Raw genomic sequence first — 69,523 nt, 5'->3', positions numbered from 1 at the left:
TCTTTCAACCATCACACATTTTTACAATATTTACCAGCAAAGTATAACAATTTTAAGTGTCTTATGTCAAAATTTGCCTTAAGACAAAATTTACAACTATAGGGAAATCTCAACTTGGACATGAATAGCCAAATTGCAGATAGTTTACTTTCCATTCCACTTGAGAATAACTTGTGAAAAAAATGTTCTTTCAAGTCCATCTCTTTGTTAATTTCAATTCGCGTTCCTCCCTGTTTGTAAATAACTAGAAAAAAAAGTTCTGCAAAGAGGGAAAAGGGGAAAACTAACTTCCATGTCAGGATTAAATTCGACCGACATCGGTAATAAAATATGATCCAAATAAAAATATTGGTTAAAATGTTATCCAAATCGAAACTTCGATAATAAAATGTGACTCATAAAATTTATTCTAAACTAAATAACTGGTAGCGTTTGCTTAGTTACGTATCACTGCTATCTTTGTCCCATAATATTTGTATTTTTAGGATTTGAATATGTCCCAAATTAATTGTCACAATGGAGTACTAATAGTCTCATTAATTACTTTTTCATTCAAATTTCTTCTTGTTTTACCCTCAACTACTAATCCACCTATTGTACTAAAGAATCTAGAATTACAATTATTTTATGATGGAGGTAGTATTTGCTCATTGAGGATACTTTAGCAAACACTTGTTTAGAAAGCACTTTGGATTACCCCTACAAGAAAAAAAAGGAAAGCACTTTTGATAAGCATCTTTCTACAAATGACCAAGTGGATTAGCTCCAACAAAAGTGCTCAATAACCCAACTCCCCAAGCGGCACACATCCGTGATTAACCCCAAAACACCGGAGAGCCCCCCACTCCTCAGCCCCAAGCCACCCCCTCCCCCGCACGATCACCGTCCATTCGAGCCTCCCACACCCGATCCAACGGCCCAGATCACCCCGGACGCCAAGATCTTTTATCAAATCCAGCGGCGGATCAACCGCCTCGAGTCCGTCCGTCGCTTCCTCTCTCTCTACTTGTCCCCTCTCGCGTCCGCTCCACTACTCCCCTCTTCCCCTCTCTTCCACCTCTCGAGCTCTCGCCCCAACGAGATTTCCTCTTTTTCGGGAGGATTTTCCTCTACCCGGATCCGGTTGCTGGTGCCATAGATCGACGCGCCGTCTTCTCCTGATCGCGGTGGTGTTTTTTTTTTTTGTTTTGGATTTCCGGTGCTGGGAGTGGAGAGATTCGCTCGGATTGGATCTGGTGGGTTGGGGGCTGAGGGGTTATGTTTGTGTTTCTCGGTGATGATTTTTTTGGGGCGGTTTTGATTGAATGGGGTGCTCGTGTGGATGGATGCAGTGTGTGCTGATCCGTGTGGGTGGTGGATCTGACGGAGAATCGGAGGAGAGGAAGAGGAGAGTCTGGTTGGTTGGTGGAGACGACGATTTCTGTGGAGGATTCGACTTGCGCATCGGCTGTAGATCTGGAAGGTAACCCCCATCGAAAAGGAATAATCCCTTTTCTTCCCGTGGAATTTGTTGCTACAGTATCATCATGAATCTAATCGTCGTCGCGGCTTTAGTTTTCCTGTGGATTGATGTGTGGCGCTGAGAAATTTAGTACTCCCAGTTGGTGCTGTGATTGTTAGTGATAGTTCTCTGTTTGTTTCTCAACTGTTAGAAGCGTTGTGTCTTGCGATTATGCTGAACTTAGCTTTAAAGACTGTCCTTTTTGTTTTCTTCTGTTGTAGTTACTCTAACTACAGTTGATTGCGCTAACTTCAGTTTATTGTACTAGTGAAGGGGATGCCACCTGGTCTCATAGTGTGTTTATGTTTGTTTTGCACTAGGGCTTTGGGTGACCTACTGCTCCAAGCTGCCTAAGTTATATCGCGAAGTGTCGAGCTTTCACGCCCACCGCAATCATCATCACCATCGCCGACGATGGAGGGTCTTGTGGTTATCTCACAGCAGCGCAACCACCATAACCAACACTCTGGTGGCCGAGGCAAGATGACGGGGCCTCACTTCTCATCGCCGCCGTCCTCCCATGGCTTCCGTGGCATGAACTGCCGGTCTTTCCATTCCGGTGTATGTGCTGGCCTCCTGCCCTCCCCACCACCTCCGCCTGCTCGCACGTACTCATCACCAGAGCCTAAGACACCAAAGCAGCAGCAACAGCTGCAGCGCCGTGGTGGCAAGCGTAGCCGGCCCATCTCAATAAGCCCTTCAACTTCTCCTCCATCCCGCCCTGAGCTGTGGGCGGGCCCAGCATTCTCCAATTCACCACCTCCTAGTTCGCTCCCAATCCCCAAGTTCTCTCTGCGACAGAACCGCAGCATCTCACTTGAATTGCCACTATTTGAGCGGTCTGATGAAGTGGAGGTGAAGCCGCATGCTAAATCGGCTCCTTCCTCGCCGGTGGGTGGATCAGGGTTTGACTTCTTCAATGATAATGAAACTGCTGTTGCGACGGAGAATCTTAGGAGGATTCTCCATCTGGATATTTCCGATCATTGAATGATGGGAGGATGGAAGGGTAGTGTCTGTGTACATAGGTTATCATCCACTGACTTTAGTTGTTCACATGCATAGTAGTGTATAGAGTAATGAGAATAATAAGTTAGGTAGTACTGTATGGTCAAGGTTATGGTGGAGGTGGAGTTTTGTAGGTGAAGCATCTTCTGAAAGTTGGGTAGTGAAAACTGTCATATGTAGGTGTTGTTAAGGTGGACAGTGGGGTAAGGATAGGGTGGATGGCAGTTGACATACCTTCATAGCTTGGGCTCACCTATGATGTTTTAGGTGTAGTATAAAATCTTATTTGCATCCATGGCACCTGTGATGAACTGACAGTGGCACTCTGCCAGTGCAGAAACATCTGCGGTTAGTTCATTTCAGGTAGAATAGCATAGTCTGGCAGCTTGTTAACGATAGCATACATTCTAGTATCTTAGACCCCAATCAGATGTTAAATAGTTCTAGGGAAACTACTTTTCTTGCATTTCTTTGCATATATATAACCTCCTAGCTAACTGATTCTCACCCTTCAACCATCCTGACCTCCCTGGTGCTCTGCAAAGAACACCAATATATCTCCTCACTGGCTCTTCTGCTTTTTGGAAGGAAGAAGCTGGGTGGAAGATGGAAGCTGTCCCCTCTCTTGCTCCCTTCTATGTCAATACTAACTTTTTCCCAGTTTGCTGCATATCTATCATGACATGTTCTCTCCACCTTCATTCATTCTAGATTCATCTCATGTCTCTTCACAAGTTGCATTTAGTACCAACCTATATTCAAATCATCATACACCCTCCGAATCCCTTTCCGCTTTCATGAGCTCTAGTTTTCTACTTCTCTTCAAGCCTCGATGGTCTTGAGGAACAAAGTTAGACAATGATGTCTGCGGAACATGCAAGTCCCAATATGGTAGGTTTGTGCTTCATTTTGTTTTTTCAGATTTCTGTGAAATGCTTGTTCCCTTACTAGATGCTTGATATTAGACTCCTGTACTTATGCAGGTTGGCTTTGCTGTTCATATTTACCCTATGTGAAGACTTGGAAGTTACCTGTCTTAGTTCCTGCTACATTACTATGTTTGCCACCTAGCAGTCAAGAAGCACTTTGCTGGAGTATTAGTTCTGTCAATTGTAATTCCAATCTTAGATGGCTGTCCATGTTGATGTTCTGGTGTAAATCAGCAGGCATAGTGTTAACAAATAATGTTACTATCCCATTAATCAGAACTATATAATATTATTATGTTTTATATTACAACTAAATGCCATTGATAGCCAATTTTTTATTATATTCTAATTTCTCAATCTGAGTTGATCTGGTATTGGTTTGATCAAATCCAACTATGTAAATGCTGATGATTGTTGTGCTATTTACATGTTATTGAGATATTACTCCATCTAAACATGGTACTAAGGGAGGTTGAAACTTGAAGCTTTGATTCTGAACCTGAAATAGCAGCTGTCGTGGCCCTTGCCAGCAAGGCCAGGCACCTGAACTAAGCTACTACAATTTGAGCACTGGCCACTATCCAGCTTAGAAGTTTATATCATTATATAGGAGGAATGTTGATCAATACTGTTAAAACATGTATTATTTTTACATTTTTGAATTTTTACCGTCTCTTTGATACAGAGTTGACCATAACTCTCTATTAGGATATATTGATCAATCTATATATTATGAAAACATTTCTAGTATCAGTGTAATATACAAGTATCATGAAAGTAATTTAAATAGTTTCATATTGTCTCCGTCCTGAAATATAAGGGATTTTAGGTGGATGTGACACTTGGACATACTTTTTTATCCAGATTCGTAGTATTAGAATGTGTCACATTCATACAAAATCCCTTATATTTCGAAAATCCCTTATATTTCGGGACGGAAGGTCTGTTCATATTCGTAGTTTATATTTGTAGTATTAGGATGTGTTACATCCACACAAAATCCCTTTTAATTCGGGATGGAGGGTCTGTTCATAATCATAGTATTAGTATATGTCACATCCACACAAAATCCCTTATATTTCGGGACGGAGGTAGTACTTAACAGGGATATAACCTGTAAAAACCGGTATTGGCTTCTTTATTGTCGAGCAAAAATAATAGAAAAAAGTGAAAATAGAGATGGAAACAGCAGCATAGCTGACACAAATGCGCTTCTGAAATTCTACATTCCTCTTGCCAGACATACCATTTTCATCGCGACAGAAATCGATGGTCAAGTCTCTTTCACCATCATGTGCCCAAGTCTAGACCAAAGTACAGTTAGAGACGGAGACATACTCCTATCAAACAAACAGGTATTTAGACAGATGCAAACTCCTAGTAAAAACTTGAGGTTGGACAATTGATCTACTATAATGTTAATCTGAAGAAAATTTTACAGCTTACATGAACATGACCACTGGTGGTAGACTGTTCCATGGATCTAGGCTTTCTTGGCCATTCAGTACAGGGTATGATCATCATTGCAGCCAACAAAGCATACACAGGGGCATTGATGAGACCCTAACATAGGGGAATACATGTTGAAATGTGGATCTGACTCGGCATTTTGGATCCATCCCTTCTGCTTGGCATCTCAGGCAGAATCAGATTATGCAAAGTATTCCAAAGGAGCAAATGGTTAGATTATCCTTCTCCTAAGCTACTACTGTATATACATAGCCTGAATTATGCCAAACCAACTAACCAAGCACCTGAGTCCTACTCAGCATCTGTCCCTCTACTAGCATAGTTCTTTATTTTGTTCCTTTTTTCTTTCCCTTTTGCTGATTGGCAGCAAATCATCTTCCTTTCATGATTGGCATTTGGCCTTGCATGCTCTGTAGTAGTACTAAAAACATGAGCCAACATGATTGTGCTTAGTAGAACTGTGACAGACAAGATGCTAGCCAGTAGCTACTCAATGGCAAGCATGAAGCATCTGGAACAGTTCTTCCAAATCTGAAGTGACTTCTGCAGTGCAGAGTCAGATTTTCTTATTTTCATCTTTAGTAAAGCAGTACTCCCCCTATAAAAAAAAATCCAATACCAAAGTTGGACTTTTTATAGGACGGAGGGAGTATATCTTTATATATATGTTGCACCACACTTCTAAGACTATTTATAGAGCACAGAACACTTGTTTCTCTAGTTTTTTCTGAAAAAACGGTTTTGCTATTTCTCATGCGAAAGAATGACTGTGGATTTCTGAAGATCCATACGGGTATTAGAAAGTATGTATAGTTAAATATGGGATGATTTGATCGGTTAAAATGAGAAAGTAGGTGGATAAATTCAATGAGAGATAGTTCTGAATAGTTGAGATGAAAAAATAGGTGAAAAAAATATTATTTTAGAAAAAAATTTGAATACTGGAAGCTACTATATTTTGGGACTAATTTAGGTCTGTGCGCTCGCCGGAAATTATGAATTTAGTGCATCTTACCGCCCAGTTATTCGTACCAATCAATCAGCTCTCAAAGGCTTGAAAGCTGCCTAGGCTGAATTGCTGAAACCTGTGATGTAGAAGAACAGGATAACTTGAAACATTTAGTTTAGTTCATCTTATTGTTCTGTATGTCTGTATAAAATCTCATGAGAATGAAAGCCAGCTATAACAAATCTAATATTTAAAAGAGATTATCTCAAATAAGACAATCTGATCTCGTTTTAATTTTTACGCTGAAACCAAGGCAGAACCGTTCAGTGCAAACTGCAAAGATAGGATATTCTCCTTAGTCAGGGTGGATCAGAGACAATATTACATATGTTCAACCAATGAATTTCAAAATATATATCAACTTTCAGAGTTCAAATTTTGTTCTAGAATAGAACAATTACTCCATCTATTTTCTTATCTCAATCAATCGCAACAATTTTTCATTAAATTTCTGCACATATTTATTCACATCAATAGTAACAAGTATCCCTAATTCAATTTCACCTACTTTCTTAATCTCCGTGAAGTTCTACATACTTACTCACATCAACAGTCATAAATCATCCCTAATTCAATTTCGCCTATTTTCTTAATCTTCATGAAGAACTTCAGATATCTTTATATTTTGAGACAAATGGAGTACAATCCTAAAAGTGATAAGAATATAAACAAATTAATTGAATTCATGAAACCACTGAATACTACATTGCAGCAGTGGTTGAACTTCTATTCATCTCCTTGTACAATGAATCAATATTAATCTCATCCTTGCTACAATTAACCAAAACTCGAACAATAATGTTCATCATTAAGATTTAAGAAGCCATCTTCTAGGCCAAAGAAGGCTTCACACTTGGCACCACCACCTCAACGGAGACCCTTCTCCACACGAGGCAGCTGATTGATTGAGATTTCGAGGTTAAAAATGGCGTTAAGCCTTCAGCTTAAGCTTAAGCTTAGCTTAGCCTCTAGCTTAGCTTAATTAGCTCCGCCGCCGCGGCGCCATTAATTGCTCGTCGTCGTCTTCGTGTTCAGAGCTCATAGCTTGATCTCTCTCGCCGGAGCTTGATGGGTGATGATCAGGAGGCGCCGGAGGGGGCGGAGATGTCGCTGGAGCGGCGGCGGAGCATCTGGCGCATGCCGTCGGCGACGCGGAAGGCGGGGTTCTTCCGGCAGAACTTGCCGCAGAAGGACATGTGGTCCCTGACGGCGTCCTCCAGCTGCCGCCCGCCGCCGCCGCCGCCGCCGCCCTTCTTGGCCACCTCGTCCCTCACCGCCTCCGAGCACAGCCCGCACAGCCACCTCCCGCCGAAGTCGGCCTTCACCCCGGCGATGTACTCCACCGTGCAGTCCTCCCTCAGCCCGCAGCACTCGCACTTCGCCGCCTCGATCTCCATTGCCGCAATGCACCAACCTCTCTCTCTCTTTCTCTCTCTCTCGCTTCTCTCTCGAGCTTAGCTGGGATGCAGCAATGGCGATGGTGCAAAGGCGAGCTGGAGAGAGATTTATATGCAGGAGAGGAGGGGGATTAGGGCTGCCACTGCAGCACTGTGGCTGTGATTATTATTCTCTCGCTAATCATGCGTTAATTAGTGGCTAATTAGTTGACTCTAGTTACTGCACCCTAGTCGCCGAATGTACCTAACCTTGTCCCGGCCTAGCTAGCTCGCCAGCTCACTGAGTGACTCACATCTCAGTCCTTTCTTGAGCTGTAATTTCACTTTCAAAATGGAGTGAAAAGTTTTTTAAATTTTGGTTATATAACTCAGAAAAAGTTTCTTTTGCTGCTTGCTTGATTTAGATTTAAGTAAGCTTACGATAACTGCAGTTTCTCTTAAATAAAAGTTAGATTTTAAGAAAATCTAGTTGTAAAATCTAAAAAAAATAAATTAGAAGCTATAAGCTGAGGGTTTCTTCTCACCCACTGGATTCCCACCATCCGTTTCTCAGAATCAACAGCCTCATTTTTTTTTATGCTTATACTTATCCGTTAAGATTTGAATTTTCAACCTTAAATTTGGAAATGATTTTGAAGTTTTTTTTTATCGTAGTTTATTTTTCAGTCTTTGCTCTTAGATCGTTAAGAACAGGTATGTAAAAATTTTATTTATAAATTATTTTTTATTTACAAATATACATTGTTGTTTCGCTTTTTTCTCTAATATGTCAAACGATGGGGCTCGCTCCCCAAACAGATCTACATCTTATTGGCTGCAAATGGCTGCAGGATTGATATTAATTTACTGTGCGTGATGCGAAACAGGAGTTACTGCAATGTTAGAGTTATGTTCACCAAATTTGTGTACCTGATGTCAGCCCGGAATTGAAGTGAATGTTTTATGGCAGGGCAGCCGGTTCAAATTCGAAATTTTGAGCTCTGTTGGAAATCCAACTCGAATTAGCACTAAGACATCGTCATCAAAGTGCAAGACCTGCATCTTTTACAGTTATTGCTCTCTCCATTTGCCGCATAAAGCGTCAGCAAGAATCTTATTAGAAGAATTTCTGGTTCATCACCTTGGACCACGGACAGACAAAAGTTCTTCCAGATTTCATAGAAAAAGATGTTCTTTCAGTGCACTTTTCACCCCCTTTCGGCTGCCTGAATCCTTTTCTGAAGACAACACTTGCTAGATCTTGGTCATTGTTCATTACAAATTACATCGCACAGCTACTAAACCCCCTTGGATTGTCTGATCATGGCTGTGTTGACCCATGAATAATTATGATGATGAAGACCGAACATGTCTACTACTCTCACCCTAATTTCTTAACCAACTGCCTGATTGGATTCTTCTTGAGACCATCTAGAGGATGACCAAGAATGATTAGCTGACTAGACATAGCTCAGTTTGAAACACATTATTGAGCTGATTGTTGCTGCGAATTATCTACTTGGTTGTATGAACAGAGTAAATATTTTGATAAATAAACTTAATAAATAATTTAAAACAGATAGTCTAAGCAATACAACAGAATAAAAAATTTCGAGCAAAATGAATTTTTCGAAGCGTGGATTGAATAATCTATTTTAACAATTCAGTAAATAATTTGAAAAGAACTAAGCCAAGCCCGCGGCGTGATTTTCGACGCTTTCAGTTAGGCATAAACCCTTGATTATGTGCTCCAACTGTAGCAACATCTCCAGCATCCTAATGATCTTGTTATTAACAGGTCATAGAGGACCAGCTTGTCAGTGCTTCATTAACATAGATCCCAAAAATTAATATTAATGTTTGGACCCTACCATCCGTGCCAAGTGCTGCAATACATAAATTTTGGGGGCAGTTGCTCCGGCCGTGTGACCTAACTGCATGAACACTAATTAACCAAAAGCAATTGCAATTGCAATTGCATTTTTAAATTGTGTATGTGACAAATGGATTCCTATACTTATTTATTGGCCCCAAAAAGTTGTTGCCGCTTGCTATAGCTGCTAGCAGCTGCACTACTCGATTGTTCCACGTCGGATGGGCCATTTTTGTATTGTCAAACTGTACAGCTAGTTTGATCAGATTAACTGTACTGGCTGGATAGATTAGAACAATGGATTGGCTGTCCAATGATTCCTGCTTAATACCTTAATCATATTAGGGTATTTTGGTATGAATTTATGGTTGCACCGCGACGAAGTAGTAGAAAGCGACAAAAGATGATCAACCGATCATGTTTTTTAGTTTTTTTTTCGTAGGTTTAGGTTGTCAGTTTCTAGTATGATGAGCAACTGTATCCATATTAGAATGTAGACCTTACAAGTTACAGCAAGATAATTTGCCTTTTTTTTAATATGGAATTCATTCCAACATTTGCTTTAAAAAGTTACAACCAATTATTACAGAGGTTACTGGACGAATATCTGCAAACTACGAAATCACAGCTCAAGAAAACTACTTAGAATACCACCTATAACGCCTATTGCTAAACCTTCATCTATAGCAAGAGAACTGACTCTACAAAACTGTAATTGCATTTGTTGCTACTGACAATTTCAGAGATCCATCCACTCTTGTGCATTTTTTTTCATCTAATTCTGAAACTTTATGATTCTACAGTAGCTGTACACATGTACTAGCAATAAGTTGGAGATCAGGTTGAAGTGAAAGCCACTACACCTGCAACTGAAGAACAAAGGAGCAAAGCAAAGAGGTGACCCAAAGAAACCAAGAAACAGAAGAGTGAGAAAGGTGACCCCAATCCAAGGCTGGTTTCCCCCTGAAAGCCCCTACTGAATGATTAACAATGCCTGGTTTATTCCCTTCTCATTATGAATTTGTCTTGAGACCATGGGCAAGGGCAACCACCTCAATTATTATTCCATTCCCTACCACCACTGAGAGTGTTCTTACAAGAAGCTAGCCCAGGAGGTTCTAGCTTACACTGATTGATGCTCCACATGAACACCACATGCATTTGTCCTGCATGTCAACTACTCTAAATCACATAGCTTCCTTCCTACTTTTGTGCCATGGAGTAACTCCTGGCCTGTGTTGGGCTACAGTTTTGGTTCCTAGTAAAGAAATAAAACTAGTAAGAGCAATGTACTTGTATATGAAAAAACAGCAATGCTGAAGCTGAATTTTACATGGTAACATCAGGAATTTACTCCTTTCTAGTTTTTGCCTACTTGGAAGGGGAAGAAGAAAAAGGATTAAGTTCACTTGAGGTCCCTCAATTTGTCACCGAGTTCGAAATTCGTCCCTTGAGCACAAAACCAGGTACAACGCATCCCCCAACTTACAAAACCATGCAAACAAGGTCACTCGGCAGTATTGACAGCGGTTTTGGTTGACGTAGTGCCTATGTGGCGTTGACGTGGCGCTTACGTGGCAATTCCATCCAAAAATAATAAACCCCGTGGGACCCACATGTGAGTTTCATTCACAAATTAAAAAAATGGTGGGCCCACGTGGGCCCCACATGTCATTCTCACCCCCTTCTCTTCTTCCTCCTCTCTCCCTATCGCCCTCTCTTCATCTCTCTCCCCTCTCCGACAACGCTCGTGGCCGCCATCGACTAGCCAGCCACCGCGGACGCGCAACGGCCTTCTTTGTTTGCGCCCACTTCTAGCAAGGCCGCCACCGCCAACCAAAGCAGCCGACGACGACCACCGCGCGGCGAGGGATCGGCGCGTAAGCTCGGCGGCGGGGCGATCCGTACGCGAAAGGGAGCGCCGTAACCCTTCCCCTACCCTCTGCCTCCCCTCACACGCTGGCGGCGGAGGCGACGAACACTGCGCGATGAGAGGCGCGTGCGCAGGTGAACAACCCGCACAAGACATGGTCGTCTTCGCCTTCCTGGACGTTGTTGACGTGCTCCTCTGCTTCGTGTATGGCTTCCTCTACTCCGTCTTCGAGGACAACCCAGCCAGCTGCTACTGCCACGGGAGCCACAACGCGCGGCACTGGAGGACGACAAGGTACCACTGGCGGAGCGCTTGCCGACACGCGCAGATGGGGCTCCTCAGGGTAGGAGCGGGTCGCCGGAGACGGAGTGGCGCAAGGGGCAGAGCCCAAGGTGGTCGGACTGTGGCTGCGAGTCGTGCCGCACATGGCAGCGCCATGACAACGGCCGGCTGCACTTCGTCGTCAACCAACCGCAGCCGCCAAACGGTCTCAACTCTCAAGTCTCAACCGCTTCCGTTATTTCTGTTACAATAATTCGTCTGCCTCCACCTCCCTCGGTCGTCGATTCCAACCGGGGTCGCCGTCGTCGGTTCGCTCCGCCCGCCGACGATCCGACAAACACGTCGCCGGCGAACGGTGTCTTGGAGGAGAGTCCATGGAGCGCGTGCGGGGCAAGAGAAGGGCGCGAGGAGTCTTCCGCCTGCCGTGTGCTACGGCCCCTCCTCTCCGCCGTGTCCCGCTGCACCGACCCTCCTCCTCGCCAACCGCCGGCGCGGCCGCCGCGCCAGTAGTCCTTCCTTGCCGGTCGTGCTCCTTAAGAGGACTAGAGGAGAGGGTGATCCTCCGGCCACCGGGGCACTGTCTTCGCCCCAGACATCCGACCCCGGCGCGGTTGCTCTGTCTTCATCCTCTCCCACGTTGCAGCCGCTCCACTCCGCCTGCTCGGCCTGATTCCGCTCCCTCTCCGCCGTCGCCCTTCCTGCCGTGGAAGCCTTCATTGGTGGAGTCCCGCGATTGGACGCAGCGCTTCTTCCAGGGCCTTGGTGTCGGCGCACCCCTCCCGGCTCCCGTGGAGCTCCATGGCACCTACTCTGCCCTCGTCCGCGGCGTCCTCTCCTCCTCCACCGTCTCCGCCTCTGCCTCCCCGTGCATCTCCTGCACGCTCAGACGCTCTCCATCTCCCTCGCCGCCGTCGTGAGTCCCATCTCCTCTTGCTCCTCTTCCTTGCTCATGGTGGCGTGGTGGCCGTCCGAGTCGGCATGTGAACCGAGTCAACGCTCCACGTCGGACGCCACGTCAGCAATACTGCTCACAATACTGCCTTAGGACCTACTTTGAACTGGGTCTGTAAGTTCGGGGACCCGTCGTACCCGGTTTTGTGTCGGAGGGATGAAAATCAGACAGCGTGACAAATAGAGGGACCCAGAGTGAACTTATCCGAAGAAAAAAGACCAATCTTAAGCATACAATTGTACTCCCTTCGTCCCATAATAGATGACGTTTTTGACTTTTTATTTGCAACGTTTGACCATTCGTTTTATTTGAAAAATTAGTGCAAATATAAAAAAAGATAAGTCATATGTAAATTACTTTTGATAATAAAGCAAATGACAAACAAAATAAATAATAATTCTAAATTTTTTTGAATAAGACGAATGATCAAACATTGACAAACAAAAACTAAAAAAGATAAGTAATATGGAACGGAGGTAGTACATGACTGGGCCATAGATTTTGCTGAAAAGGGCCGAGATGGCATCCAAATGCCCAACTGCTAGGCCCAGTCCGATTCTTTTAATGCATGGGCCTCTTGGTCCAAGTAACTGAGATTGTTTTGTCCAAAACATTTGGCAATGCTGCAACTACAAATTTGTGTGCTAGGCTAGTGTCCTAAACCCAAATTTTGATTAACTAGCTCTGGAAGCTCTCTCTACAAGCTAGATAAGTGTACCATAGTCACGAGTGTCAACAGCAGAGTAAACACGCACTGTTTTTTCACTGTAAGGTTCTACTTGCAGTATAGATGCTAAGTCTATCACTTGAATATTCAGAGCAAGAAGGTCAGCATAGTGCTTTGCTGACTTGTAAGTTCACTAATAGCATTATCTCCATAGGATTAAGAACAATTACTAATGTTACTAGCTCCTAATTGGCCCTGATTATTATGTGGTGCTTGTGTCTGTGATGTCAGCTCGCAAACAGGACCTTTGACTATAACATGATAACTAATCCATCAGTACTGTGTGTCATTGTTGATAGAAATGGACATCATCACACCAAACATACATACAAGTTCCATCATCACACCAACCTACCTATTATCTTGGAGGCTATCATGGAGTCCAAGAAAGAAAAAACAAACGGTCCATTTCTAGCCAGCTGCTGTCATCCTGATCCCTGACAAGCTATAGCTCCAATATCCAGCCGGGCTGACAACTAATGTTTGGAGGACTGTGTTCACATCCATGTATGCAGGGGCGGATCCAGGAACAAAAAAAAAATTGAGGGGCTCGATTATACAGTTTCTTCAACCTCTAGCCATTTAGAGACTTTTCGTTTATCATTCATGGTAAAAAAATCGAAGGGGTGCTTCGGGGATATCCATGGGTCTTGTGGGTGTAGCGGGGACTCAAGTCCCCCCTACACTCACGTTGGATCCGCCCCTGCATGTATGAGAGATGTAGAAGGTGGGAATGATATCCATTATTAAAAAAAAACTAAAGTTGGTTTTCTGTAATGTTGGATGATCTAAACATAGATATATGGACCATCACGTTATTTTATTTATTTATTGTGAGAATAACCACTATAGTAAAGGTTAGGTTCTTGTATTACATCAAATGCTACTTAAAAAGGGTGGATCAACCGATACAGACCATACGGTCCTTGAAGTTTTATTCTAGGGTCAGTTTACTCCCTAATGTTTTAATTAAATTGTCCAAACGAGCTCTCAAAATTTATCATTTTGTTTAATATGATCATTAGACTTATCGAAAATACCACATGGGCATGCCACATCCTCCTGATCTCATGCAAGCACAGAAATTAAATAACCATTCTACCCTTATACATCATGATAAAACAAGAAAAGGAAATAAAAGAAATGAACCAAAAGAGGCCGAACCATTCTACCCTCAATTTTTTGTTTGTTTTATTTTTTCCTTTTTCTCTCTTTTTACCATGTTATATACTTATATATGGTAGAATGGTTATTTGATGTCTACCCTTGCATGCAAGAATGAGTGGCACACCCACACGGCGTTTTTATGGGTCCAAGGACTATCTTAAATCAAATGATAAATTTGAAGAATTTGTTTGGACGATTTAAAACTGAAAGGACTAAACTGACTATAGAGTGAAACTTTAAAGACCGTGCTGACTATTCACCCGAAAATATATGAAAACCGGTTTAAGCAACCCCTAGGGATGAGTTTGTGAGTAGTTTTTCTATGTGGATGGTATTGTTTATGCAGAAACGCATTAACCATTTTACCCACCCCCCCAAGCTTTCTTTCTGATAGGATAAATGTTATTTGAACTGATTTTCATATTTAGAGGATAGAACATCTTTTGAACTGTTTCTCATATTTAGAGGATGATATATGCATCTTTTTTTTTAAAAAAAAATAGAAACTTAGCCCTCAAATAGCCTAATCTAAAATTCATTTCTACGAAAATTTGAACTCAGTATCTTAGGGTGCTACTCAGGTCACTGCAACCACTAGGCTATATGCCCTTTCACATCTGTCTTCATACTTGAGGTGTTAAGTCGATCGCGACCAACCAAACTACATGAGGTTAAGTGGACATTTTCCTTCTAATAATGAGAAATTAACCTCAATCACTGCCACAACTTTATTCCTGGTTTCCACTATGACTTTGGAGACAACCATATTTGTTTGCTTACATGATTCATCAGTTACAACCACTTGGGGGCCAGCAAGAATCAGATTCCGGCCTAAAGCTTTTTCAACATATCTGAGAGCAATGATAAAAATCTTGCAAGCTGGTGGGTTAGAGCATGTCAAATTGTCTCCAAAGTTTGATCAGTGGGCTCAAAACCTGGCTTCTTTCTTGGGTTTGTGCCTTCCAATGCAAGGCTTCTCCTAAATTCCTACTGATCCAGACCCACTCTCCATCTTTATCCACACATATACTACCACTCTACTTTAATTTCCATACCCAAGCACCAATAATTAGTGTCACTTTGATTGTTGTGCAGTCTTAGTTAACCATCTGGCCCTACATTTCATGTCGTGAAGATGTGCCTAAGTTAACAACTACTTGTACTACCACCACTCCTACTTGCCTATTGTCACCATTATAGCTAATGCATGGCTCTCATAAGTCACAACATGTTTGGCTCTTCATATCATGATAAAAGAAAACAAGCATGACCTCGCTAAGCGACACCTGGCCCGCCCACAATTGTGGTTGCCCTAATGCCAGATGTAATTTTCCATCAAGGTGACAGGTTTGCATCTAGCCTTCAAAGGGGATCAGTACACTGCTAGCTAGGCTTGGGACATGATTGCCTCATCGTGTCCTAATTTCATCATAACGAAATTAAGATGCAGTGCTCATGGGAGGAAAGTGATCCATCTACAAACAAAGTTTCTTTTTATTTTCCATTTAGTTCTACTCCCTCCGTCCCTAAATGTTTGACGCTGTTGACTTTTTTAAATATGTTTGACCGTTCGTCTTATTCAAAAACTTTTACGAAATATGTAAAACTATATGTATACATAAAAGTATATTTAACAATGAATCAAATGATAGAAAAAGAATTAATAATTACTTAAATTTTTTGAATAAGATGAACGGTCAAACATGTTTAAAAAGTCAACAGCGTTAAATATTTAGACACATAGGGAGTAATAAAGAAGACACTGTGAGCGAAGCCCAGACATGCAAACAGGTGGGTGCTCTCTTTCAGTTTGCGAGCCCGGCCTTGTCAGTGACGTTTCGTAACGATTTCTTTCCTTAGATGAAACACGCAAAAAGCCTTGTGTGGACATATCATGAATTAAATTTAAAAATATACTGTTCATTCAATTTTTTTAATATTCGGGATGCAAATCATTTTATTGAAATATACCGTCGATATCGTACAATCATTGCATGAAAATAACGTCGCGCACGGTCTCGCGGAATGGAAGAGTGAGACTGAACGGTTTCGCTGAACCAGACAACGATACCGGACTGCTATAGTGATTCAAATGGTTAATTAGTGTTTAATTACCTTTAAAGTGGAGACGTTCATCAGCGAGACGGTGTCGCTGTTTCCATCGGCAAGACCATTCTGTGAGACCGCGTGGTCGCACTTTCACAGTACGATACTGCTCGCGACGTCATGTCTGTGTCATTTTCGTATAACTGTTGTGCGAAATCGACGGTATATTTCTGTAAAAAAAATTGCATCCTGAATATTTCTGAGAAAAACGAACAAACAATATATTTTTAAATTTAATTCGACACTTCATAACGATTTCCATCCATGCATGAATCAGTACATATGCTTAGCTCCAATACTCTGTTGGTTCAGATAAACCCCTCCCTACTTTTGTGAAAGAAAAGCAATTAGCGATTCCATTGATGATGTGATCACTGAAATCCAAAGATGGGAGGGGCATATGGTTGCATCAATCGATTGATCGATATATATCCACCTGTCCACCATCAAGTAGACATGCACACAAAGATGCAGACTACAGGGACAGTGACCTACAACTACAATTGCAGAGAGAATTTCAGAGTTAGAAGCTTGAACTGAACACCAAAAAGATGAAAGATTGGAGTAGTGTGTTCAGGGACATGCACGCATGGATGCATGGAGCCTCGAGGCATCATTGCTCGTGAAATCGAAAGGGAGAGTTAGATAGAGCAGGCTTGTCCGGTGACTGTTTGAGCATGTGATTGGGGGCCAAATGAAAGTGGTAGAAACAGAGAGGAAAAAAGCTGATAGATGCTGCTATCATTTTTCTCCCTTCTGTTCTGAATTTTTCTGATCTCTTCACTAGGCATCGGTTTAGGGTGTCGTGTTAATGAGTGATGATGGCCAATAAGTGTAATTCGGACGCCATTTTTGTCTAGGCATGAATTTCCTATTCCTGAAAAATCGATATAGCTGCGGAATCTTGTATTTGTATCATGTGAAAAATTTAGACACTGTTTCTGTATAGAGGTTTCTTCAATTGCATTTTTAGCAGCAGGTTGTCTTTTTAGAAACAAAATGAAGGAAGGTTTATGTTTCTTGTTCCATATAAAACTCCTGTTTTTCATCTATATTGAATTAAATAAAAAAATACTGGACAATCTGCAGGCCTTTTCTCCATGGAAAACTCACATTTTTTTAATCTATGTCTATCGAGCCAAAGTAAAAAAGGAACATGCCTTAATACTCTTTAGCAGAACTGCAAAAAAGTATACGTTTTTTTACAGTCTCTTGACCATTCGTGTTTTCATAATACGGAGTATATTATTAATAGACAACATACAAAAGTACTTTCAGATACAAATCTAATAATGTCACATGCATGATGACACTAACTATATACATTGTTGGTTTAATTATTAGCCAAAATTTGCAAATATTGATTTTCCAAAAATTGTAGGCGCATTATATGTTGGGATGGAGAATGTACAATATATTCCTTGTATATAATTTAGCCGCTTCATCTTGATAGCAAGGAATTATTGAGCCACTATCCAGTTACAAATTCTTTCACCGGAGAGAATGTGCCAGGAATAAACCTGAGGTGAAAATGGCTTAGACAATGCCAAAAGTTTCTGCATGGCTAGAGTGCCCCCACCACAGTGAAGTAGCATGGCAGTTAATAAGGCCATATAATATATAGTGTCTATCCATTCTTCAGATGATAGCTACTAGAATGAGGGACCCCAATTACTTTGATCCCTATCTAGGTCATGGTCAAAGAGGTCTAGACCCAAAGTTTTCAGAGATTTTCACCCACAAGAGAAGAAGGACCCATTGTGCTATTCATCCATCAATTAAGTGCTGGCACTGTTTGGACTTGCAGTGGCCATGGTCCAGCCAGCAGCTCTGCATTTTTGTCACTCAGCTCTCTTTCTGATCTGGACCATCTTCCATAGTGCTTTTCTCAATGCAGCATCACTACCCAGGCTCATGCACTCTCAACTGAAGCTAGTCTGTGGAATAACACAACAGAAAAATTCTACCACTAGCTTGTAGTAAAATGTTCTGATACAATACCCTGATGATTGATGAATAGGGTTGAAATCTACTGTCCAACAAGAGAACATTTCATTCATGTATGCTTGGTCATGAAATGTACTTCAGGATTGTCACAACACCAGCTCTGTTCTTTGGGGGTTTTTTTTTTTGTGAAGAAAACCAGCTCTGTTCTTTGCTCTATAATCTTTACAGTCTTGTTCATGTCAAGCTTTGAATCAAAGATTTTTTTCTTATATGAGTGATTATATGATCCTTGAGAAGTAGTAGAAGGTACTATAATTTTCTTATACCTATTGGTACCCACTCAAGAACCATATCTGAATGTAAAAACTGTCATCTCATGTACACCAAGAACAACATGATCATGGAAGTACTAGCAAGGCCATAGCTGATCATTGCTGGCCCATCCTATGACCAATCCCACTGCAGAAGCACAATAATTGATCAGCTACCAGAGTACTAGCAGAGTGAGCATTGGCATTGGCATTTACTCGTCCAATAATCAGACACACATACATCAATCGATTCATGCCCAAACAAATCTGTCAGTTTTTTTTAAGAAAAAAATGAGAGGCTCATATCTTAAATTATTGAGAAGCATACATATGCACCATATGATGCAGAGAAATACGGATACAGTTTGAATTGGATAGCATCTGTGACTTTGATTTTGATGCCTGCTCCATTCCAAATGTCCTTTTCACTGTGATGGGCACACTCCTTACGTGTCAATTGTTCATTGCCAAAGACAAGTGTCAATTAGTGCCGTATACCTGTGTCTATCTTTACAAATCAAGCAGAGCAAGAACATTGTTTTGAATTGTTTTTAAGGGGGTATTTATGATAAATAATTGAGAACGTTTCTACTGTAATATCCATATGAGCATGAGATCATATGGGGGAAAACAAATGGCTATGAATGTTTTCTCAATGTGATGTTTTTGCAAGTGTTATTTCGGATTTTATTGCACATAGTCAATATATGATCTTTATTATATTTTTTTTAACTTCCTGCTTTGTTTTCGTTGTGGCTGGTTGATGGATATTATGGTCGGTTCGAATTGACACGAATACCTATTACGAGAAATTGAAATGGATAAATGATATACTCCCTCCATCCTAAAATGTTTGACGCCGTTGACTTTTTAAAAAATGTTTGACCGTTCGTCTTATTAAAAAATTTAAGTAATTATTAATTCTTTTCCTATCATTTGATTTATTGTTAAATATACTTTTATGTATACATATAGTTTTACATATTTCACAAAAGTTTTTGAATAAGACGAATGGTCAAACATATTTAAAAAAATCAACGGCGTCAAACATTTAGGAAAGGAGGGAGTATATAATAAATAAGTACTCCCTCCGTTTCACAATATAAGTCATTCTAGCATTTCCCATATTTATATTGATGTTAATGAATTAGATAGAATATATTGTGAAACGGAGGAAGTGGTTACTACTTACTACTCCTAGCTTAGGATTTTATAAGTGAATGTATCCTGAACCATCTCCGTTTTGCACATATGAACCACCCATATTATTGGTTCTGTTAGAAACAAAACCCATGTGGTGTCTGCTCCTCAAGAAGTCTTTAAAGTCTGACCTGCTGCAAACAGCAGCAACACCTTTTTTTTTTTTTTTGCAAGATCCTACGGACCGATCGGTTTTATCTGGTGATGAATAACGTTTTGCGACACTATTTAAATTTTAAAAGTCACAATTGCCAAGACAATATAATATGTTCTTTTTTTTACTCCAGTTGTCCAGAATTTGCCTGATATATTCACTATGCAGGGGAACATCATAAATTATTAATAAACAAAATGTACGCATACATGGAGTGCCAATAAAACTGGAAAGTGTTTTAAGCCATCATTTTCTTTTGCATGCGACCCAAATAATTACAAATGTTTCTTTAAAAATCTTACATATATAGGAGTAACCGTGTAAGTTGACATGAAGAAATTAACCAAAATAACTCAAATAACAAATTAGGCCAAAAAAAAGTGCAGTCCAATCTGCAATTGGAATTTTTGTTTTGGTGTATCTCCGAAGATAAAATTCGACCTTGCTAGTTTTGGGAAGAGATAAGTAACACTATTACCCGATTATAAAATTTTAATGATTATCATTTTCATTGTATTCTAGGAATATGTTCGCAGTCGAGGGCTTAAACCCCACTTCTCGATCAAGTGACAAATCTTGACAAACAAAAGGTAAACCTAAGAAAAAAAATACAAATTACACTTACACCAAGCAACGACGGAGGAGGTTTTCCAAGAACATGTATATACTCTCTCCGTTCACAATTATAATCATTTCTGTATGTAACATAAGCATTTCTGTGACACTAATTCTATAGCACTGAGTATAGCATTTTCAGGTAATCAAATGATTTGTGGGGACTCCAAGCAATTCAAAATTTACAATTTGACTAACAATATGACTGGAGAAAATAATTATCCCTATTCTTAATCTTTGCTGAAATAATCTATCCCTATTCCTTTAAATAGTACTTCATCCGTCCCAAACATAGCAACTTAGTACGTACTAAAGGGGTGTTTGGTTGGCCACACTTTTGGCTACCACAGTTTGTTAGATATGCGTTTGGTTTACTGCCACAGTTGTTACTACTTTTCAATAGCATGTCCCACACGTCATAGACTCAATTTTCCTGTCAACTTTACCACACTTTGTGGCTAACAATTTATCTCCCACACTTTTACGGCTGCCACAACTTACCTAACCTTAATTATGGCAAAGTGTGACTAGCAACCAAACACACCCTAAATAAGACACAAGATTCATAGTACTTGTGTCTAATCTAGTATTGATTACTTGATTACTGTATTTTGGGACGGAGGAAGTACATCGGTCAGGGCTCATTTGGATTACAAGATAGGAAAAACATAGGATAGAAAGGACATAGGATAGGAAAAGTATATATAGGAATATGAAATGAATCTAAGTGTAAAACATAGGAATGGAAAACAAAGAGATATAGATCGAGGTATAACCACAGGAACTTTGTGTTATTGGGAGAGAAAAATATGGGGTAGAAACTCATGCTAGATCGATTCCTCTAAAATTCATATGCAACATCTCAATCCATAGTAATTTCAGAAGAAATCGAGAGAAACTATTCCTTTGTTCCAAAAGACCACATATAAACTTTTTTCATAGGAACCAACAACCCTCCAAAATTCCTCTATTTTTCCATATCGTTCCAAAGGAGACCTGAAAAGGCCTACTGGCATTGCATGCATACATTTGTAATTAATGCCTGCTACATAACCATATGCTTTGTCTCCATTTCACGCAGCATTTGTCCCTTTTCTAGCTAGCTGCATCCATCCTTTGGCTGCAACATTGCAATCCTAGCTAGCCTACCACTACACACTGGAGTACTCGTATTGCACAGTACACACGAGAGAGACTCAGAGACCGTACGTGAGAGAACGAGAGATCGCATGCATGCACCGGCCGTAGTACGGCGAGACAGTGTGTACGTTTGTTCGGATGTGCAGCTAGCCAGGAAGACACCATATATGAACGGATAGGACTCTATGAATCAGGACACATATCATGTATAGATTTATAGCCATAAGTTAAATCATATTCAGTTTTAGATTTCTATATTCTGTGACGAAGGAAGTATGTGTTATATACAATATTCAGGAAAATCAGTATCTGGAAATTTTGATTGATAATTAAACTAACAACGTATTTCCTCTGTTTTAAAATAACTGTGAGCGTTGTACAATTTTAAACTTTAACTACTCATCTTTTTTTAATATTTACAAACACTAGAAATAAGGCCATGCTATTAAATTATGTTATGTCCTAAATATAAGAATTAAAATGTTTGTTAATAATTTAAGAGTTATTAATGATCAAAGTTTAAATGGGAAAGTCAAAGTCGTCAATTCTTAAAAACAGAGCGAGTATATATATGTTTAGCGCCACTATATTTGTATTTGAAAATATTTTTTATGATGTTAATTTTGTAGCTGTTGATAATGTATTATATATGGAAAAAACTAATGGTCAAAGTGTAATAGGTTGAAGACATATTAAAAACTAGTCCTCCGGTTCTTTATTAATTGACGCTTTAGTTAAGAGTTCAAATACCAATGAGTAATTAATTAGAGTGACTATTTCCTATTATACCCATATTAAATATATCTATCAATCTATGTGGCTAGCTTAATGTGTTTTGCATGCATGCAAGGGGGTAAATTGGAGAGAAAATTGACATTTTGCCAACTTCGGGATGGGGTTTCGCTGGAATACCACTCCCAAATGTGGTTTCGTTAAAATACCACTTTCAAACGAAGCCAACTTGCTGGAATGCCATTTCGAGCATTTTAGGTGATTCCGATATGTTTTCCACCATTTTGCTCTCTTGTTGCGACCAAAATGCCCTTGTCAGTCTTTGCTCCACCTCGCAACTATCGCCTCCCACGTCGTCGGCTCCTATCTTCGTCCTCTCCGACGACCTCCTCCTTGAGTGCCTCGCCATGCCCCCTGCGCAGCATGGCGGAGAACGTGGTGAGCGTGTCCTGTGGCGCGCCGCCGAGCACGTAGGCACGGAGCAAGGTGTTGGCGAGGAAGGCGTCGGCGTGCGGGTCCTGGACCGCGTTGAAGACGCGGGAGGAGACGGAGTAGCGCGTAGGCGGACACCAGCCTCGCCGCGGAGCGCAGGTTGAGGTGGAGCCCTTGCTTGAGCACCTGCGCATGGAGCTCCCGCACATGGGCGACCCGCGGAGGTTGTGTGGCAGCGACGACGTCCCTCACGTCATCGGCGGCCGGACTGCCGACGCCGACGCAACCATGGACATGGACACGGACACCTCACAATTCCTCTTTGGCGGCGCGACGGCCGAGGTGGTCACCGGAGAGGAAGGCGTGGTGAGATAGGCGTGGCCGGCAAGGAAGGGGAAGATGGAAAGGGGGAGTTGGAAGAAGTGGTGGTTGCCGGCGGCAAGATGGGAGGAAGAAGACGACTGGGTGGGATCGATCCCCTTTCTCACGCAAGTCAACGAAATGGCTAGGGGCAAATATGTCGGATCACGGTGAAAACATTTCGAAATAACCTAAATTGGTCGAAATGGCATTTTAGCGAGTTGGCTTTGTTTGAAAGTGACATTTTAACGAAGCCATATTCGGGAGTAGCATTCCAGGGAAACCCTATCCCGAAGATGGTAAAATATCAATTTTCTCAGATTAGTCCAAACTAACCCCACCAAAGCTAAAACGTCATTTATTTTTCATACAAACAGTTAAGGCTCTAACGTCAACTAATAATGAACTCTAGGATTGTTTTACAACTCCCGCCGGAGTCGTTCGTACGTCTTGCCCTAGAAGCCGCTCGCCGTGCTTCTCCTATGCGCGCCACCGCTCGTGCTGCTTCTCTAATGCGCAATGCCCGACGATCGATAAAAAGAATTGATTAGGGCTCATGTTTTAGATGTGTAGCGCATGGGTAATATGGTTGTATCCCTTCATATTTCAGCCAAAAATAAAAGGAAAAAAACAATATCTAACAGTCATAGCAAATTTTGGGTGGTATTAAAGTGTACCGGGAACGTTTAGTGATATAAAGTAAAAGTGGGGGAACGCTTGATGGTGTGGAACTAATTTTGCCTTTGTATTATTAGCGGTTTAAAAGCTAAATCCGGAAAATAGATTATAATAACTAAAGTGCTCAAAATCAATTTTAAAAATTGAGTTTCAACAAGAGGGGCCATCCGCCCATCACAGGAAAATATGTAGTGCAAACTCTATATGCGTAGTGGAAACTTGGAAATTACCGTTGGATCGAAAAATGGACGTTCGAGATTCGTCCACGTCATCATGAGTTAAAATTTTACTCTAAGTGAATCTGCAAGTAAAATTTTTACCCGTGATGATGTGGACTAATATCATACGTCTATTTTTTTTATTCAACGGTAGTTTCCAGGTTTACATTTTATATACGTAGTTTCCACATTATATTTTCTCGCCCATCCCTGCCACACCCTCGGTCCCACGTGTCAGTGTGTTGCACAGTCCTCTAGGGCCTAGCTAGCTCGCTTACCTGCTCGCGTTCCATATATCCAGCTGCAGTCAAAACCGGAGAGAAGCTTAGCTGCACTGCATCAACTGCATCTGCATGCATGTATTTAACAGACACCACTGGAGCTTCGCTAATGGCGACATCGTAGCTAGCTACACACACTGTACATGCTGCTGATCTCCTGCGAAAACTGAAGATAACAGCCAGCTCTGCATGCTTGGCTAGCCTAGCTAGCTGCAGGTAAACGAAATCGATTTCTTTCATCTTGTTCATCGCGCGTGTATGCATGCGTCCGTCCACGAGATCTCCCACTGGTTCTTGCACAATCTTCTGATGCGTTCATGGCGTTGATTCTTTTGCAGGATTATTGCTGTGGTAATTATTGATTTTGATGCTAGTATTAGCATGTTGAGGAAGAGAGCTAAGCCAAGTAGCAGTAGTGGAGGCAGCAACAAGCAGCAGCACGAGATTGCGTTTGATCACGGCGGCGGCGGCGGCGGCGCGGCTGCCATTTCGGCTCCCAAGCTGTTGGTGCCTTCTAGCTCCGGCGAGGCCTCGCCGGAGGCCGTCCTGATGAGCCCCACCTCCACTCTCCAGACGGCCAGCGCGACGTCCCCGTGTAGTGGACGTACCACCGGCGCCGCCGCCACGGCCGTCCCGTTCTCCCGCCGCCGCCGCCACGGCGGCGGCGGCGTCGGGCGCGGGCCGGCCGACGGGGATGGACAGTGCAGGACCCACCGCCCTTGGGACGCGACGAGGCCCGTCGGGCTCGGGCTCGTCGGCGCCCTGAACGACGACGAGGACGACGACGACGGAGAGGTCGACGCCGCCCCCGGCGACGCCGCGGCGTCGTCTGTCCTGACCGGGCAGATCAGGCTCCGGGTCCAGACGAACTACTACGCGCCGTGCACGGAGTTCGGCGTCAAGAGCGGCGGCGCCGCCGTGCAGTACGCGCCTCCTCCTCGCCGCCGGTGGATGTCGCCGAGGGAGATGATGGAGGAGATGTCGGAGGACTACACCTGCGTCATCGCGCGCGGGGCCAACCCGAGGACGACGCACATCTTCGACAACCGCGTCGTCGAGAGCTCCGGCGACGGCGAGTACTTCCCGCCGGAGCTCTGGCCACCGAGCGCCGCCGGCAAGGGCGACGACGACGGCGACGGCGACTTCTTGCGCTACTGCCATGGCTGCAGCAAGGACCTTGGCCTAGGCAAGGACATCTTCATGTACAGGTCACTCTACTCTTCATTTCTCTGAACTGAATAGAGTGTTCATCCGATCACCTTCAGATTTCAGTATCATTTTCAATATCAAAGATTTGAAAAATCTTTTTAAGTTTTTTGGAGTTGATTTTTTTTCTGAAAGAAAGATAATGAGCGAAAAGCCGAAAAGTATGTCTCATCTATAAACCTGCTTGATTAGTTAATTTAAAATTAATTAAAGCTTTCCTGATGCTCTAAGCAATTTGGAGTTAATTTACAATGAATTAAAACTTTCCTGATGCTCTAAGCAATTTGGCGACGGTGATGATTCAGTGAAAAGCCTATCATGTCTGTACTTCCATAGAGTTTAATATGGACATTTATGCACATTGATAACCACATCGCCAACTAACTAATTAAACTACTGTCAAGTATCACCTGGCACTTGCAAAAAGATACTACAAATATTGTTAAGTTCTTCACACTGTTTGATGCCATTTGATCAAGTGATCATTATCTACAGAAGAATTGATAAAGTGACCAATTCTGAATATCAGAATGCCTGATCTTCTTCTTCTTAATTCAGGGGTGAGAAGGCCTTCTGCAGCCACGAATGCCGCTACCACGAGATGCTATTCGACGAGGGCATCGAAGAACTCTGACACCGATCGACTCGCCAGATCTTCTATTTTGTAAACTCCAACTTGCTGATTCAATCAGCCAGGTTAATTTTCAGAAATTGGAGAAGAAGATCAGCGTGATCCTGAAACTGGAAGTGGCTCAAGGCCTCTCCCTCCTCAATTCCAAATGGCAAATGTTCAGATATTTGGTCTTTGTCAGATCATCTTAATTAATCTGCTCCCTTTTCTGGTTCTTGTAGAGTGGTAGCTAAGCTCATTAGGTGAGCAATTAGGAGCTAGTGTTCAGACTTCAGAGTTGAGATCCATGTCGCCTTCAGAGATTGGCATTGTCCCTGTTTTTGTTTAAGTATGTATAAGAGTGGTTCATGCAACTGTTGCGTTCCATGATTTGCATGTCAGTGATGTCATTAGTGCTAGTGACCAGCACTAATGGCAGTGCTAGTGGGTCAGTGTGGTAATAGTGGTACGGATTGATTGGACTGTCCATCTCTAAGCAGCAAGTGTACAGTGTTGCATTTGGTCTCTGCCTCTAGCTTATTGCTGATAGCTGTTCAGTTTTACAAGCAATTCTGTGCATGGATGCTTTGTAAATCTTTTGTTAGAGAGGAAATCTGAATCATCTGAACATGTTGTTAATGGTTCTTGTAGGAAAAAAAACCATAATTTGCTTTTGTTGAAACATGAATCGAGAGTATTAGCTATATGTATTAACAGAGAATTATCCAAAGTCATTGAGAACAACCTAAAAAAAGAACAGTACAAAAATCCAGAAAGAAAATCATGGACCATGGTTTTCAATTGGATAAGCAATAGTAGCACTCAACAGCATAAAAAAAATATGGTTCAGATGAGCTCTTTGCCTCTCGATCCAGAACTTGCTAGTATTATCAATTTATCAGTCCTCTGTTTTCCTCCAAAATTGAAAAGATTTTGTTTTCAACGAAACTTGATTTTTATCCTAGTTCAGGCCGATTTGTTTTCTAAAACCTAGCTGGGCCGTGCGATTAAGTCCCAGCCCATCGGATGGGCCTACATGGGCTTTTGTAACAAACTTGGGCTTCGGTAGGCCCACTAGGACGATAACAAAAGCCCAATCTTACATCTGCCTGGCGTTTCGTTTTATTTCAGCCCACTCGTCTTCTCCGGCCGGCGCACGCTGCGTCGGAGAGAGAGAGAGGCGGCGCGCGCCGCCGGCTCGCCGTCGCCGGGATCCCCTCCCCTCGCGGCGGACGCGGACGCGGACTCTGGCATGCTCGCGCTCTGCTCACGCGTAGCCCGCCGTCGCGGCTCGTGAGCCTGCGCGCCGCCTCACCCCCGTCCTCGCGCGCACTCCTGACTCGGTGACTCCCCCCCCCCCCCCCCGCCCGCCCGCCCGCCCTTCTCCGGTGAGGAGCGCCTCGCCACCGCGGGCGCCGTGGCAGGGTGAAGGCTGCAGCCTGCCGGCCCTCGCTTGCCCCCACTGGGCGCCGGCCGAGCGCCACCCTGCGCGGGCACCTAGCCTGTGCTTGCCCCCTACTCGTATGCGGTTTACTCTCAATTCCCATCGTACTTTCAGCCATTTATTTTCCGGTGGTAATCTGCAGCTAATTAATTAGCTGTTGTCTCACTGTTGTGGAGTATCTGTCAATATGTGTGTACATTTTTTAATTTGTTTGGCGCAGATTGTATTGTGTAAAATCAATCTTTGTTGAGTCGTTGTGACACGCACTCAATGAAAATTTCATGGCTCCTCTACTGCTGTGTGGTGCTAGAATGCTGGAATCGCTTAGGGCGCTGGTGGTGGTGGAGGTTTTATGTTGAGGAAAAGGGAATTAGATGGGAACTAATATAATAGAATGCTGGGTAGTGAGAAACAGAAGAGTTTAGGAGTGCTGTTAGAGCAAATTTGCGGTTTGTAGAGTAGCATTGTTTGCAAGCTTGTTCTAGAGGAACACTATGAGAGAAACTTTATGACATTTTCTTTTAGATTTTCTTCTCTATGTACATTGCAATTGAGCTTCTCTGCGAAATGTCACTCAATTATCTAGTCTGAGTGGCATTCCGCCCTGCTTAGCGGACAGCACTGGGGCTGGTTTATCAGGCTGAAGGACAATCTTCCCTAATTAGTGGACATGCACTGGGGTGGTTTGATTAACCCAGACTGATGATTCTGGCTGTGGTTATTGTACCCTTGCAAGCTCCCTTTAGTTGCAACAATGTTCCACAATAACAGATCTTTATAGTTTGCATTGCATATCTCTTTTGGGTTCTGTTGTGATTGCCTTGTTGTAATTGGGCAGAGGATGGGAGGAGTAACACTGAATAATGCATCAACCATGTGTCCAATACATTATTTGCTTGCTAGTTATTTTGTTGAATCCAGCTAACACGATGCAGAATTCTAACATTTGCTATATTAGTCTGAGTTCTTTTTGTTCTGTTGTGTGATCCTCCTTGTCCATGGCAGGCAAATGCTTCGTGTTGGGAGAATTTGTTCAAGATCTTCAACCCGTGCTGTTTCTTCATTCCTGGTGGGTCCAAGACATTTGATTGGTCATGAAAGCCCACATTTCTTGGGCTCCAAGTGTTGTTGGACTAACCGGACTGGTGCAATTGGGTTCCTGAACACAAAGCTAAATATTGGTAGTTATGGTCCATGCTTATCAACTCTTACTGAAACAATTCTGGTCCAAGCTCATGACCCATCCCTGCTAGCATTGGAGATAGAGAATGCAATTGATCAGCAGAGGTTTGATGATGCATGGAGGGCTTATGAGAAGCATATTCACATGGATGGAGTCCCCAGAAAGTCTGTTTTGAGTAAGCTCATCACTGGCTTCGCAGAGACCTGTGATGCTCACTGGCTGAACCAGTCCTACAATGTGGTTAATCATGCATTTGAAGAGAAGAGCAAACTGTTGGAGAAGGAGCCCCTTATTTTCCTCTCTCTTGCACTCGCACGGTCTTCTCTTCCTAATCTTTCTATAAATGTTGTGAGGAAGTTGATAAAGATGGAAGCATACCCACCTGTTGCAGCATGGTCGGCTATCGTGGCGCATATGTGCCAAACTGCAACTGGTGCATTTCTTGCTGCTGACATGGTAATGGAGATTGGCTACCTTTTCCAGAATAATAGGGTTGATCCACGGAAGAAGAGCAACCGTCCATTGCTATTAATGAAGCCCAATTCATTGACCTTCAACATAATTCTGACTGCATCCCTTCTGTTTGGCACTACAAAAAAGGCGGAGCAGCTTCTTGAATTAATGCCTAGGATAGGGTTGAAGCCTGACGTCAGCTCGTTGATTGTTATGGCCCGGATATATGAACAGAATGGGCACAGAGATGAGATCCAGAAGCTGAGGAGACATGTTAATGAGGCCTGTGGCCTTAGTGAATCAGAGCTCAGGCAGTTTTATGATTGCTTGCTCTCCTGCCACTTGAAATTTGGAGATCTGGATTCTGCAGTGGATATGATATTGGATATGCTTAAAAAGGGTAAAAATACGAAACGTTCACTTGAAGCAGCTAAAGCAGTTCTTGAAGCAGTTGAAAACAACAAAATTTATCTTCCTTATGAGAAAACCAAGCCTGTTAATTCAGGTTCCTCGAACAAATCTGTATGTACTGACAGTCAAATGCTAAACTATATTTCATTCTTCAAAGATAAGAGCTTTGCAAGGCTTGAGTTAGATGCGAGAGAATTACTCAAGCTATTATCAGATAAGCTTCAGGAACAAGTTGGGCTAGTAAAATCTGAATATGGTATCCTCTATCCAACTGAAACAATGTATGCCAAGCTTGTTAAAGCTTTTCTGGAAGCAAACAAGATCAGTGCATTGGCATCATTTCTTGTGAAAGCAAGCAAAGAGGATTCTCCTGTCTCTGTTGAAAGCTCCTTTGTTGTTCAAGTGATAAATGCATGTATTTCTCTTGGGTGGTTAGAGCAAGCACATGACCTTCTTGACGAGATGAGATTTTCTGGAATTAGAGTTGGTTCTACCATTTATTCATCTCTCCTAAAGGCATATTGCAAAGAGGGCCATCATGAAGATGACATAGCTGCACTTCTGAAAGACGCTCAACAAGCAGGTATTCAGCTTGATCCAAGCTGCTATGAGGATTTGATACAATCCAGAGCACATCACAATAATACCACAGGTGCTCTCAATCTTTTTAAAGAGTTGAAGAGTTTGAATATTTTGAAAGCTGGTCAGAATGAATTTGAGATGTTAGTACAAGGCTGCAATAACAATGGAGCTGCTTTGACAACTAAGCTAGTGGAGGAAGTCAGAAGTGGCCACCCGGTTAATCATGCTATTCATGACTGGAATAATGTTATCCATTTCTTCTGCAAGAAGAGATTGATGCATGATGCTCACAAAGCACTTGGCAAGATGAAAGCTTTAGGACACACGCCAAATGCACAGACATTCCATTCTTTAGTAACTGGTTATGCTGCTGTTGGTGGTAAATATGTAGAGGTGACAGATTTGTGGGGTGAAATGAAAGTTTTGGCCACCTCAAGTTCAATGAATTTTGATCAAGAGCTCCTGGACTCTCTGCTGTATTGCTTTGTGAGAGGCGGTTTCTTCCTTCGAGCCATGGAAGTTATAGAAATGATGGAAAAAGGCAAGATGTTTATAGACAAATACAAGTACAAGTCCCTGTGGCTTAAATACCACAGAACATTGTACAAAGGTAAGGCTCCTAAAGTGCAAACAGAAGCACAACTGAAACGGAGGGAAGCAGCATTGCATTTCAAGAGATGGATTGGATTAACATGAAAACTACAGAGCACAGGTCCTTGAAAACACTAAGCCTGGTAGATAGCTCTGCTGCTTTTGTTCACTGTATGTCATAGGAGATGTTCTGGTATCAGCATGGTTTGCTACCACTGTATGGATGGACACCACTGTATGGAAACCTCTGGTAATAAAATCTTACATAACAAGGATTGGTAGTATTAATAGGGTGCACATCTTTCTGCTCTAAAATTGGAAGGATTATTCAATGTCTTGCACCCCTTAACTTAACTATGCAGATAAGTCTATACGTAGGCATACATTTATGATACATTGCTTCATTGAAAATATTGTATTTCATTGCACATGTCTACTGCTATCATGTGTTTGTAAGAATCTCTTCTATTATTAGCATGGGGATTTATCATGGCTTGATTTGTAGCATAATAACAGGAAAAGCTGATTCAAAACAATGTAGCATGCATCACACTTAATTCGCAATGTCAACTACTAATGACAGATACAACTTGTCATAATTAAGATATTTTGTAAATTCCTGCTAGTGAGGTTCATAATCAGAAATAATATCTTGATTCTATATTGATATTAGGTTGTTCTGTTTGCTGCAATGAACACCTCAGACAGCAATGGCTACTTCCCATATTATGGTGTACCTGTGGTATTCTCCTAAATTTGTTCCATTTGCATAGTGCCCAGTAGGGAAGCGCCGTACTGAAAAACCACTTCAAATCTCAAGAAAAAGTCATTACTAACATATGGGCCCAAATATTGGTGACTACAATTATCAATATAACATCCATTCTGGACCTGATCTTCTATCTCGTTAGCGTCACTTTTATTTCTCTTGCATCAGAGACACTGTGACGCTAATAATGTATCTGCGTCAAGCATGACATTGTGGCATGGATATGTAGCGTCAAACAATAGTCACCATAATTATTAACAATTTATGTACCTTGTATTGGGCACTAAAGCTTAGATCAGGCCTTACTCCATAACTCTTTTGTGCTGTTAGCTTAGGCGTTGTTAGTGCTTTTATTAAGTTTCCTTGTCAGTCTTGTAGATCATCTGTGCGCTTTTTATATTATATTACTATAGGGTTTCCCCTACTGTTCTCTTAATAATTAATTTCCGATGAAAATGTTTAACAAGCACTACTACTTCAAATGCACTTACTTTTTTCATATACTAACAACTTTAGTAGTATCTACTAAATTTTCTTCCTTTTTTGCCAGTCACAAAGTGACATACATGAAGGCAGAAGGCTTCTTTTCCAAATGGGCCTGGTGCATATGAAATATATGGTTTCTTAGCCACAAACACTATGAGCTCAATTGGTGAAAGGGGCGATTTGTTGATAAAGGTATTTCTATATCTTTCTTGACAGCTTCTCTTGATAGTTCCTTCCTGGTGCACAGTCCTTCATCAACAAACGCAGGCTGTTTTATCTTCTTTCAAAAAGAGAGATTGGCTCAGCCAGAGGCAGATGCCTTTAACATATTTGCACATTAGACGGAAAAGTCAAGTTACAAAAGGAACTGTCTTGAAAACAATGTCACTTCAACTACTAGATCCAGAACATGAATGAAATAGCTAGCTAGTGCCTAGGGGAGATCTCAATGAGCACAATGCTCACCATAATGATTTTGTACATAGCCGTGGTAATAAAAGTTACACCTTTGGTTGATCTGACTGCTCTTATTATCTTCACAATCTGCCACTCGAAGCTTGATGTGCTGCAATGCTGCTACTCAAGTAATCTTAACTGCACGACCATGTAGTTAACCGTTTCAATAGGCAATATGATTATTGAGAATTTTAAGGATATTTTATTATAAAGTTCAGTACTACTATATTTAGTGTTTATTTTTAACTTAATGCTGATTTTTGAGAAACATTTTCAAATGAGTGTGTTCTGTGTACTGTAGATAACTATGGAATGCATGAATCCAGCTGAGTTCACTTTTACAAAAAGCTTTCCCAAACTGCCAATTTATAAGCATTGCCTAAAAGAAAAAACTTAGTTTGTGCTACTTGCAGCAGTCATAAAGATCTAGTTTGTTATCAAATATGTACTGAGGTATTGCCTGGCAAATGCACACTAGGTAGATTGTCTCCAGTATGCTAAGGTCTTCAGGCTAACAATTAACTTGGAACTCTTGTCTGTAAAAACCACCAAAAGATGGTTGGTGGCTTGATGCAGCTTCAAGAACCAAACGCAGTTTGTGTACAAGAGTAAATATCGAGTGCAAACCTGTTTTTGAGTGTTACTATTTACTAGTGGACTAACATGCATGATGTGTTCTTATCTGTCCAGGAACAACAGAAATGCAGAGTGAAGTTTCTCCATACATTAGACTGATTAGAGCAAGTAAGAGGGCTATAAAAAGGCTGAATGCTGAGGTGGATGAGAGAGCAGAGGAGAGAGATGAGAAGCGGGGTGTAAGTTTACAGTCGGCTTAGGCGCAGGAGCCAAGAAAATCTGTGATACAGACAGGTGGGCCATATATTTATAGTGAAGAGTTAACCACTATATAAGTGAGTTAAGAGATAGACTATAAAGATCTATACAGTAAGCAGCTAGCTGTATTATTATCCTTGCTCTTAGAGAGGATAAAACCCTACAGTTGCTTCTCCCGGCTGCTTCTCTCTCTCTCCAAGCAAAACTCCCATTTCCAAAAAAAAAAAAAAAGGTGGGCTTCACTTCACAAGTTCTTCTCCAATTCCGATTCCGAAGTCCTTTCAACCCAAAAGGCTGATGTGCTGGTTGCCTTGTCTAGGGTGCTCCTGAAATGTTCTTTGGCTATGGGTACCAACTGAAGCTTTGTTTTCGCGGCGTCCTCTTTTCATGTAGTTCAAATTGCATTTACCATTTGATCAAAAGCAGGTGCATTTTGATCCATAATTCTTCATGACAAAGCACTACAGCTAAGTTGGAGAAAAGAATGCAGTATTTGTGAAGTAGCAGTAGGCCTTCTTGTTGAGGCAACAGCGGATATGAGCTATGGATTTATTTCCCTTGGAAGGCTGTAAGTTGAAGGTGAGGTGCTGTCGTGCTGATATCACTACTTTCCGTGCCTCGAGATTCGTGCCGGATCGAATAATAAGCACTTTGCTCTTTTGTTCTTCATCGTGCATGCGTACTTGTGAGCCAATTGATGGTGTTTTTGCACGTACTTGTCTTAAAAGTAGGATCACAAGCTAATTATCTTGGTTGCGTGACACTTTCACTCCATTGCCTTCCGATCCAATATGTAAGATCTCCTTCCTTTATTCCCATGCTACTGATTTCTTCAAGATATAAAAAAGATTAATCACAAGGCATAAATGCCATGCAATGTAATTATTGGTAGCTATTGCAAATCAATATATGAGGCTATGTTGTTTGTGCATGGCCAGAGACCAGAATGAGGGGCTTTTTGATCCTGACCTGAGGGAGGTGAGATCAGTTATCAGGGCAGCTAGGACATGATGCTGTGAAAAGAGCAGCAGCCCCCAGCTCATGAGTCATGACAGTTTGTGGCACTCCCCAATCATTAGCAGAAGACATAATCAATTCAGAACTGCATGCAAAATCAGGGCAGGTTAGGGAATGTGGATGGTGGATCCGTGGATGGATAGCCCCATCGTTCTTATGCTTGTGCTTATTCTCATATGGCTTATTATCAATCAATAAATGTAAAACTTTTATATACATGTTCTTAGCGATTCAAAAACAAATGATGTACAAATAAACTATGATGTAAATTAAATATTAAAACTCAAATATTAGCTTATAAGTATATGCATAAGCGAAGAGATGGGGTTGCTTGTTTCCATTACTATATTATAAGGAGATGGAGGAAAAGAAATACCATGTTCTCTCTGAATGCCTAAAAATTTATCACCTTAATCAGAAGAAAAGGGTAAGAATGTCGTTTGATTGTGGTAGGTTAGATTGTAACAGAGATTTAATTGATTTAGTTACATACAAAATACAATTATATTGATTAAAACAAAAGCAAGAGTTTGTATAGCTAATCCATTTCTACTTTTAAAACCAGCCTCGTGCAAAATTGTGTGGAAAAAATCTACTAGCTCTGTTTTGGAATGAACAATGGATCTCTAGTTCTTGATTTTGCAATTTTTTTCCTTCAATCCATATGCATGATCACCATTCACCAAACTAGCATCATTTGCTGTGCACTGTCCATGAGATCGTTTTGGCTTGGCCCCATGCAAAAAATGTACTGCTGAGCTTTGTGCTTTCGGCTAGGCCGGCCACCTTGCTGCCATGGATGGCTTTAGGCCTCTAGGAGACTAGATAGCTAGGGTTGCATGGATCCATCTCTCCTCTCTCATATCAAGGGTCATGTCTTCTCTTTGCTTTCACTCCAGTCATTTCCATGCCCAAAGGATGGGTAAAAAAATTGCCATATAACTCAACCTTCGCTGTCGTTGTCTTCTTATTCTTCATTCTTTTCTTCTCTTCTTTTCTTTCTTGTTCTGCTCACATGCTGATGGATGCTGAACTATCCTTCAGCCGGTGCCCTCATAGTCATACCTGGTATTAGTGGTGAAAATGGTACGGAGATTGCCCAACCATAGTGGCTGTTGTTTCTGTTTTTTTACCAATCGTTTTATTCTGATTTTGTATTGTTTAGAAATGGAACAAAAATTGTAGAGGTATTTTTCCCGGCCATTTTGACGGTATACCATTTTCATTCGGAATTTCCGAAGAAATTAGCGTATAGTACTGACAAACAATTAGGATAAGAGAAACCTACCGATTACCATAACCCTGTGTTGTTAATGGAGATGTTATGATTAATATCGTTATAAAATATTCAAGTTAGTTACTTAATGCTTTAATTTGAGTCTTCACATACTCCCTTCATTTTAAAATATAAGGCATAACCACCCTTAATCTGTAGACACAATATATATTTATTATCACCTCCTCGTTTGGATCACTCTAATAAATACAGTGCATGCATCCAAATCAGAGATCTTGAGAGTAAATGATTTAAATAATAATAATTTGATGGAGAGAATGTGCTAGTTAGTTGCATGCATACATGCATGCCCACCATATATTATGAAATATCTGAAAAAGTAGTTATGCCTTATATTTTGAAAATGAGGAGTTTTAATTAAATTTGAATATGACTTGCTTGCCCTTGTGATATGTTGTTTCAGAGGCTCTATTTCAATAATTATGTTCCCGATATTTTTTATGTTCCGGTAGTATCAATATCGTCATCGTTTCCAGCTCTACCACTCCAATTCTGTTTCAAAGAAAAAAAAATGGTTATGGGAATTGTTCGTGTATATTTTGATCATTTTCATCCCTACCTAGTATCAGGGTGCTAAATCTCATCGTTAACCGGTCCTACCATCCTAAGCCACCTACTTCTACTTGTTACTGATATACTAATTGGAACTATTCAAAATTAAATATAGAATTTGAAATTAAAATTTCACATTGTACAATACATATATTTTCTTGTACCTTCATGTTTAAGTATGTTAATACATTTTTGTATGTTGGATCTCTGAAAAAATAGGGGGTACTCGTGTAAAAAGTTTGAACCAAAAATTTTGAATTCAAGTACAACCAATTATTGGTCCAATATCCAGCCGGCTATCGCGGTAACGGGTTTTTGAATTAAAAATTTTGGATATAGACTTTTATCAGATAAGTTACGGTAACTAGTTTTTGAATTAAAAAATTTTGAATATAGACTTTTATCTGAGTCGGTTACCATATTTTTCCGTAATTTGATATACGAAACCTTGTCTAGCATATACTAATACTAGGTTAACTAAGAACACAAATATTTCTCCTTTTCGATTTTCTTTCCTTCTGAGGTGGTGAGGCATGATCCCAAGCCAGCTAGCCCACCAAGACTGTATTCCCCACGAAAAAGGGGAGAGGCTAAAAATGAAATTTCCTACTTACTCTCCTCTCCCACAATGATTGTCTGCCTTTTGTGCACCTACTATGTCTATTTCTCACAAGAATTTCAAGATAGACCAGTGTTTTGTGCTCTTTCATCTTTATTTATGAACTCCTGATTCCTAACAAACTCAAGCTGAGTGTAATCCCTTTTTTTCTTGTGGTCAATATGGTCATTGTGAAACTTTCCATGAACATATTTTTCTTGCTAAGGGGGTGTTTATATTCAGGGGTGTCAAGTTTTGGCGTATCACATCAGATATTATATAGGGCGTCGCATGGGGTGTTCGGACACTAATAAAAAAAACTAATTACAGAATCCGTCAGTAAACCGCGAGACGAATTTATTAAGCCTAATTAATCCATCATTAACAAATATTTACTGTAGCACCATATTGTCAAATTATGGAGCAATTAGGCTTAAAAGATTCGTCTCGCAAATTAGTCGTAATCTGTACAATTAGTTATTTTTTGAACCTATATTTAATACTTAATGCAGATGTTCAAATGTTCAATGTGACATGGTAAAAAAATTTGGGGTGGGATCTAAACAAGCCCTAAATATGTTCATTCTGAACCTTAAACATCATGTAAATGTGCCAAGAATATTTTCGCATGTTCTGAATTGCATGGATCCATCTGTCAGTGACAAGAACGTTGTATGCACCTTTTAAGACAGCAGAGTACTCGCATCTTTATGTTAGAGCTACTACTAAGCACTGTTTTCGTGAAAAGAAGTATAATTTGTAAGGCTGCCAACGTGCATGGTTAAAGTGGCCTACTGAGGCTTTGCTGGAATAATATTGGTACATACACGTCTGAGATGTGATAGTTTTTAGGAATGCTGTTGCCTTTTCTCTGAATTCTCTACCTTTCATGGTGAAAATTCAGACACTTAATTTTGCCTCATATATTTTTTTCTTTCTAAAGAATGTGTCAAAAAGAGGACCCCCCTAAGTGAGGAAGAGAGATTGCATGATGTTTGGGTCTCATTGCAGCAAGATCTCATGATAAATCATAAATGAGTGCATAACTGATAGAAGCACACATTCTCAGAGACTGAAGATGCAATTGATCAATGAACAGTTCCAGAATGCAGAAGCTACCTCCAATTGTGCTAAGCTATAATGGGCTGAGGAAGTTTGAAAGATGCTCAAACACAGGAAACAAGAATTTAAAACCTCCCTGCAGATTCCAGCAACACAGAGCCTTTTGTGTCTTTTGTTCACTATTCCTTCAGAGAAACTCAGAACAGCAAAAGGAGGGAAAGGGGGTAGCAACACATTTTCCTGCAGAGTGAAGGAAGGCTGAAATGTGACCAGTAGCCTTTTTCTGTCAGCTCACCGATGAGGAAATGCTCCTACTGCAATTGCAACACAGGATGATCATGACTTACACTTGCTTCTTCTTTTTTCTCCATCCAGAGGAATGAGTATGGGCATTGCATGCATTCATTGACCCTTTTTTTTCAGCTTTCAAAAGCCAAGAACACAAGAGTTGTACAGACCGACACTTGTCGTTTTTCGATCGTTTACATTGTCAAAGCAACCAAAGAGAATGAAAGAAATTGGCCTACAATGTACAGGGGGGTGAAGAAAAATAAACTGATGCACGCTTGCTGCTGTTGTTGTCTGGCATGCATCTCTTTGCTTTGGCCAAAGTCATCTGAGCTTCAGATTTGAATGGCCAGTACTATCTTGCTCATCATATGAGCAATGCTTCTCTTGATGTTAGTCTTGTAGTTGTTTTCCTTTTTCTTTTGTGGAGTCAGTGGAAAATCTCTTCTACTAATTAGTTAATGGATGGTACCTGTAAAAAGTCCATATATTTGATCATCAGGTTCCTTGTTCACCACATGCAAATGATGTACATGGACCAGGTATGTACCTTGTCTGGATAGGAAAAAGGATCTTGGCATCTATCTGAACATTCAGAGAACTTCTGAAGATGACTGAATATGAACATCATATGGTATTTTTCTGAACTCATGTGAGCTGTCTACACAAAAAAACTTTCATAACTACGATGTGCAAATGCAGCTCACCAGTTCATCGGAAGGAGAACCTTAGTTCGGTTCAGGTCTTCAGGTCTATCAACACTGTCCGTTGTTGACAGAGAATTGACAAAGCTAACTATAGGTGTTTCAGAGCAGGACTGGAAATAAATTTCCTGATGCTTCTAAGACTCAGAGAACTCATGATGAAGCTAAACCTTTTGAGCCCATTTCAATAGAAGTTGAGGTCGGTGTATCCATATGGGTTGATATCGGTGTAACCATATGAGTAGGGCAGCAATTCTTCGATGTCCAATTGCGAGCTTGAACAACTCATTTTCTGAATTCGGCTGTGATTGATCGATTCTACTTCTGCACTAAACATGCTGTAGACAGGCCTATGATCTGAGAAGCGGGACTCTCCTCGAACATATGAGAGTTGGCTAAGACCCCTTCCATACCATAAAATGCGGTCGCACCTGTAAAACAAGATCACTGAAATTGCTGAACTGTACGAAATATGGCAAAAATCTGGCAATGTGCTTTACTTACCATGCTGGAGTTCTCCTCTTTTCTTTCTGGTTCATGTCATCCCCTGCATATCTGTCGGAATTATTTGAGTATTTGTAAGTAGGAGGAAAATATATCCTCCCCTCATTCCAACCAGGAAATACGCGGCCGCCTCTTTGCTCGCTCCTCAGCTGAAAGTATAAGCAATTCATGCCTTCTCATCACAATTATTCTTGGCCTTCTGTTTTGCCAAACTAATGAAGTCTTGTAACGTCACCAAAGCAAAAGAATGACAGGATATAAAGCAATGATTGCCTCTGTCACAAGCAAACTACTATTGGAAGAATTTTACCACTATTGGAGATCTGCATTGTGTCTTTCAAAGTTTGTTGCTAAGCTCATACCTGATCTTTCTCAAGCAATGCTTTCCAATTGCGCATCTCCACAAGAGCCTTCACCGATCGGTAGGAAAGCGCTATCCGATAATTTAGGTCCCCAAGCCAAATGATCCGACTAAGAAAATGGCGAAGGTGAAGGATATATTACACAATATTTGTGATTGCAAGTTTTTAATTTACAAGAGTTGAGGGATGCTAAGGTGTTTTGCTTACTCATGCTCCAAAATAGTCTCTGGTGATCTCTCATACTGTCCATAAACCATTGGGAACCTGGTTTTTCTCAAAATTTCCATCACATCGGAGTTTCTGCGGTGCTCATCACCATCCTTCTGCCCCGATGTGAGGTGACTACAGACGAAGCAGAAGCTTGTTTGGTGCAACAACATGCTAACCGAAATCGAACCCTGGGAAAAAAAACTTCTCATTGGTTTACAAAGCTTCTGAAACACAATTTCTTACTCTTTTTTCTTCAAATTCAATAATGGCAATAAGATAGGAATATAACACCAAAAATCACAACAGATTATTTTAACATAAGTTACCTTATTTCCAAGATAGCCCATCAATCCTCTCCCTACACAAGACACCTTGAGATTTCTTATGTCACTTTTTATTTCTCTCCTAGCCCAAACCATCAGGAACAATCCAACCATTTGCTTGCTCGCAACCAAGCAGTACCTAAATCACCTCAAATTTTATTTAGAAAATAAAAATCCTAATTAAATCTCATCAAAACTACTGTAAATTCGGGATAATTCCATGAAATCAAGCTTAATTATCCTGATGAAAGGCTGAAATTTCAAGATCCAAAGCCAAGAAATGGTGGTCACCTAGAATGGGCGGCGCCGCCATTGCTCTCTTCCATGTACGGCGGCGCGCCGTATCCGTACGACATCGGCGAGAACACCGCGCTTGGCGACTCGCCGCCGCCGTCGTCGATCTCGCCGTCGTCCGACGGGTGGCCCCACCGGCAGTTGGCCTCGTAGTCGCTCGGCCGGCTGCCGTACATGACGCGGTCGTTGACGCTGTACCGGCGCTCCAGCCTCGGCTGCGCGCCGCCGCCGCCGCCGAGGATGTCGCCGTCCATCCGGAGGCTCCGGCTGAGCCCGGCGTTGAACGAGCGGCGGTGGAAGAACGCCGCCGGGTTGTTCTGCCTCGACGACGACCCCTCGAAGTCGTCGTCCATCTCCACCACCGGGTCCGGCGCCGGCGACGGCGTCCTCATGCCCCCGCCACCTCCGCCTCCGCCGCCACCGCCCGTGCCCGCGAGGCTGTTCAGCGTCCGCCGCACCAGCGACACCCACTTCCTCGCCGGGCCATTGTCCTCCGCGCCGAGCACGTTGCCGGCGTTCAACGGCACGATCTCCTGGAACCTACACGTATTGAGTTGCATTTATCGACCAGTTCAATCCAAGCTCTGACCATATTAAGGAGGCCATCGTTTAACTTATTGACAGATTAAGCGAAATGATATATTTATTAACGTAAAATAATTTGTAAATAAAATTTTTATATACGTGTTATTAGCGATCTAAAAGCGAAGGATAAAAAATAAACTACGATAAAAAAAACTTCAAAATCAGCATAAGCTAAAAGATGAGACTGTAAGTTGTATACACTCACTAGTTCAATTCAAAAACTTAAACTGATGAGAAAAAAACGAGCAATTCAGTTTATATTCCAACGCTACGTTTCAACGGCAATGGCGAGAGGCGGCGGCGTGTACGTACCCGAGGACGTAGATGTCGGCCGGCGGCGAGGTGCGGAGCCAGTCGTCGAGGCTCAGCGACCCCGGCGGCGCGCGGCCGCCCACGTTCCACGTGGCAACGAAGATCCTACATAACGCAAGAAACAACGAGGACGACGACGACATTGTTACGGATCAATGGAGATCGGTGCAGCAGCAATGGCGGCGATCGCCGGAGATATGCACACACGCGCACCTGTAGTCCAACGTGACGGTGGCCTCCGCAGCGTCGAGGTCGATCTTGCTCCGGCGAGACCGCTCGTGGCTCCGCCGCGACGCCCTCTCTGCAACAATTCGAAATTATTTTTTTTTTCTTCAATCATAATCATATAAAAATCTGGGGGTTTTCTTTTCTTCTTTCTCGTGCACTTGCAGACTCTAGGTACCAATTGAACCAGAATCATATGAAAACTCGAATTTTTTAAAAAAAATAAAAAAATTCGGTCAGATTGGTACTAGAATAGAATCACCTGTCCTGCTCTTCTTGACCGTGCAGGATTCCCTCCTGGAAAAGCTGCTGCTCCTCCACTCATCCTCTCCTCCTCCTCCTGCTCCAGTTCAGATTATTCTCATCATCAGAGAACAAAAAAAAACAATCAAAATGCCCGAATGTCTCAGCAAATTTGGATCACCATGCCATCCATCACAAACCAACCCAAAAGAAAGAAAAAAGAACTGAAAAAGCTGGGTCCTTTGACCAGCAGCAGCAGCAGTGCAAGAAAACAAAACAAAAGAGTGATCTGATCTCCAAGAGGCAGACAGGAGGTAGGAGAGTTGGAGTAGTAGTAGTAGCCATGGCCCATGGGGGTGGCAGTGTGGGCCCCACAGCTAGACACACTCTGTCAGTGAGAGAGAGAGGGGCGTGGCTAGCTACTGTTCAGAGTTCATCAGGCTCACTCACTCACTCACCTCTCCTCCCAAATGCAGCAGCTGCATCATCGCCATGGAAGTCATAGGACTTCCCCCTGATGTTGAACCACTTCAGCACAAGGCTCTTGGACCATGACAGCTGCATCAGCATCATCATCATCATCAACAACAACAACAAGAAGTTGGAGAAGATTTGGTACCAAAAAAAAACAAGAAAATCTGCCTCTTTGCAATGTCTGAAGATCAGATCATCAGAGAAAGCAAGAATTAACAACAGCAAAGAAACTCACCTTGCTCTTCTTGGCGCCATCTCTCATTGTTCCTCAGGGGAGAGGCAGGCAAGCACTCATGCAGGCAGGCAGGCAGGCCAGGACAAGCCAAAGAGAGACGGATGCTTCTCTGCTCAGCCACGACGCTGCTGTTGCAAGAGATGGCGCCACAGGTGAAGGTGAGGCAGAGACAAGCAGGGGCACTGTTTGTCTTTCTGTGCACAGAGGTTGTGATTTGATGGAAAAGTGCAGAGCAGATAGAGAGAGAGAGAGAGAGAGAGAGAGAGAGAGAGAGAGAGAGAGAGAGAGAGAGAGAGAGAGAGAGAGTGACTGCAGCAAGAGCTGTTTGGGCTGGCCAAAGAAAGATTTTGTTATTGGGGAGGAAGATGAAGAAGAAGACGAAGACGAAGACGAAGACGAAGAAGAAGAAGAAGGGAATGGCTTGTGTAGGAGTAGGAGGAGAAGGTGAGCAAAGTGCATGCGATGCTGCTGCTGCTACTGCTGCTGTCTGCTACTTCTAGGAGGTAAAGGGCCTAAAGCGAGGTAGCCGTCTCACTGTCTCCATTTCTAGAGAGAGAATGAGAGACAGAGTAAAGTTAGAGTGAGAGTGAGAGAGGGGATAATATTATTATTATTATATATACAGTAAATTACCAGCGCGAAACATTTCAATTCTCTTTCGAGTCAGGCAAAAACAGAAGGTATTCTAATTCTAATGGCTGAATTTTTGCATTCATTTTTGCAGATTGCTCATTGTTTAGTGTGGCCAGAATAGACGAAACGGCAGTGCAATTGGCCGGACACGCAAGATTAGGGGAGGCCGTTTTGTTTTGCTAAGTAGCTGGATTATTGGACGTACGGCTAGTGTTGCTTCAGCTGCTGGTGCTTCAGTTACAGGGGCGACCTAAACAAAAAAAACCAGCCGACTGGAGATCAGTTCATCAGTTGGGCAGAAACGGCCACCACCCTGAATTTTCACTGGTTTGTAAGTGTATTGCCGTGTTGGATTTAGAACTTGAGTTTCTAAATGGCATCTACTGAGCTGAAAGTAGTAGGAAAGTAGGAAAACTGCCATGGTTTTTTCGGACGTGAATGTGCGCCGGACGGTTTTTTCCCCTAATTCTAGCCTACTACCTTAGTACCTTCTCTGCAACCCACATAATCTCTCTCTTGCACATTCGTCTACTCATGAGTCATGACAAACAGCTCCACTACTATTTAAACCACCACCTTCATAACTAGTGGCGGAGTCAGAAATTATAAAAGACTAGGGATAAAATAGGACTTAACTAATGAAGTGTTGGTTTTCTTCAGGATTTATATGGTATTTAACAATAATTTAAGCACGGTTTTAAAGGTGGCCTAGGGCTCAATCCCTAGCTACACTAGGCATGTCTCCACCCTATTAATCGTAGTGTTACCCCTAATTTCTTTCTTATTTGACAAACCTTCACAATAGGTTTTTTTCTTCATACACTTTCCCGTTTCTAGTCACTATCGCTATTGCCTCAACCACCACCCTGGCACCATTCTCAATCTTACAAGCATGTTATTGGATCATTTCATAGTTGGTTGTATTGTGGTTGCCAACATTGAGACACGGATTTTGTTTACAAACTCTATAAAGGAACCTATTCTCGAACAAAAATGTGCAAATCAATCCCCTGGGCAAAAAATAAAAAAAATGCAAAAAAAAAAAACTATAAACTTCGTTAGGCCTTCTAAACACAATTTTGCATTCTATAAAACTTACATATTCAAATTACATTCCTTTTGTTTTTGCATCCTAGTTGTCATAGAACATGTCAAGATGCACCCCAAAATATTACCAGTATTATTAAGACGTTTTTATGGTTCATGAGAATTTTTTAGTGTAAAATTTAACACCTTCTCAATGTAAAAAACCAGAAGGTAGTGCAAATTAACACTAAAATTATGGTATCTTCTTTAAGAGACATAAAACAAATATTTTTAACAGATTGACCGTATTCTTTTTTTGGCAAATGTGGCCGATCGAGCTCAAGACAATATAAATTACCTTGAATTCATGAGGTCCTACAGCCCTACCTTGTGACCAAATTAAGCATGCAACGGGGTCGACTGCACGAGCGGTCGATAAAGATGGCTAATTTCTCTAAAGCACACAATCTAGCTAGGATTAGACCCCCAAAGTACCCTAGTTAGTTATTAATCAAACTATATATAAAGTACATTCCTGGCTAGAGCTAGCTTAGCCCTGCTGCTCCCTTTGCAAGGACAAAGCCAGAGGCCTTCCTGTCTTGTGGGGAAGATTTTGACCAAGGTCAATGGATTATTAAAGGATTGATGAGCCTAATTAGGGGATCAAGTAGGGCATTAAAGTAATTAAGAATGATTCAGTGCATAAAATGTGTCAGCCTAATGGCAGGCCAGAGCTAGTCTGATCAGGGCCTAGATTACATGAAAAGGCCATCCTGTGGTCACGCATGTCCCTCCCCAATTGACATATGTTGGGAAATTAAACCGGACCCATGCCATATATGATTGTATTACATTCATTTCCGAGCATTTGCTAACTAGATTTTGTAATAGTCTTAAAAAAACATGTCTTTTTAATTCTAGGTGAAGCTGTTATATAGGAGTATGTTTTTTCCCGCGCAATTTCATATTTTTTGATAACACTCAAAAGTTCAATATATTTCACATGGATATTGAGGGATAAAAGAAATCACCATTTTTTTCACTCTAAAGGTCTAGAAATTATTGTGTTAATTGGAGGAAAAATAGGAACGAAACATATTAATTACTAGATGAATACCCGCCGCGTTGCTGCGGAAAATTAAGTTAGATAATGTATATAAATAAGATGCAATATAATTATTAAAACTAAAACAAATTGATACTTATAAATTTTGAGCTTAAAAATAATTAAGATTGTATGGTGTTATGAGAGAGGAAAGAAGAGACAATTTGAACCATAGATCTATCATCTAAAGGCTAGAAATAATTGGGTGGTGTGGCTTAATAAGATAAGAGAGAAATAGCATTAACTACACTTAGTGGGGATGAACTATATAAGTATATAGGATTTGGTTGTGGTGGATCTAGATTAATTTATAATTGTGTAGATTGATTGATAGAGTTGTGTAATAAATGATAATTGCATCTAGGAAAACAGAAGTAACCTAAAAGCTTTTGATGAAATCTAAATTTACTTCTAAAATATAGTTTTATGCAAAATTACATGGAAAGATCTACTTCAATTAATCCAAGCTATAGAAATAAAATCAGCAACGGTCTCAGTCGAACAAGGAGTTGCTAAAATATATATCCTTAGCCAAACATGCATAATCCTCTCTATGCTTTATAGATTACAAAATTGTAAAAGTTCATGCATGCTGATGTATATATATTGATTAACTTAAGCATGCACGGTGCTAGCTACTCTAGAGGGGGTAATTAGGGCCCAGTGGGATGTTTAATTGAGCTGTTGAGCGTGCAGCACCCTTGCTTAATCGATCGGAGAGTCTATTTGGAGCTTATTTAGGACAGGCATGATGGCATTGTTCAAGTTTCCATTGAGCATGTTTTTTTTGTGGGGGCAGTCAAAACAGGATCTAGGTTTGCATGCATGCTTTTGGCAAAGGGGTCCCTCTATGTCTTTCAGCTTTTCTCTGCTTTGCAGCCACTCTCCCTCCCTTATCAAATGGGTGTAGGATTTGCACTCAACCTCTCCTTGCAACCACCATGGGTTGTATATGTATATAACACATGTCCCATATCAGTTTTGAAAATAAAATATGAACAAACCAAAACGTGATCTTCTCCGAAAAACTGATATGGTTACCACAATGATGTGTCTGAAGCTAGATATAAACAGGTCAAGTGACAGTTATTTTGTTTGTTGTAAGGATACTGGTCAAAATTTCAAATTATAAACAAACTGTATCCCAAACCACTTATTATATATATATTATGACACAGGAAACTGAGCATATTGTTGCTAGCTACTCCCTTCGTCCCAAAAAAAAGCCAACCTAGATGGTGATTTTACACCATCTAAGATAATGAATCTGGACATATAGTTGTCCAGATTCATAGTTCTAGGTCATTCATAGTTTTAGGTGGTGTCAAATCCCCACCTAGATTGTCTTTTTTTTTTATGGAGGGAATAGCTACCAGGTACTACCTATAGCTTCGTATAACAGTTGTGCAGCCACAATAAGCTCATCCAAACACGCTAATTAACAGTCTCGTACACATTCCCCTCTAGATCTCCCCCCTCTCTCTCCCTTACCTCATTGGTGTCGCTGTCTAGAAGCCTAGCTTAGGTGACAGTGATGTGTTGATAGATGGACTAACTCCCAAGAGCCTAACTAAGTTAACCAAGATAGAGAGATTGATATCACCATTGATCATGAGGCCCCATGCATATCTCTGCCATTCTCTGATCACCTCGATCATCCTCCTTCCTTGCACTGCATGCATTCTTTGAGCTTTCTTCCACCCTAATCCCCACCCTTTGCTGTCTTTCCTTCCTTTTGTCCCACATGCATGAATTCCAATGCAATGCAAGCCCTAGCTAGGGGCATCACAACCCCACTCCCCTACTAGCTACATCCTCCGTCCCAAAATAAGTTCATTTCTGGGCTTCTGTGTCTAACATTTGATCGTCTGTCTTATTTAAAAAAAATTATGAAAAAAATTTAAAAATAAGTCACGCATAAATTATTATTCATGTTTTATATCTAATAACAATAAAAGTACTAATCATAAAAAAATTTAAATAAAACGGATATCAAATGTTAGACACAGAAACCCGTAGATAAATTTATTTTAGAATGGAGCGTGTACTACACAACTACACACGTCTCCTCTCTCTCCTCTTTGTGCATGCATTGCATGGGACATTAATTCCTTCCTTGCATGCAGCAATGGAGTGGGGCCCTTTCTGCATGCCGTGTCACTTCCAGGTGGGCCCCCACCACGGCGTCGATGATCAGGTAGGGCATCATATTGACCGGCCGTGGCGACATTGAGCATGTCGTGGCTCGTGAGAGAGGAGAGCTTAATTAGCTATCTAATCTTCGGTGTCCTTGTCCATCGTCCACGAGGACACTTTTATCACATCATGCTTGCTTGTTTGCTAATGGCAGATCGATATATTTTCTACTAGTGCATGTGGGCGTGTAGGGCACCGGACTCATGCATGCATGGCCAGCTTGCCCATATATATACACTTGTCCTTCCGGTGAGAGAGATAATCTATTCCTAGAGAGAAACGCCTAGAGGTTTTCCGGTTAGCTCCACAAGTTGATGGGCTAGGTGACCTAGATTCGAAGTCTCACCCCTTCTAATTATTTGATATCAGGTCTTTCCCTAATATTCGCGCCTTTTTGATAATCTCTTCCCAACAAACACACACATGCACAGATCGAGAGGGAGAGATCGTCTCACCGCTGCGTTGAGATAAATTCCAACAGGTTTTATATATTATATAAGTTATTTTAGGTTTGTCCTGAGGCAAACAACTCTGAGTTTGACCAAATCTATAGAAAATGTAGCAACATTCCTAACATAAAATAAATATATCGTAAAAATGTATTCAATGCTAGATTTAATTAAATTTATTTGGTGTTATAAATATTGCTATCCTTTCTACAAACATAGTTAAATTTGATGAAGTTTAGACACCAATTCAGGAATAGGAAGAATGGGGGAATTGAAATGGTATACTTCTCCAATCTTACGTGAACAAAAAAAAAACACACATGAAAGAAAATATATGAGGCCTTTGATAGTGCCACACAAAAAACAAAGAAAAGTTTACAAAGAGCTCATACATCTTGGTGTTTTTCCTACGAAAGTGAAGCATGGGAATACAATCATATGGAAAGTCCTATGAATCACAAGGATATATCGGAAAAGTTTAATAAGGAATGTAAATCCTATGAAAATCTCCTTTGCCAAATCTCATAAATCAAAGGAGTTTTTAACTTAAGATAAAACCTAGAATAGCTTATAATAATTAATATAAAACAGGGGGGGGTATATATATATAGGCTTCAGCGTGTTCGGTTTGGAGGATCAGAGGAGCTTGTCTTACTAGGACCATCAGCAGGTCCAAACCCGAGCCAGATGGTGTTGTCCAAGGCGGCAATATATGGGGCGTATCACGTATGGTCCAGACGTCTTTTTTTCGAAAATATAATATAAATGCACACTCTCATATACACGTAAGTACGTACACTCATATGGCAAACCAAACACATTACATCAGTCGCAGGGGAATGGGGTCATAGGTCCAGTACCAAATCAGTCCATGTAAATGCAAGTTCTGCAGTTAGTGTCCCTGAAAAAAGAAAAGGTTCCCGTAATTTGTGATATTGTAAGCTTGAACCCCCAAAATGCTGCATGTTTCCACGCCAAATTTGATGCAAAAATGTCACAAAAGAGAGCGCCCCTAAATCTTCCCAAAAAAAATTTTACTCAACATAAATGCTGAGGCTATGTCGAATCATCGCGAATTTTTTTTATTTATAATTTTTTTATTAAAAGTTTTACAAAAATAATTTTCCATTTTGAAAATTGACGGAAGTAGTCGCCTACCGCCCTCTGGGAGGGCGATTTTTAAAAATCGCCCTCCCAGAGGGCGGCGAAAATGACGTGGCAGACGGCCGTTCGCTCTCGGGCGACGGCCGTCAACGAAATTTGTAGGCGGCCCCCTTGCCGCCCTCCGCTAGGGCGATTTTATACTGTGCGGGGGGCCGCCTGCAAATGGGCGGCGAGGGGGGGCATGGAATTTTGCAGGCGGCCCCCTTGCCGCCCTCCGCTAGGGCGATTTTGTACTGTGGGGGGGGCCGCCTGCAAATGGGCGGCGAGGGGGCATGGAATTTTGCAGGCGGCCCCCTTGCCGCCCTGGGGGAGGGCGATTTTTGCCTCCCCCTATAAAGCCCAGTCCCTCCTCTGTGAAATTTCATTATATTCACTAAAAATCCAAAAAAAACGAAAGAGAGAGAGGGGAGGGCAGCAGAAGGGGAGCGGCGAAGCCCTGCTGGTTCGCTCAATTCATCACAGGTATGCTCCCATACATCTTTTGCATTTGTACTAATATGTTATGTTTGAGTATATATGTTGCGTTTTAGTTTTAGTTCCATATATTTTAGCACATCTGTAGCACACAGCACATATGTGTAGATCCAGAGCATAGAATATAATAGTATGAATTGAGACATAGACAGTAGTGTTAATTGTAAGATGTAGTTTAGTTTGATCTGGAGAATGTAACGTAATTTTAGAAATTTAGAGAACAATATTGTAGAGAATGTAACTTAGGGCGTAGTACAGAAATGCGAGGTTAACGCAGTTATTGTTTTCATCAGGCACAATATCAAGTAAGGTCACATTTCAGATAGTTCACGGTGAAGGAAATATTAGATTTGGTCCAGATGGTGTTGATCTGTCAGATTTTGTAATGACATCTAAGGGCATCGATAGGCCTGCGGAGAGAACATTTCAGTCAATTTATAGTTGGTTGTTGAGAGGATTTAGAATAGACCAAGAAGTCTACACAATGTCAATGTCAGTTGTAGTGAGTCGTGCAACAGAAGGTTATTTTTGGGAACTAATGCCGATGGACAGCACTGATGCTTGGAGACGGTATGTGGAAATGGCTTTTGAACGGTCATGGCCCCTCGTTATATTTGTGTCGGTACAAGAGAAAGATATAAATGTTTCAATGCAAACCGAAGATGTAGAGGGTCATATCAATGCAGGGGATGTTGTTGGACCATCGATGCAAAATGAGGAAAATCAACCAAGGGAGGAGCAGGCTATGGGCATGGCGGATGAGGGGGAGAGAGTCGGTATAATTGTTGATGAAATGGAGAGGGAAGATTCGGATAATGAGGAAGCGGACGACGACGCATCATCCGATGAGGAAGGTGATGTAATGGCCACTGATTGGGCAAATGAGGACTTCTCTGGACTTGTTGTATCAGAGGGTGATCATGTACCCTGGGAGTATAAGGAGAACGAGGTAATTGAGGGTGCAAGGTATGCTCATAAGGATGAGATGAAGGAGGCGGTGAAGCATTGGGCAGTTTCCTTGCAGAGAGAGTTTAGGGTGGTCAAGTCAACAAATTATGTGTATGAAGTGAGGTGCATGAAGGAAGATTGTCCGTGGCGTGTCCATGCATATAAGGGTAAATGGAATGATTATTGGAAAGTTAGCATTGTGACCGAGCACAAGTGCTACTTACAAGGGGTGGAGAAGTATCACCGAAACATCACTTCAGCTTTTGTGGCAAGTGAGATGTACAGCAGTGTTGTTGGTAACATTGGCTTTGAACCAAAATCAATTATTAGGCACATCGAGAAAAAATTCAAGTACACCATAAGCTATGCAAAGGCCTGGAGAGCCAAACAAAAGATCATTGAGATGAGGTATGGCACATTTGAAGCTTCTTATGATAATTTGCCTCGTTTGTTAGCCACCATTGCCCAGAGGAATAATAATACGTACTATGACCTACATACATTTACATCGGTTGATGATCGAACAAAGAGTGTGCTGCAAAGAGCCTTTTTCTCATTGGGTGCTTGCATCAATGCTTTTGTGCATTGTCGACCTGTTCTATGCATAGATGGAACTTTTATGACAGGTAAATACCGAGGTCAGATATTGACAGCAATTGGGTGTGATGGGAACAACCAGGTTCTACCTATGGCTTTTGCATTTGTAGAGAGTGAGAACACTGAAAGCTGGTACTGGTTCCTAGAGAGAGTGCACATTGCAGTGGTGCGTATGAGGCCCAACGTTTGCCTTATACATGATCATCATGCGGGTATGTTGCGGGCTATTGACTACTTGAAGAACGGTTGGGATGAGAAGGGACTTCCAGCTAAGTGGCCTGATGTTCGGAGTCGGTGGTGCATGCGTCACATGGGTGCAAATTTCTACAAGCAATTCAAGAATAAGCATCTTATGGAGCTTTTTAAGAGGCTCTGTGCACAGAACCAAGAGAAGAAATTTAATGAGTTGTGGGACAAGTTGGATGAGTTGACAACGAAGCAAACAGATGAGCAATCTCGCAGACCACTAGTTGAAGGTGACGAGCCTCCCATACCTCTTGGTGCATTACATGATGACCCACCAACAATGAGAAGGAGGTCAGGGTCGTCCATCAGAAATTTCACTCAGTGGATTGAGAATGAGCCTAAGGAGAAGTGGTCTCTATTGTTCGACACCGATGGATCTCGGTATGGCATAATGACAACCAATTTGGCAGAGGTGTACAACTGGGTAATGCGAGGAGTTCGGGTACTTCCATTGGTTGCTATTGTTGAATTCATCCTTCACGGCACGCAAGCGTACTTTAGGGATCGATACAAGAAAATTGGTCCGTCCATGGCCGATAACAACATAGTGTTTGGCAACGTAGTGACAAAGTACATGGAAGATAAAATCAAAAAGGCACGGAGACATCGAGTTGTTGCTCAAGGCACACAAGTGCATCGGTATGAAATAATGTGTGTTGATAGGAGCAGGCGTGGTATCTATCGCAAGCAAGCCGTGCAGGAATGTGTCTTGAAGGCGGATGGTGGATGTACCTGCAGTTGTATGAAGCCGAAGCTTCATCACCTTCCTTACTCACACGTTCTTGCTGCTGCCGGTGATTGTGGCATATCTCCCAATGTGTACGTCTCAAATTATTTCAGGAAAGAAGCAATCTTTCATACATGAAGTGAGGAGATATATGGGTTCGGGATCTCAGGATCTTACACAACGCTGAGTGCCCAAGTTTTTTATATTCCAGATCCATCTAAGTTAAGGGTGAAAAGGGTCGACGCCAAACTAGACGCATCAGAAATGATATGGATGAGTCAGAAGCAGGTGGGAGGACTTTACGCTGCAGCAAGTGTGATCTGCGCGGCCATACTTACAAGAAATGCCCGAAGAATGCAGAAGTTCCAAGCGGCGCAGATGCTAGTCCATCTGGACAGGCAAGTGATGGTAGGCGACCACCTGGTGAAGGAACAACAAGCAGGCGCGCAAGGCCAAGGCGTCGTCGCGCAGCAGGCGATTCCATGGTGTAACAATGCTTTCGATTTAGGAAATAAAATGCTGTTGTGATGTAATGAGTGTTCGGACTAAATACTTCTATCGTGTAATTTCAATTCAATGTTGTTGTAATGAGTACCTCCGACTATTGTTGTACTAGTAGTATTGCGAACTATTCGGTGTTGTATCATAATGTTATCGTGATGACTGTTCGGACTAAACACTTTTGTTTGTTTGTACTCTTGTTTAATATGTGTTAGTAATTCGCTTATGAACATTTATTACTTATGTTGAACTAATTATTTATATGTTTCTGATCAACCTATTTGATGCAGGTATGGCGTACGACACACCGGCGCTGTTGAACCGTGGGATTGACAGGAACCACCGCTCGTTCCTGTCAGCAGTCGAGGGTGCACAGCTCGGCACCTTCCGTCCACGCACGTCGCGCGAGTGGTTGCGTGTCGACCCCCGTCACGTTCCTTGGTACGCGTATGTTCACATTTCAACTCAACTTTGCTTTGTGTTGTACTTATGTTTGAAGTTTGCTCTATACAGGTTGCGTGCGGCAGGCCTTCTACCACTTTGTAGGCTTGTTGAGGCGGCGGCGGACGACCGTGACCCAGCGAAGCGGTGGGATGCAGACCGGTCACTCCTTGCCGCTCTTGTAGACCGCTGGAGACCTGAGACGCACATGTTCCACCTTCCCTGTGGGGAGATGGCTCCGACACTGCAGGACGTGTCGTACCTGCTCGGGCTACCGCTGGCGGGAGCACCAGTTGGTCCCGTGGACGGTGTTTTTGGGTGGAAGGAGGATATCACTGCGCGCTTCGAGCAGGTGATGCGCCTTCCACACCTAGGACCGGCCAACACCCTTCCTCCGTACTCTACAGTCGGGCCTAGCAAGGCTTGGTTGCTCCAGTTCACTGTAAGTAAATAAGTTGTTATTATCATACATGCTTATTTGCGACCGGATGAGTGTTTTGTACTAACATTTCATTCTTAATTGTAGGCGGACCTTCTGCACCCTGACGCTGATGATTACTCGGTCCGACGCTCCCTTGAGGCGTACCTGTTGTGGTTGTTCGGGTGGGTGATGTTCACTAGCACCCACGGGCACGCTGTGGACTTCCGGCTGGTCCACTACGCACGGTCCATCGCGGATGCTCAGCCACAGGACGTGCCGCAGTGGAGCTGGGGTTCTGCCGTGCTAGCAGCCACGTACCGTGCCCTTTGTGAGGCGTGCACGAAGACTGACGCGGGAGCGATCATCGCTGGCTGCCCTATGTTGCTTCAGCTTTGGGCAGCGGAGAGGTTTGCCATAGGTCGACCAGTGGTGGACAGCGCACCCTACGGGGTTGGTCGCAGCGCGCAGTGGCCAGAGGACGGTCCCACGATGGGGACTTACTGGTGTCGACGTGGGGTTAGTGCAACTTCGCTGCGTTATAAGTTTATCAGTCGTCTTCTTTTTTTTTCTTCACATAACATGTCTAATTCCGATCATGTTTATTGCAGCGTCGTTACGCTCACGTCCAGGTGAGACGTGGTTACCCGGACTTCGTGTTCGAGTTTGACCGTCTCCAGCCGAGCGACGTCATCTGGGAGCCGTACACAGAAGAGGCCGTCGCTGCGAGAGCACCGCTAGGACTTTCGTCCTTGTGCACACGCGACCAGGCTTACTGGCTCACCATCCTGCCGATGGTGTTCGACATTTTCGTTGAGCCTCACTGCCCGCAGCGTGTGATGAGACAGTTCGGACTTAGGCAGGTGTTTCCGGGCAACGTGCAGCCGACCGTCCTCCCTGCCGACCACTCGTGAGTTCGGATTGTTCATTTCTAAATTTTTATGATAATTACTTCATCGAGCCATATAATTTACCTCTCTTCACAGGTTGACTCGACGGGGACAGCTAGCAGGCGCACTTTGGGCTCCACGTGTACAGCAGTACGTTGACGACTGGGTGTTAGCTACAGAGGAGGTGATCAACGAGCTCTTCCCACACACGGAGGAGAACTACCGTGACTACCTTCGCTGGTACCTTCCTCGCACTCGTGCGCGTGTGACCTTCACTCCAGACGCCCCAGAGCCGCACGTTGCCGCTGTCACGGACGCGTATCCCACGCACCGTGACCGAGACTACTTCGTGGCGGTACGTCCAATTTGTATTACTTCTTACAATTATTTCATTTATCTTGCATAATATAGGACAACTACTGAATTTTTTATTTCCATCTTGCATAGGCTGATGCCGCACGGGATATCAGTGCCGATATCACCGCAGTCCAAGTGAGGTTGAACAGAGGTTTGCACTTGACTGACGTTGAGCAGAGGGTGACCTTCGACCGGATGCAGGAGAAGATGCGTGCTGTCATGCGCGTCTTCTCCTGTCGCAGCGCCGTGGACGTCGTACCTCCAGCTGGTCCGGTACAACCACGGCCTCGCGCGCCTACCGTCGGAGCAGGACCTCGACCTACGGCACCTGTTTCGCACGGTACTGCTCAGCCCAGAGGTTTTTTAAGTTTTGTTTCTGTTTTTCTACGAAAACATCACCCCGTCGTAACTTGATGTTCCATCCTCGCAGGACCTCGTTTGCCTTCGAGCGCCCCTAGCTTCGGAGCAGTGCGACCTACAGCACCGGTTTCGCACGGTACAGTTCAGCCCAGATATTAGTTCATTTTTGTTTCAGCTTTTGCACGAATATGTCACCATGTTTTAACTGCACGTTTCCTCATCGCAGGACCTCGTCTGCCTTCGAGCGCGTTCGCAGGCACGACCGGCGCTTCCGCGAGCTCCGCAGGGGCGTTCGCCACCTCTTCGGGCGCGTTCGCCAGCTCTTCCTCTCACGGAGCGTCGATCCCTCGCCCACACGGTACTTTACTTTTTATTACTACTGTTAAATACTTGTACGAAACTGATGGTCCTTGTCCAGCAGGATTTGCAGCCGGGATCTTCGGTACTGGGGCCTCTTCGTCTCACGCCGGTAGGACTGGTCCTACTAGCCAGTTCTACGATGACGACTTGCACGGTGCACACCACCACGACGTACTAGGCTCCTCTCAGCTTGGAGGAGCTCCAGAGGCGCACACTCAGGAGCAGCCAGAGGTCATACCTGTACAGGCAGGACGGGTTGGCCGTGCCGTACCCCCGGACCGACTCACGTACTCCCAGGGGCACATTAGGGCGCAGGGTAGGAGGGACAGGGGTAAGAGGCCTCGTCAGTAGTGTTCTACCTCTTCAGTCCTTATGTGACCGTTTCTTTTGGCTTACAAACTTGTAAAGCAGTACTACTTTTGCTATTACTACTGCAGTACTACTTGTGTTTGTCTCGTCTACATAGTTCTTTTCATTCATATGGTACTAGAACAACTTATGCTCACGACAACACACTTTCGGCGCTTCACGGTAGTGTCAGATCCAGTAGCGCGCACAGTCCACAACAGCACACATGAAAAGCGGATTTTCGAGTTATCACTATCAACTTTCGGCGCTGCCTGTTGACATAAAGTGAATCACGCCCACGCGTGATCGTCTTGTCACATCTAATGAATAATGTATCTCATTGAGTTCACATATATTGCAGTGAAAACGACGCTATATAATTGACAATCTGAAGGCAACCTCTTCATATCTTCTTTCCCACTAGCACACCACACACGAAAATGGAAGCCTATTCATTGGTAATACGTAATCTAGATTTGAGATTATGTAGAACATTCTTCACTACAATTTTACATTTTGGCAGCAAACCAAATATGATCAAATGCAATTTTACCTTACCAAATATTTGGTAGTGCCAAAACTTGCTTATATTTTGGCACTAACAAAATATTTGTACGGTAACAATCCAAATATGCCCTAAAAAATAATAAAATTGTATTTTACCAGTCTTGGAGATTTTAATCTTGTATAGTTTTCAATATAAAAAGATTTGATAACTATTGATATTTATACAAAAATATAGAGCACAGTATAAAATCGCCCTCCCCCAGGGCGGCAAGGGGGCCGCCTGCAAAATTCCATGCCCCCTCGCCGCCCATTTGCAGGCGGCCCCCCCACAGTACAAAATCGCCCTAGCGGAGGGCGGCAAGGGGGCCGCCTGCAAAATTCCATGCCCCCCTCGCCGCCCATTTGCAGGCGGCCCCCCGCACAGTATAAAATCGCCCTAGCGGAGGGCGGCAAGGGGGCCGCCTGCAAATTTCGTTGACGGCCGTCGCCCGAGAGCGAACGACCGGCTGCCACGTCATTTTCGCCGCCCTCTGGGAGGGCGATTTAGGGCGGTAGGCGACTACTTCCGTCAATTTTCAAAATGGAAAATTATTTTTGTAAAACTTTTAATAAAAAAAATTATAAATAAAAAAAAATTCGAATCATCGCTATCCAGCAGGCCCAAGAACGGCCCAAACACAGGTCGGACGGGTCCCGTTGACCGCTGTCAGGGTCAACGTTAGGTCGCACTTGCCTATACTAGCACAAGCTGACAATCAAAGCAACTAATTAGCAGATTATGCAAAGAGTTTTACCCTGACGTGATCAAGGTTTGATCAAGCAACGAGCCTCGTGCAAATTAGCACAAAAAAAAAAGGCCCATCTGACAAATCAAATCTATTTGAAGCGACACAAGTTGCAAACTATTGTCTTCACAACGAAGAGCATGCTCTGCATTATCCTAACTTTTCGGAGTTCTTCATCATTGTGGTGCTCCTGTTAAATTGTCAATGTACCAACAGAAATATGATATGATGTTGTTTACTTTTAGCTGGATCAATGAGCTCAAATCACATGCACTGCCATTCACAACCATAAACCATTCACCTTAACGCAGCATCTGATACACTAAATTAGCAGATATAATATTTTTGCGATTCATAGTGAAAGCTAAAATAATCATCACTATTAACGATTCCTTTCCATTCAAATGTTACATGAAGCAATGCCACTGAACTAGTACATATTGAGGGAATGAGAATGTAAAGTGTTGAATCATCTGGTCGAGCAACTGTATTGTCCAGCAAGTTCCAGCTTAACTTTCATCCAATCATTGTTCGCTTTCTGCCACGTTGCCTGACTGTAAAATTGGTAAGAACAGAAGCAAGTCAAGGCGAGATGGTAAAATGAGTGATGGATTGTGTGGTGCTTCGCTTAAGGATCAGTACAATGGCCATACCTTGAGCTAGCTTGTTCGTAGTAGCGCACCATTGCTTTGAAGCTTTTCTGTACGCCGTGAGAATCTTCTCCATCTAGTTCATCATAAAATGGATTGCTGTTATCGTCTTATCGAAACAGAAAGAATAATAATAACGGCAGTGATTGTCATAGATAAGCGATGCTCCCGTAGAACATCTGAGACTTATGGGACATCGTGGAATGGAAACATGGCCATCCACACTTGTCAAAAGATTTCTCTAAACAATAATCTCCTTTAAGCCATTATGAAGTCAATAAACCAATCAGATAGTCATAGGACATGGAATACAGATACAGCAGATCCCCAAATCTCAGAACGACTAAACGAAATAGATGTACTTTCTACACAAGTGTCCACCCAAAACATGATTCCACCAATAGCATGTGAAAGCGTAAAAAATGGTTAAGCCCAACAAGGATGGTCATAAATTTTCTGTAGGGTGAGTTTAACTCCATATTCCATAATGCAATTAAGTAATAATCAAGGAGTGAAGTAAACAAACTAAAGTAGTTATCATTTGGGACTATCATTTATGCAATTCCTTACCACATCACCACATGATGAATGCATAGAAATCAATGCTCTCTCAAGCACATATAAGTCCACTGCTTTGTCCTCAGGAATAGTTGATATGAAACTCAGACCAAAATCAATAAGAACCTGGAATATGAACACATTGAGTGGCACATTAATAGCTCGGATGTAAGTCTTGAATTAAATGACTCAAGAAAATGCATGAACTGACAGAAAGGAAGTTCTACACACGAGTTGATTTGTGTTGTTCTTGATTATCATATTTGAAGTGGTCAAATCACCGTGAACAAGGCCTCCATCATGTAGTTTGCCAACTGCATTTCCTATTTGTGTGGCGATGTCAATGAGTTGTTCTTCATTGATCCCGTTTGACCCAAATCCAAGGAGTATATCTTTCACAGATAAGCCATCCACATACTCAAAGGTTAATGTATGCAGAAGTGGGTCCACGGCATAAAGAACTGGAGTGGGAACACCAAGCTTTCTTGCTTTTGTCATGCATCGAGCTTCCTACATATTGAAGAGAGAATCAAGCCAACACGAATTTCAGTCAACATAAGTAGTTGTGTGCAACCTTTTTTAGCTAAATATTGCAGTTTACCATATTACTACAACTCAATCAATATTTGAACACTTTTAGCCTTTGATTTATCTAATACAAAGAAAATCAGAGAAATGCTCTACACAGAAAACAGGAATATCTAAAAATAAAGCATGTTAGTTATGGAAACTGACAGCATTTAAGCGTTTAAGAGTCAACTTTGAGTCCAACAATGGGTGTCGGTACTTCTTTGAAAACCGCTCTTTGATTACACACTTCCGTCCCACAAATGTTGAAACAAATACCCTCTGCAACAAACAAAACAAACTATGAACAAACAAGTAAAAGTAAGAAACTGCAACTAAATATATTGACTCCTGACTCACTCCCTCCGCCCCCTGCTTCAGTAGCACACCAAAATCCTGTTGTTGTTCCTGAGTTGAGTCCATAAGTATAACGTGCCCTACTGCCCTTCAATCGAAAACTGCATTGGAGAAAGAAAAACGAGCGAAATAAGATGTCAGTCAAACAATAAAAATCAACCATATTGTTGTGCTTTGTGAACAACTTTAACATTAGGAGTAGCTGCTCAAGAAGATTATAAGTTCATTTCCAAATCAATAAGTGGGGTGGCTTTTCTATTTGGCAATAAGAATAGCTGCTTTACTGATATAAAAACAAGTTTACATTGAATTAACAAATGCACATAGTAATGTGAATGGTTTGCAGTGCCTTTACAGTAACAGCTCTAACGAAACTAAACCTTAGGTGATTATGCTCATGTTCAGAAAAAAGATCGATGCCTGAGTGACTGGTAACACGTTAACAAGGGTTATCACAAAAGAATTTCAGAATCAAATAGTAACAAGCAAATCTACTCAAACATGGTAGTACCTAGACCCTCTATTTCCTCGTGGCTGCTCTAGCAGCTCCCTTCTTTCTTGTCTCAACTGAACCAATCTTCTTCTTTTGGACCAAGCGCTTATTGCTCTGCGAACTCAGTTTTTGTGCTGCACAAACTGGTCTGAATACCTCTGTTTTCAGGGGATCCAAAAGATCCTCTGAACATCCTAACATAAAGCCATTCTTTTTAGCATCATCCCACAACTCCTTTCCATTCTCAAATCTCCCATTCCTACAAAGCTTTTCTATAAGAAGATCATAGGTATGTGTGTCCACTAACTGACACCTCTTCATAAGTCTGAACATATCAAGCCCATGGTCAACTTTCTCAGTCCCGCATAGAACGCCTATGAGACCATGGAAAAACTTTGCAGTCGGAAGCACCCCACTTTCAAGCATGTCATCTACAAGCCTTTTCCCTCTAATAATTCTCCCTGTTAAATACAGGACCCTGACCACAAGATAGTAACTAACCCAGTCAGGGGAGCACCCTGCCTTTCCTTCTCTCATCAAGTAGAGGATTCTGTATGATTCTTTCACTCTTCTTGCTCGTCCCAAACAAGAAAGCAAGATGTTGAGGCTAGATGCATCCGGGGTGACACCATAGGACCTCATCTCCGATAAGACGTCCATAGCCTCAGTGACAAGCGCAGAAGGGTTAAACTTGAGGTTCCTATGGCACAGGCAGTGCAGATAATCATTGAATGATGGCAAACCCAGTGGGGTACACGAAGACTTGATATCATCAAGGACTCTCCGAGCTTCCTTCGCATTCCCATGGACGCACCACCCGTGGAGCAGGCTACGCTGAACGATGCTAACCATGGGTTCTACCGAGAGCTCGCTCTTGTGGTGCCACACGACGCCCTGCGCCTCGCGAGCATGGCCCTTCATGCACAATGCCTGCACCATTGCAAGGCTGCTCGACCACACGCCTTCCCCTCCATCACCCGCGTCGCGCCGAGGCAGCAACCTCTGCCTCTCCAAGCCTCTAAACAACCGAACAGCCTCATCCTCCTTCCCCAATTTCACGAGTGCCTCGACGACAACGGTGAACGTCTCCGGGGACATCCTCCGGCCATCCTTCTCCGCGTCGGCGACGGCGATCCTCATCGCGGTGAGGTCCCCCATCCGGGCGAGCGCCGCGATCGCGCTATCCAACGCCTCGTCCCCAATTCCACCGGCGTCCTTGGACCGGCACCAGGACAGGAACCGCAGCAGCCTCCTCCCTGAACCCATCCTCTCGCTACACGCATCGATCACCCTCGCCACCATGGCCGGCGACACGGCCACGCCCAGGCGGTCCAGCGCGCCGCCCACCTCGTCGAGGCTCCCCGCCCCGGAGCACACGACTTCGCGCGCCGCCGCCTCCAGGTCGCTGCCCGAGCACAGAGCGCGACGGCCCAAGGCCACCATCGATCTCCTCGCGAGCGTGGCCATCATGGTCGTGGCTAGGTCGGGAGGAGAGAAGAGGGAGGGGGGGAATGGGGGAATGGATGGGTTGGTCGAGGCGGGAGGGAGTGGGGACTGACCTTGACGGCTCACGAGGATGGTGATGGTTGTGGTGGTTGCGGTTGCTACCGTGGCTCGCTCCGGTGATGGCGGCGACGGCGGCTCTTCGCCGGAGAGGAGGGGGACGACGGCGGCGCTGGGGCGGAGGCGGAAGGGGAGGAGGAAACCCTACCTAAACCTGATTAACTGCGAAGGCAAATTTGCACATTGAACCTTCACAATCCTTGATTTTGGTGATTAATCCTCCTAACCCTTTTTGGCTTTTGTGCTTAGAACCTACTAGTAAGTGTGAAATTCGAGCGAAATTTATGTAGTTCCAAACATAACTTCCACAAGAACTGTACATAGTTTGTGTGTTTCTCGTTTCAAATATGAATGAAGTTTCATGAGAAAATTGTAGCCATATACTACCATCATGAAAATCATGATCAGTGTTAGAAAGTCTGAGTTACCCAGTAACTCCAATTTGCCTCCTTTGCTCTATAGATGAACGGGAATATGTGTAACAATCATGTACTAATAAAATACTCCCTCCGACCCTAAATATTTGACGTCATTGACTTTTTAAAACATGTTTGACCGTTCATCTTATTAAAAAAAATTTAAGTAATTCTTAATTCTTTTCCTATCATTTGATTCATTCTTAAATATATTTTTATGTATACATATAACTTTACATATTTCACAAAAGTTTTTAAATAAGATGAACGGTCAAACATGTTTTAAAAAATCAACGGCGTCAAATATTTAGGGACGGAGGGAGTATTAGTCTAGTTTCTTTAGATTTTTTGCCACAAAATTTGTCATGGTATATGCACTAATAACAGCAAAGCGATTGTTCTCCTGCGCGCATCTTGAAGTTGAACGCTGGAGGATAAATGAGGGGAATCAATCAGGAAGTAAAGAATTAAGAAGAGTAGCAACTCCTTCTAGGCCAACATTTGGCATCATTTCCTCATCAATAAAGGTGCTGGTACAAGCTAATGAAAGAACAACACAGCATTAGTTTTTTTTTTTTCCTAAATCATTGTCCTCAATAGCTATTCAAATTCCATAAGAAATCTGACTACCTGACCAATAAGACCTGTGTCACATCGGGCAAACAGAGTGAGTTAGCGACTCTGTCCAAAAACTGGCTATCAACTCTACTCAATCTCCATCAACTAAACTCCATGCAGAGCCTTCGATATTCCTCTTATCGTATCTGGACTTGTTCTGCAGCAACCCCCTATCAGTGAGGCCCCAGCCTCATGCCATTTTTTGACATATGAAACAAAATCCTCATTTGAAATCCCTGAGCATTCCTGCATGGAGTTTCAAAGAGCTGTATTAATCGTATACACATTAACATAATGTTAGCTTCAGATATTTGAATAGAAGATACTATCATTTTGCCATCTCATTCTCATATATGGGTATAAAGAAAACCAAATTTTATCCTAATGACAGTAGAGGTTCCTCTGTTTTTTTTCTTTGAAATAGTTTTTTTTCCTAATATTTGCAAGTCAACACGAACACAATAATGAGTAGCTATATTGTCAACTTTATCATGATTCATTTAACTGGTACTTACCACCCATTCCTTTCTTATAGGATCATAGCTCTCACCACTATTTGGGTATATTAATATTGGTTTACTTGTCACCTGCGCAACGGAAAGTATAAATTTATTATGTGGTCAATGATGTTTAGGGATCAATACAACCGTAATAGGAGTTACCTTCCGGATGGATAAAACTAATTCATGGATAAATCTTGGGGGAGTGCAATTAATACCAACTGCAGCAACTTCCTTGCATGAATCGGCAATAGAGGCACACTCTATCAGGGAATCACCACTTACTACATTGACTCCATCCTTTGAAGTGAAACCAAACCATGCCGGAATACGTAATTTACACTCCTCTAGTAGTTCAACATATGCCTGCAAAAGATCATATTATTTCACTGATTGCAACTACATTGATCAGGCCAACAACGCTTATTTGGTTAGTTTGAAACAGACGAACTCCTAGTTGAAATGTACACTAAAAGAAAGTTTTCTTGCCAGATTTTTTTTTACGTAACTGCCAAATCCTTTTCTATAAGTAGAATCAGCAAAGAATGTGGAAGAAATGCTGAGCTTCAACAAATCAAACATAATTTGTGCAACAAAAATACTTTTTACAGTATCCCACTGACCACGGATCATGGTTTGAAATATATGTCCAGTATTAAACAGGTAATGGACTATGCTATGTTGACTGAAATACTCCAGTACAAAAAGATGAGTGTTAACTCAGTATCAATTGCATTGCCACTTCTATGTCTATTTATGTTCCTTACTACTTTAATCTGCATTACAATATACAGTTCCACTTTCCAAACATACCTGAGTCTCAATTTTGTTTGGAATAGTTTCAAAAACAATAACATCAGGACCAGCTTCAGCAAGGACTTGAAGCCTTCTCAGATGAAAGTTTTTGAGGAACTCCAAAGTGCCCTCATTACCGTAGTCACCACTGCAGAAAAATTTAGTCAGATGTAAAATATCTGAAAGCTCTCAACGGAATCAGAAATTCAGAACTGATTCAGGCAAAAAGTTTCCTGAACCATTAAGCAAATACTGATACAGATTGCTCATTAATTTCATTATTGTTAACCAACCTATACTCAGAGCCATCTGCTAGGTATGCTCCATAAGAACCAACTGATGCCGCAATTAGTATTGGGCGCTTCCTGTATTTTGTTACGTCTTTGGCTTCGTCCGAACCGTTAGAACATTTTTCCAGGTAAATAGCCCGTGCTTCACATGCTAGTTCAACACTCCTCCTCAGGAATGATTCACTTTCCTCCTGAGAAAATCCCTTTGAAAGGAAGCCCTGAATTGTGGCCTGTAATAGCAATGTTGCATGCTAATTAGCTGCTTATCATCAACTTTACTTGAAGGATGTTTGAGAAACCAATGAATATATACCTGATATGATCCTGTTATCAGAACACTTGCCCCAGCTTCAAGATAGTCCAAATGAACCTGTTCAAACAAAGGCAACGCGATTACTATTCACTCATGAGTTATGACATGCAATGTTGGAATCAACAAAAAGAAAAAAAGAACACCCACTATAATATGTTTCTTATCAGTATGGCTTCAAGCTTACTCCCTCCATCCCAAAAAAAACCACACTGATTGTGTCACATCCCGCACGTGGTTGGTTTATTTTGGAACAGAGGGAGTACACCTTGATTCAGGTTAAAAAAAAGAAATATTTTTCTTTTTTTTTGTTTTTTGCTAAACCATTGAACTGAAGTTCTTGCTTCCTGATTTCCTTACACCTAGAAGGCTAGCTGAGCACATATGACACAGCAACCACACTGTAAAGTACAACAAGTCTACAGAGAAATCGGATATTGCTGGAAAGGCGACAGTGCTCTCCTTTTCCGCAGCAAAAATCAGGCATTCCACATCCCTGCAGCATCTAGGCTTCTCAGAACGGCGAGATAGCTCAAGCCACACTGAGACAAAGCTCCAACACGGGCCAAAAACCATTTCCCCCAATAGGCCAATATAATAGATTCGGCATTGCATCCCCCATTGCACATCCAGCGAACCAAATACACACGAGACACGACAAGACGCGAGACGAAGCAAGCAGGTGTACGAATGGATCAACCGAGAGCGCAAAGGGGGAGAGGGGCAGATGAGGAGGAGGCGGAGGCGGACCTTCCGGATGAGGTCGGGGCAGGTGAAGAGGCACCGGGCGCTCCAGAGGGCGTCCTTGAGGTCGGCGCCGTTAGCCTCCAGCTCCGTCGCCAGCCCGCCGTCAATCACGGCCGCGCCGCCGCTCCCCCGCAGGAACTCCGCCATCATGTCGGCGTGGTACTCCCCTTGTTGACTCATTTTCTCCGGCGATGTCGGCGGCGCGAGGAGCGGGGGAGAGAGAGAGGAGGAGAGGAAGGCGTTGGGTCGTGTTTGTGTGGGGTTTAAGACAGGGGAGAGGGGGGATCGTGTGGGCCCGCGTTGTCAGCGGCTGTGGCCCGCGTTAGCATGCGCATTGTACATGGACAGCTTTGCAGTTGCAGGTGGGGGCATATGAGGTTCATTGTACGTGGACGCGGCAGGGAAGGTCTTTTTTTTTTTTTTTTGCAGCCATATCTATGGCGTCATATTTTTTATCAAAAAATAGTCGGTATATACTTACATTGTAAGTCCCTAAATTACATATATAATTTTAGTGTATTTACAATGTAAGTCTCAAAATTACATATGTAAGTACTAAAATTACATATGTAAATTTGAAAATTACATATACTAATTACATATGTAAGTGGGGTGTAAATGAGGTGTAACTACTGTGTAAGTGGCTAAAAAAAAATCGACTGTAGCATATGGCGCCATATTTCTAGCAACTCCGTTTTTTTTAGGTTTTCGGACATTGGTTCCTTGGGTTTAGGCTGTGGGTAGGACTGTAGGAGTGGCAAAGAGAAGAGGGAAGATACGTAGAACAAGTTAGTCTATCGTTAATTGAGTAGAGTATTAATTATTTTAGGTTTAAGAAATGGATTAATATGTTCTCTTAAATAACTTTTTTATTGAAATATTTTGTAAAAAAAATTACCGTTTAACCGTTTGAAAAACGTACACGCATTAATCGATAATTTTCTTTTTATTGTGTCGTTCAAACGAACACATCCTTACACTGTGTTCTCCCTAATTTTTAGGAGTGATTGGATTTTTTTTAGTTTATACTTCTTCCGTTCTTAAATTTGCATTCAAATTGTATACCATAACGTAGGTATTCTTGCACTAAATCCTATTATTTTCATCATTTCTATTTCTATGGTTCCAAAGACAATGAGATGCTTAAAAATCAATTTAAAACTTAAAATTGACATAAAATGATAAAAAGAATCGTTTTGACCTAATTTTCGTACGTGCTAAATAACCTAAAAATCCTTATGTTTTAGAACTGAGAAAGTATGAGCTTAATTAAAATTTTTGAAACATAGTAAAAACACAGTTAAAAACAAACCATCACATTATTAAAAGGGGCAATTTTATTCGTATTTTTAATGTTTACTATTGATTTTATTCTTCTTTTTTAGGTTTTCAATTTTGCCCTTATTTTTTTTCTGAAACGAACCTTAGTTTTAACCCTAATTTGTATGGACATATTGACAGTGTTAAATCGTTGGCAAAAAGACATCCATACCCTTACTTGCTATTGCAAGTTTGACAAAAAATTTGATAGAATATAAACAAAATTTGACATAATTGTGCCACAAATTGATAAAATTTGGACACATTTTGACAAAGAAAATGATAGGGCACAATTTTGACACATATTTTACACAAGCAGAACTGTAGCAAGCATCACTTAGTCAAGAAAATCCAAATCACAAGTCAAGCAAATCCACTCCCACAGCACTCCCACAGCATGTTGCTCCTCCCCTGCCACTTCCTCAAAATCAAGCAATATCCAGTCCCGAAGTCGAGTCGACACCAATTGCCATCGCATTCACCTCCCCCCCCTCCCCCGGCCAACTTGTTGTAGGACCGCACCTCCCTTGCACTCTGCTCACGGTGTGGCACCGCAGCCTCCGGCTCCTCACGTTGAGCCATGGCCTCCTACTCCCAGCACTGAGCCGCCATTTTCGTCGTCTCCTTCCCTCCGCTTGGCGGCCGAGATGTCGCTATCGCTTCCTCTCCATATTGAACCCTCGCCGCTTAGCTGAGCCATCACCTCCTGCTCGTACCAAGCCCCCGCCGCGCTCGCTTCCTCCCCGCGTGGAGCCATCGCCGCCCTCGCTTCCTTCCTATGCGGTGTCGTTGCCGTGGTTGCATGCTCCTCACGCCGAGCCATCGGCACTTTCTCCACGCATGGAGCTGCCATCGCTGTCACATTCTCCCCACGCGGACCTGCAGCCGCTGCTTCCTTCACACGCTCAACAATAGATTGGAGAAGGATTGAGAAAGGATTGGAGAAGTAGTTTGCGACAGATTGGCTAAGGGGCTATTTGGTTCCTAGCGACACTTTGCCATTACTTGCCAATAGAAATTGCCACACCTTGCCTAAGGTGAGGTGATCAAATTGTTAGTCACAACTTATTAAGCCTAAAGGAATCTTGCCACATTTTTTTGAACCATTGACACGTGGGACCCAATTTGTTGGAAAGGAATCTTGCCACAACCGTGGGTACAACCAAACACCTATCAAATTTGCCTAACCTTAGGCGTGACAAAGTGTGGCAAAGTGTGGCTTGCAACCAAACACACCATAAATCAAAATGACAAAGGGTATAAAGGTGAATAAACAAATAGGAAATCATTACTTCTTGTTTTCCTACTTCTTTAACCCAACAAGCACATTCTACTAACTTCTGCCAAAAACAGGGGCAAATGTCTGGTTAACTTAGAAAATACAGGGACAAAAATAAAAACAAAAAAAATTATGGGTTTACAAATTGCGATGTACGTAGAGAAAGCCATGTATGTGGGAAACGCAAATTATGGGTGGATATAGAAAATAAAATCTTGTGTATTATTTTATACTCCATATTGCTACTTGATTATTTTTCTTATATTTTCTTTCCTCTCCTGCCCTTTTTTTTTTTCTGTTCTAAATTAGTATCATTTTGGCCTCTTGGCCTGTTTGGCCCGCTTCCTGATGCAAGGACCAGCCGAGCTAGTTGGCCACTTGTGGCACTTGGCCTGGCTCAGCCCAATTGGCTTGCCTAGAGCTGATTGAGTATAGCTCAGTCATCTGGCTCTTTTTGCGGAAAAGCTAATATGTGCGCGCTGGTGGTGCGTGTTTCGGGCTCGCGCCGGCACGCGTGCGCCTCCTCCACCTTATTTTTTTCTTTTTTTACAGTTTTTTTTTTTGCTTTTTTCCCCCACTTTTTTCGATTTTTTTTATCTCTAGCATGTTTTGAGTTGAAAATTTTAATTTTTGAGTTAAAATTTTTTAAATATGAACTTGAAAGTTTTTAAATCTTGACTTAAAAATTTTAAAAACTTGGACTTGAAAGTTTTCGAATCTTGATTCTCAAGTTGAAAGTTTTCAAATATCAAGTTGAAAGTTTTCAAATCTAAGTTAAAAGTTTTTAAAATTTGACTTTAAAATTTAAAACTTAAATCGAAAGTTTTCAAATCTAACTTAAAAAATTTTCAATATGTTAGTAATGAAATCTCCCAAAAAAATCTCCAGAATCTTTTCTAATTAATATCATTAGTGTTAACTATATTAACTAATATAGTTACTTAAGACTAGGGGGAGGAGTGCTCGCTGCACGCGCCAGCTAGCAGCCCCCCTCTCGTTGTCTATCTCCCGAATCTGTACAGGTCCAAATTTGTTATACCAAGATATGTATCATCCATATTTAAGTTTTTTTAGATGGAGGGTGTATAAGTCACTTCTTATAAATGAAGGTAGCCAAAGAGAAAAAAAAACCATTGTTTTCTTATCCAACGGTCGTTATAGGACTGTCAATGGGCTTTAGGCAGCCCACTGCAGGGATCTAAATTGCTTCACAAATCGATTTTAAGCCCACTGGCGGTGGAACCCATTTGGGCCTTGGGACAGCGCTTGACCATTCGTCTTATTCAAAATATTTATATCATGCTTAAAAACATTTGGTGATAAATCCATTAACAATAGAATAAATGATAATTATATAAATTTTTTGAATAAAACAAATGGTCAAACGTTGGTAATCAATGACGTCATACGATAAAATACGGAGGAAGTAATTGCAGTGTAACTACGTATAACTTGTATATTAATAATAGAATACTTTCATAGCTCAGTTGGTATCCTGCGCGTGGTGTGAACAAGATGTGTTGGGTTTGATTCCCATCAACTGAGAGGTTTGCTAATTTTTTTCTCAGCTCAGCACGAATCTTCAAGTACATCAAACGGTTAAAAAATCCCAGCACGGCTTCAAACGTTGAAAAATCGAAAGTTTCAACCAAAAAAAAAAGTATCACCAGTCTTTTAGCAAAACCGTAAAAATATTAGGAAATGCGCCCACAATAATCCGTCATCCGTTGGCTTAAGAAGAACTGAGGACCTCACCTCGCCATGATGCGACTACACCTCTAGAAAAAATGGCCATACACACAACTGGACTGAGATCCTCTGACGTTACTTCCCTATGACTTGGTGGCTGACATGTGGGCCCGAGAGTGATGGGCCCA

General features: G+C 42.2%; 8 protein-coding genes and 2 long non-coding RNA genes across 13 annotated transcripts; 6 read left to right on the top strand and 4 right to left on the bottom strand.

The window, feature by feature from the left end:
- Positions 1–1,024: 1,024 nt before the first annotated feature.
- On the top strand, positions 1,025–3,779 carry LOC4348662 (uncharacterized). Its single transcript, XM_015759101.3, has 4 exons — positions 1,025–1,235; positions 1,332–1,462; positions 1,822–3,400; positions 3,493–3,779. Exon 3 carries the CDS (start codon positions 1,916–1,918, stop codon positions 2,489–2,491), a length of 576 nt encoding a protein of 191 aa, XP_015614587.1. The 5' UTR covers positions 1,025–1,235; positions 1,332–1,462; positions 1,822–1,915; the 3' UTR covers positions 2,492–3,400; positions 3,493–3,779.
- A 2,733-nt stretch (positions 3,780–6,512) lies between these two features.
- On the bottom strand, positions 6,513–7,415 carry LOC4348661 (uncharacterized). Its single transcript, XM_015758408.3, has one exon. The coding sequence runs from the start codon at positions 7,312–7,314 to the stop codon at positions 6,997–6,999; it is 318 nt and encodes a 105-aa protein (XP_015613894.1). The 5' UTR covers positions 7,315–7,415; the 3' UTR covers positions 6,513–6,996.
- A 3,475-nt stretch (positions 7,416–10,890) lies between these two features.
- On the top strand, positions 10,891–12,623 carry LOC4348660 (uncharacterized). Its single transcript, XM_066304590.1, has 2 exons — positions 10,891–11,173; positions 11,282–12,623. The coding sequence occupies exon 2, from the start codon at positions 11,696–11,698 to the stop codon at positions 12,236–12,238; it is 543 nt and encodes a 180-aa protein (XP_066160687.1). The 5' UTR covers positions 10,891–11,173; positions 11,282–11,695; the 3' UTR covers positions 12,239–12,623.
- Positions 12,624–24,381: 11,758 nt separating this feature from the next.
- On the top strand, positions 24,382–26,796 carry LOC4348659 (FCS-Like Zinc finger 8). The gene is made up of 3 exons (XM_015757752.3): positions 24,382–24,557; positions 24,680–25,549; positions 26,106–26,796. Exons 2-3 carry the CDS (start codon positions 24,723–24,725, stop codon positions 26,179–26,181), a joined length of 903 nt encoding a protein of 300 aa, XP_015613238.1. The 5' UTR covers positions 24,382–24,557; positions 24,680–24,722; the 3' UTR covers positions 26,182–26,796.
- Positions 26,797–27,271: 475 nt separating this feature from the next.
- Positions 27,272–34,035, top strand: LOC9269715 (pentatricopeptide repeat-containing protein At1g03100, mitochondrial). 2 transcript variants are annotated; one of them, XM_015759312.3, is made up of 5 exons: positions 27,272–27,678; positions 28,607–31,071; positions 32,141–32,268; positions 33,223–33,598; positions 33,686–34,035. In XM_015759312.3, exon 2 carries the CDS (start codon positions 28,611–28,613, stop codon positions 30,924–30,926), a length of 2,316 nt encoding a protein of 771 aa, XP_015614798.1. In that variant the 5' UTR covers positions 27,272–27,678; positions 28,607–28,610; the 3' UTR covers positions 30,927–31,071; positions 32,141–32,268; positions 33,223–33,598; positions 33,686–34,035. The 2 variants fall into 2 exon arrangements, with proteins under 2 accessions (XP_015614798.1, XP_015614797.1); XM_015759311.3 differs by having other exon boundaries at positions 33,223–34,035.
- A 4,237-nt stretch (positions 34,036–38,272) lies between these two features.
- LOC4348658 (type I inositol polyphosphate 5-phosphatase 4) lies at positions 38,273–43,102 on the bottom strand. The gene is made up of 12 exons (XM_026020694.2): positions 42,652–43,102; positions 42,401–42,500; positions 41,962–42,039; positions 41,688–41,775; positions 41,475–41,579; positions 40,575–41,117; positions 40,287–40,422; positions 39,958–40,148; positions 39,751–39,859; positions 39,389–39,537; positions 38,731–39,315; positions 38,273–38,652 (listed from the first exon to the last, which is right to left on the bottom strand). Exons 1-11 carry the CDS (start codon positions 42,676–42,678, stop codon positions 39,069–39,071), a joined length of 1,773 nt encoding a protein of 590 aa, XP_025876479.1. The 5' UTR covers positions 42,679–43,102; the 3' UTR covers positions 38,273–38,652; positions 38,731–39,068.
- A 6,477-nt stretch (positions 43,103–49,579) lies between these two features.
- On the top strand, positions 49,580–53,366 carry LOC136353800 (uncharacterized). The gene is made up of 3 exons (XR_010737236.1): positions 49,580–49,686; positions 53,008–53,158; positions 53,231–53,366. It is a non-coding gene; the product is annotated as an uncharacterized lncRNA (long non-coding RNA).
- A 1,560-nt stretch (positions 53,367–54,926) lies between these two features.
- LOC136353473 (uncharacterized) lies at positions 54,927–55,691 on the top strand. The gene is made up of 4 exons (XR_010736822.1): positions 54,927–55,163; positions 55,254–55,319; positions 55,410–55,541; positions 55,605–55,691. It is a non-coding gene; the product is annotated as an uncharacterized lncRNA (long non-coding RNA).
- A 1,746-nt stretch (positions 55,692–57,437) lies between these two features.
- Positions 57,438–61,556, bottom strand: LOC4348657 (uncharacterized). Of its 3 annotated transcripts, none has more exons than XM_015757404.3 (7): positions 61,368–61,556; positions 59,319–59,416; positions 59,127–59,240; positions 58,623–58,901; positions 58,404–58,517; positions 57,837–57,909; positions 57,438–57,737 (listed from the first exon to the last, which is right to left on the bottom strand). In XM_015757404.3, exons 2-7 carry the CDS (start codon positions 59,379–59,381, stop codon positions 57,700–57,702), a joined length of 681 nt encoding a protein of 226 aa, XP_015612890.1. In that variant the 5' UTR covers positions 59,382–59,416; positions 61,368–61,556; the 3' UTR covers positions 57,438–57,699. The 3 variants fall into 3 exon arrangements, with proteins under 3 accessions (XP_015612890.1, XP_015612892.1, XP_015612891.1); XM_015757406.3 differs by lacking the exon at positions 61,368–61,556 and adding an exon at positions 59,889–61,361 and having other exon boundaries at positions 59,319–59,398; XM_015757405.3 differs by lacking the exon at positions 61,368–61,556 and adding an exon at positions 59,827–60,924.
- Positions 61,557–62,262: 706 nt separating this feature from the next.
- LOC4348656 (homocysteine S-methyltransferase 2) lies at positions 62,263–65,287 on the bottom strand. The gene is made up of 7 exons (XM_015757927.3): positions 65,051–65,287; positions 64,304–64,360; positions 63,994–64,220; positions 63,719–63,848; positions 63,068–63,271; positions 62,921–62,992; positions 62,263–62,651 (listed from the first exon to the last, which is right to left on the bottom strand). The coding sequence occupies exons 1-7, from the start codon at positions 65,225–65,227 to the stop codon at positions 62,511–62,513; spliced, it is 1,008 nt and encodes a 335-aa protein (XP_015613413.1). The 5' UTR covers positions 65,228–65,287; the 3' UTR covers positions 62,263–62,510.
- Between the last annotated feature and the right edge of the window lie 4,236 nt (positions 65,288–69,523).

Source organism: Oryza sativa, chromosome 10, assembly GCF_034140825.1.
Source record: "Oryza sativa Japonica Group chromosome 10, ASM3414082v1".
In the NCBI taxonomy this organism is placed as follows: Eukaryota; Viridiplantae; Streptophyta; class Magnoliopsida; order Poales; family Poaceae; genus Oryza; species Oryza sativa.
The sequence above is the reverse complement of the archived record's forward strand: the minus strand, read 5'-3'. Positions and strand labels throughout refer to the sequence as shown.

Excerpts from the sequence above, each read along its gene's own strand:
- LOC4348656 (XM_015757927.3), bottom strand. The coding sequence starts at position 65,227 with ATGAGTCAACAAGGGGAGTACCACGCCGACATGATGGCGGAGTTCCTG. Across the intron at positions 63,272-63,718 it reads CAAACAAAATTGAGACTCAG|GCATATGTTGAACTACTAGA; the intron begins GTATGTTTGGAA and ends GATCTTTTGCAG. Across the intron at positions 62,652-62,920 it reads CTATAAGAAAGGAATGGGTG|GAATGCTCAGGGATTTCAAA; the intron begins GTAAGTACCAGT and ends AACTCCATGCAG.
- LOC4348659 (XM_015757752.3), top strand. The coding sequence starts at position 24,723 with ATGTTGAGGAAGAGAGCTAAGCCAAGTAGCAGTAGTGGAGGCAGCAAC. Across the intron at positions 25,550-26,105 it reads AAGGACATCTTCATGTACAG|GGGTGAGAAGGCCTTCTGCA; the intron begins GTCACTCTACTC and ends TTCTTAATTCAG.
- LOC4348660 (XM_066304590.1), top strand. The coding sequence starts at position 11,696 with ATGGAGCGCGTGCGGGGCAAGAGAAGGGCGCGAGGAGTCTTCCGCCTG.
- LOC4348661 (XM_015758408.3), bottom strand. The coding sequence starts at position 7,314 with ATGGAGATCGAGGCGGCGAAGTGCGAGTGCTGCGGGCTGAGGGAGGAC.
- LOC4348658 (XM_026020694.2), bottom strand. The coding sequence starts at position 42,678 with ATGAGAGATGGCGCCAAGAAGAGCAAG. Across the intron at positions 39,860-39,957 it reads GAGACTATTTTGGAGCATGA|TCGGATCATTTGGCTTGGGG; the intron begins GTAAGCAAAACA and ends CCATTTTCTTAG. Across the intron at positions 39,316-39,388 it reads AAGAGGAGAACTCCAGCATG|GTGCGACCGCATTTTATGGT; the intron begins GTAAGTAAAGCA and ends CTTGTTTTACAG.
- LOC4348657 (XM_015757406.3), bottom strand. The coding sequence starts at position 61,278 with ATGATGGCCACGCTCGCGAGGAGATCGATGGTGGCCTTGGGCCGTCGC. Across the intron at positions 58,902-59,126 it reads CTCTTAAACGCTTAAATGCT|GAAGCTCGATGCATGACAAA; the intron begins GTCAGTTTCCAT and ends TTCAATATGTAG. Across the intron at positions 58,518-58,622 it reads AGAACAACACAAATCAACTC|GTTCTTATTGATTTTGGTCT; the intron begins GTGTGTAGAACT and ends TTCATATTCCAG.
- LOC4348662 (XM_015759101.3), top strand. The coding sequence starts at position 1,916 with ATGGAGGGTCTTGTGGTTATCTCACAGCAGCGCAACCACCATAACCAA.
- LOC9269715 (XM_015759312.3), top strand. The coding sequence starts at position 28,611 with ATGCTTCGTGTTGGGAGAATTTGTTCAAGATCTTCAACCCGTGCTGTT.